Here is a 72,089-nt window from a genome sequence, read left to right on the forward strand (position 1 = left end):
ACAAGTCTTCATTATCTTTGGAGGGGAAAATGGTGTGATAACGTGGAGCACATCGATCACCAAGTAGTTTCGTGAATCCACCTTGAAAGCTATATCTGCCTCTGTTACTGGGCTGCAGTTTAGAGAGACCATTGAAGCACTGAGCCTAATACTACACCTAAACATCCATACATGGCTCTATGAAGTAAATGGAGGGTTCAGCTATATCGAGCTCCCTAAGAGTAGAGCTGATAAGAACACATGCATTGTTGTTGTTGTTGTGGTCTTCAGTCGTGAGACTGGTTTGATGCAGCTCTCCATGCATACAGTAAAGCTGCATGCCCTCGGGAAAAATTACGGCTGTAGTTTCCCCTTGCTTTCAGCCGTTCGCACTACCAGCACAGCAAGGCCGTTTTGGTTAGTGTTACAAAGCCAGATCAGTCAATCATCCAGACTATTGCCCCTGCAACTACTGAGAAGGCTGCTGCCCCTTTTCAGGAACCACACGTTTTTCTGGCCTCTCAACAGATACCCCTCAGTTCTGGTTGCACTTACGGTACGGCTATTTGTATCGCTGAGGCAAGGTTCATGGTTCATGGGGCAGGACACATGCATTAATGTTGAAAATAAAACTGACTGGGTTTGCACTGCATGATCAGCCCTGGCTAGCGAAAGAAATTATGAGAAAAAATCGCATCGCACACCGAGTTCCCCGTCAAGATCCAGGACATACCAGATTTGAGGCTCAGGATACCGAATATCAGTTCATATTTACGGCCAGGAGAAAAGGAAGTGAAATGAGCATAACTAGCATATAGTCGTCGACCCTCCATTTCTAAAAATTTGCCAGAGAGCGAAAGATTCATGTAAATATGGTCTTATTCTCTGATGGGAAAAATAAGGAGAAAGGTAATTGTTACCATATTTGGATCAAAGACGTGTCCCTCCTTCTCGCCTCCCAGACGAATAAACGTATTTGCGGGCCTCAGTGCCTCTTCAACAAGCGAGTACTTAGCAAAGCATCTAGTAGGTTGTGATTCCAAACCCGGTACGCGTTATGATTCCTACTGAGGAAAACAAATCCATAAAGTTTAAAAATTTTCACCATCAGGAGCAATGTCCTATGGCCTTACATACTGCCTTTACAGAAAACACGTACCATGGGTGGCTGCTTACCAAACTGTATCATCCTAAGATTCAGGTCTTAACCACTGCAACTCGATGATGCTGCGGTGCCGGCCGGGGTGGCCGAGCGGTTCTAGGCGCTACAGTCTGGAACCGCGCGACCGCTACGGTCGCAGGTTCGAATCCTGCCTCGGGCATGGATGTGTGTGATGTCCTTAGGTTAGTTAGGTTTAAGTAGTTCTAAGTTCTAGGGGACTGATGACCACAGAAAAGTCCCATAGTGCTCAGAGCCATGTGATGCTGCGGTTTGGGTTCTCCATTAGCTCGAAAATCTTTCATGGAAGGTTGATAAACTTTACAGCGACAACGTTCCTGTGACCAAATCGAAGAACAACGAAGATTTGCAGAATAACCAAGTGGCATATCACATTTGTGAGCTCCTTTTAGTTATAAAAGTGGAAACTCCTCGTTAAGACCACTGTCATCTTGCGGGGAGGTTCCGTGGTGCTGCTCACAATACATACAATTTGAAGTATCAGTTACCAAGGCATATACTCGTTTTCATCCATAATTTAAGCGGGTATCATGCTCGCTTTCTTGTTCAGCACTTGGCTGATTTCGGCATGGAGAAAAATCAGGTCAGTGTCCTACCTGAGAGCATCGAGAAAATATTTCATTCTCCAGACGAATGATGGCATGAATTCCTCTCCACTATCTCGACTCACTATATTTTATGCAGACGCCACCCCAGAAAGTGGTTGAAACTCTACCTCGAAGGATACGCTCATGACTCGAGCTGTATTTCCTGAATAGAAAAGGTTTCAACTTGTGATTAGAAAAGGGGCTTTTCCATACGAGCATCTGGACTGTATGGGAAAACTCTCCGGAACAAGGCTGCACGACATAACTGCATCCACCAGCAACATTACAGGCGATGCAAAAATGAATGCAGAGTATGAGCATGCTGTGAATATTTGGCAGGAATTAAACATCACCACTGTAGAAGAGTGCACATGGCTTTACACTGACGCAGACGTCCTTTAGAGACATTCGAGAGCCTGTTCATGACCACTTATTTTCTGGAGCCCTCCTTTTATTATGTGGCACCCCATGCTCAAGAAAATGAGGCACGGCTTCGAACTATTGACCGATGATGAAATACTTCTGTCCTCTGAGCGATGGATCTGTGGGAGTCTTTGCAAATGTGTTCATAGGAACGCCAAGGAGAACAACCCACGGATGGGTGACAGGTTCAACGCATAGCATGTGGCCATGTCTATTAAGAAAGATGTATAGCAAGCACGTCTATAATTGTATCGCCAGTGCTTGAGGAAAAGGTGCAGTATCTGGACTGATCTACACGGATCATGGTGAAATCAAAGTACACACATATCATGAGGTAGAAATCCAGTTTTTTCATCGAACTTATAAACAATTTCATATTTTCAAGAGCAGATACAGCACTACTTTCACATTTCTTATTTATCTTTGCCTTGAGTCGATGGAGAGCAGTAGACATTTAGAATTCCAGCCCTTTAATGGTATCAAACTTGAAGATTCAATGCATCCATGCAGTTCATCTCCTTCCCTTTCACGTAGATGCTGGCTAATGTAAGGTACGTCACTGTATCTTTATAGGATATGACTGCATCATCCTAGTGAAGTCGATGGTAGATTTGTGTTAACCACATTGCACTCCTCTTTGTTTTGGCACACTTCACATCCTTGAAAAACCTGGGTGATGGAATGTTTACTTCAGTGAATGCTATGAATGCAACATATTTAAACACGAACTGTGTACGCACATTGTCGTAGACCCCCTGAGAGTCTGCAGTGACGTTCACACTTTAAATAGCATTGTGGAATGCTCTGGGGTGGCGCAGGACTTGCACATTTATACAGCTCATTGAACAACAGCTGTGAGCGGGCAGTGATTAATCCCATGGCCATGTAGATCTACAGCATACGCTGCAGTGTGTTCTGGGAAATTTTCCGAAGATTGAAATTCATTTCGGTCATCTATAGGTCCAATTTCAATTATCTCGTTCTGTTTTGAGCAGTCTATTACGAAAACTGGCTTGAATTTCCATGGACTGAATAGACGTTCTTTCTCTTCAAAGCATGAAGCAGCCGGCCATTGTGGCCGAGCGGTTCTAGGCGCTTCAGCTTGGAACCGCGCTGCTGCTACGGTCGCAGGTTCGAATCCTGCCCCGGGCGTGGATGTGTGTGATGTCCTTCGGGTAGTTAGGTTTAAGTAGTTCAAAGTCTAGGGGACTGATGACCTCAGATGTTAAGTCCAATAGTGCTTAGTACCATTTGAACCAGTTTGAGCACAGAAACTTGCATGTATGTCACATGCTAGATTGTATAAAATTTCGTCCCTCTACAGGTGTAAATTATCGTACGGGTAGAATTCAGAGATGAGGTAGACTGTGGCATTCATTACATTGCAGTTATTAAATTTGGTGGAATCATTTGCTATATTCCCTCTTTTATTGCTCTGAAATGCAAGTTTGATCATCTTGGACGTCTCCAGTTTAGCGGACGTTCTAACAGACCAGGTTTGTCTGCTGGCAGACGGTTGCACTGGATACTCGGAAACCCTCCTTGAATGGAAAGGTACCTGTAGAAATAAAACAGCACTCAGAAATTGTGACAGGTTCAAACGTTGCTCTTCCGCTACTGTGATGTGTGGCATTTTCCATATTATTTTATTGGTGGTATCTCATTCTCCTCTTGAGTTCCTTGAGTGTATGAGTTATCTGTTGCACTCCGTACCAGAATAATTCCCTGAATAGTGTCCTAAGCGATTCGCCGCATGTCCTCAAAGTATCCAATGAGCGATTTCAAAGATATTCATGCAGTAAGTCTCTCGTACTCTTCCACTGTCAATCCACTGGCTCGTCTGTGAACCATCCAGCATTTCCTAAATCGTTGAAGTCCGAGGGAGAAGCAGAGACATAAGTTTTAAGAATTGATTTTATACCTACTTTGCATCTATGGCAATCTCTAATCCGTTAACTTCATAACGTATCTAACGAAGCAGGAATGCCAAGGCACTATGTGTAAGGTTTGATGACACTGTACCAGTACAATCCCTTTTCATAAATGACCCATCAACGCATATGAAATTCCGGAATGGGACAGTTAAACGGCCTCGATGTTGGATGAAAATCCTAATTTCATAGCTCTTATTAAATGTTTTGCTGCATAATGTCTATGCAAGAGGTATGCCTAGCGTCACATCATATTCCATCAGACTAATTATATCGAACGGCGTCATTGCACGATTTCAGACCTGATTTAAGGAACTCATATTTCTACGTATTATTAACTTTTCTTGTGGAGTTCCGCACTGTGCATATTGCACTTTGGTTTTGACCTTACGTACGGTGCGTTGGGCACTTTGATTGAATACCTTGGGTCCATCCTATCTTAGTTGACAACATGGGGACGCTGTGATTTCTGACTGGTTGAAGCTCGCCGCCAACGCTTCCAGTCAGACAAGTTAAAGGTCGTCGCTCCTACCTTCATCAGGTACCGGCTGGTTAAAGGCCAATGCCGCTTCTGTGTCCCGGCATGTTCCATGTCATTGCCTTTTCTGCTTTAGATGTAGCCGTACAATGATTTCCTCGCCACGAAAGACTACAAGTTGATTATCCTTGCCCACAAAACGCAGCTCCAGATAGTCCAAAGTCTGAACTGCTTTTCGGAGGTAAACAGCGATGGCAGGGTTGGTTCAAGTGGCCCTGAGCAATATGGGACTTCTTCTGAGGTCATCAGTCCCCTAGAACTTATAACTACTCAATCCTAACTGACCTAAGGACATCACACACATCCATTCCCGAGGCAGGATTCGAACCTGCGACCTTAGCGGTCGTGCAGTTCCAGACTGTAGCGCCTAGAACCAGTCGGCCAGCATTGGCAGGGGTCCCAACGATCTTATACGCTGTTCCAACTGATGAGAAGAATTCTTGAAATGTATGAAAGCATCTGTAGTTAAGAGTTTGTAGCGATGTTACACTCGATACGGATTGTAGTGACAGGAAGTATATCGACTGAGTGGTCGCATCTGTAGAATTTATTAAGATTGTTGTTCCAAACCCATCCTGTGGTGAAACCAAGTAGCCGTCCTACTGATCTGGTTAAGATCAATCGTTGCAGTCGCTGTCTTTATTTCAGCGTTAAGTGAATTTTTGTTTTCTTTTCATGTATCGCAGTTCCGTTTCCTGGCCGTTTTAAAACTTCATATAAATCGCCAATATCGTACGTAATATGTCTTATTTCCACTCTTTTTTTCACCATTAATTTTCAGATAAAGTTAATTGTTTGCCTCTGTGATATTCGGAATGTTGTTGTATGTCTCCAGTCACTGCAACACTCCACTCCCAATTGCTTAAATCAATCGGAGGGAAGTAATTCGCACGTAATACTGGCGACCGATATTTAAAAATCAGAGTACACGACCATTGCTTTTGAATCTCATGTGGTGGTTGGAAGCGTAATGCAACTCCTTATGTATAAGGTTCTTCTTTACGGTAGGAAGAACATGATACCTGCGTAAGTAGGTTGAAAGTCTTTCTAGCGACGAAAACTGTAGAACTCACTTGCTCTGTCCGTGAAAATTGTTGTATCTCTGTTGGCGTGTGGAAGTCTCCAAATGAGTCGCAATATTAGACGTTGTTTCTTTTTTCTTTTCATGACAGCAGCATCTAAGCTCTAAATTCCTCATTCTCTGGATTTCTTCGGTAATGTAACCTCGATAAACGCACCACAGAATCTTGGGATGCTGAACTTTTTCCTGACATACTTGAACAGATCTGTATTTTTAAGTGGTCTATCCTGTACAATAGCAATGTTCTTTATTTTGTTTATGAAGAGACATAGTCCTGTCTTGTCTGTTTTCAGGTGTAGTCCTTTTCCCATAGCTGCTGCTTCCATCATGCGGTTGTGGCTTCTAGCGTCCCCCAGCTACTCCGGAGAGTTCTATGAGTTCTTAAGTGTTCTGGCAATAGCAGCGGCAACAGCAGCCAGTTAACCCATCGTGGAGAGACTTGCTAGGGCAGGCATGACGAAGGGGATAATTCCACCTGATGTCCTGGGTGTCGGCAGCAACTTGCGTGCTTTAACGAGTCCTTTACGCTTCAAGGCACTTTTAGCTGCATACATCGCTCTCAGAATACAGTTTTTTAAACAGCCCTTCTTGTTGTTCTTCGTCATCGGTGCCTTCTTTTTCTTCAGTGCACAACGCAATGCGCCTATAACTCGCTTCAAGTTCACTCCTAAATCCAAATTTATCAACTACAAATACTGCAATATGTTGTCCTCCACCAATATTCTTTCTCGCACAAATTTCCTTGGCCTTATCAGCTAAAATTAGCTTTGCAGTTTGAGATCCTGGAAGGTCTTTGTGTTTTGCGTAAGCAATTTTGGGTTCCAAACACGTCTCGCCTAGCAGGTTAATCGTCTTATCACCACGAGACAAACGTTTCTGAGATTTATACCAGGTCTACAGTAACTCTGACCCGGAATATGCATTTCGGCGTGAAGTTTGCTGAGAATACCACCACCTCCTATAATGCGTCTCCTATCATGCATGTTACACACTGTGCTGATCGTCCTCCATTCATGCCATTTTAAAGCAAATTGTCAGCGTCAATGCAGCTATTCTGTGTCGCAGGAAAATCAAGCCTTTTAACTAGAGCTCTATTCCCTCGACGTATTGTGACACGCTCTACAAGAAACACGTGCGGTACTCATCTCTTCTGCATTTCCCCTCTGTGAAAGCACTCTGCAGTTTCTGTGCCACTGCTGTCCTTTAAGATATAAGTTCTGGTATTTTTTCTCTGCACTTTAGAAACTTTGAATATCTGACTTGAACTGTTTGGGAGTTGTAACTTCTGGTTTGAGATATGTACTAAATTACCAACATCAAACTTCTGTTTACTTGTACATCGATTGAGCATTTTAATACGGTGGTAGACCTTATCCAGAGTCAGTTATAGCAAACATCGATTGGTATAATTTTTATTTTGTTATGTTTGGCTCGATTATACTATGAAGTTATTTCTGGAAGGATATCTTTCCATTGTATGTGAGCCATGCCACTGGCATCGACATTTGACCTTTAATGTTCTGTCCAGACGTACCACGATACTCGTCTTCAGGTGGGTGAATGTTGAGTAGTGATACATTCCATACTGCTGCATCACGGTCTTGAAATACCTATTGTAAAACTATCCCCTGCGATCGGTTTGGAGGTTATCAGGGCATCGATTCGTCCCTATTTGCCACGAATGCTCAACCACTTCTGTTACATATCTCCCCATTTTTTTTTAACAGGGAATGGATGCCAAATTTTGAGTATGTATCAACAATCATTAAAATATACACGGTGGTCTATTGATCTAGACCGGACAAAATTTCTCACGAAATAAGCTTCAAACGGTAAAACTACATGGAACGAAACTTGTCTAGCTTGAAGGGAGAAACCACATGGCGCTATGTTTGACCCGATAAATGGCGCTGCCATAGGTCAAACGGATATAAACTGACTTTTTTTAAAATAGGAACACCCATTTTTTATTTTTTATTACTTATTCGCGTTGTACGTAGAGAAATATGAATGTTTTACTTGGACCACTTTTTTCGCTTTGTGATGGATGGCGCTGTAATAGTCACAGAAATATGGCTCATAATTTTACACGAACGGTTGGTAACAGGTAGGTTTTTTAAATTAAAATACAGAACGTAGGTACGTTTGAACATTTTATTTCGGTTGTTCCAATGTGACACATAAACCTTTGTGAACTTACCATTTCTGAGAAGGCATGCTGTTACAGCGTGACTACCTGTAAATACCACATTAATGCAAAAAAATTCTCAAATGATTCCTGAATGAGATTTACACTCTGAAGCGGAGTGTGCGCTGAAGTGAAACTTCCTGGAAGATTAAAACTGTGTGCCGGACCGAAACTCGAACTCGGGACCTTTACCTTTCGGGATGCAAGTGCTGTACCAACTGAGCTACCCAAGCACGACTCACGCCCCGTCCTCACAGCTTTACTTCTGCCTGCACCTAGTTTCCTACCATCCAAACTTTACAGAAGCTCTCCTGCGAATCTTGCAGAACTAGCACTCCCGAAAGAAAGGAGAGTTTCTGTACAGTTTGGAAGGTAGGAGACGAGGTACTGGCAGACGTAAGACTGTGAGGACGGGGGGTGAGTCGTGCTTGGGTAGCTCAGATGGTAGAGCACTTGCCCGCGAAAGGCAAAGGTCCCAAACTCGAGTTTCGGTCCGGCACACAATTTTCATCTGCCAGGAAGTTTCACATCAGCGCACACCCCGCTGCAGAGTGAAAATCACATTCTGGAAACATCCCCCAGGCTGTGGCTAAGCCATGTCTCCGCAAAACCCTTTCTTTTGGGAGTGCTAGTTCTGCAAGTTCCGTAGGAGAGCCTGTGTAAAGTTTGGAAGGTAGCAGACGAGGTACTGGCAGAAGTACAGCCGTGAGGACGGAGTATGAGTCGCGCTTGGGTAGCTCAAATGATGTCCGTCAACCTCAATGCATTTGGCAATACGTGTAACGACATTCCTCTCAACAGCGAGTAGTTCGCCTTCCGTAATGTTCGCACATGCATTGACAATGCGCTGACGCATGTTGTCAGGCTTTGTCGGTGGATCACGACAGCAAATATCCTTCAACTATCCCCACAGAAAGAAATCCGGAGGCGTCAGATGCGGCGAACGTGCGGGCCATGGTATGGTGCTTAGACGACCAATCCACCTGTCATGAAATACGCTATTCAGTACTGCTTCAACAGCACGCGAGCTATGTGCCGGACATCCATCTTGTTGGAAGTTCATCGCCTTTCTGTAATGCAGTGAAACATCTTGTAGTAACATCGGTAGAACATTACGTAGGATATTAGCATACACTGCACCATTTAGACTGCCATCGAAAAAATGGTGGCGAATTATTCCTCCTCCCATAATGCCACACCATATATTAAACCGCCAAGGTCGCTGATGTTCCACTTGTCGCAGCCATCGGGGATTTTCCGTTACCCAATAGTGCATATTATGCCGGTTTACTTTACCGCTGCTGGTGAATGACGCTTCATCGCTAAATAGAACGCGTGCAAAGAATCTGTCAGCCTCCCATAATAACACTGACAGTAGCATCATTGTCGTCATTACGTAATGTCACCGAGACTTCATCGAGAGATTCAGTAACTGGTTTACTATTGTCCACAGTGTCTGCTCTCGATCCAAATGTCCTAACCTTTGCAACCATAACTTCTCTCGAACAGCCTTTCAAGCGGTGCGGACCTTTGGCTTAGCTGACATCTTGCTATACACTAAGCCACCAGCTTTATAGTCTGCACCTTATACACATTTTCGCTCAACCCTTACAGTTATGTACTTTCTTTTCAGTTCCATCAGTCTTTACAGCTAATACATCTACTTTCCTTCTCAGAATGATACGTGTGTATGTCACCAGTTCCTTAACTCCAGCATCTAATTTGTTGATGAGTCTCAAAAGGGTCTGGGCATACATGGCTACCGCCTTAATTTTACATTCGAGAGATTGAAATTATCCATCCATGTATAAATGCATTCTCTGTCTATGCACACCTACCCTCTCAGAGTGAGTGCATCACAAATGTGCAAACTTGTCCAAGCTACGATGTATAATAACATACCCATCACTTATTTCATAGCTATATATATAAAATATTGGAAGTTCCATTTCTACCTACCGTCATTCAGTTTTCCTTGATTTATCAATAACAAGAAATCTGTACTGTGTGTGACTCCAGCAATCTGTGTATACCTTTACAAAATCATTGAATCACGTGTTGGTTTCTACATGCACCTGGCAAAAGTGTTTTAGATTCAAACTGTCTTATTTGAAAGCTATAATGAGATTTGAATTATCCCTCACTAAATGTTTCAGGAATCTGGAACAAGTCTGACTCAAATAAAATACGTCAGCATCCATACGAAAACCAAAACAGAAATTTTCTGGAATTTGACCTTGGTTTTCCACAGTGATATCGTCAAACACAAATATTGCGTTTGGTTTTACTCTTTGTTGAGGGAGTGGGGGAATGGGTGGTTGTAGTGGGGGGTTTGCTGATTTGACTGAATGTTGTGTATGCTACACAATCTACATCTTCAACTATTGTTTCCAATAGCTGGTACTTGCGTTGAAACACGAATTTTGAAAATACGCATACATGCTCAAAGCAGACTCAAACTGGGTGTGTTAGTAATGACTGAAAACATTTACCTTGCCACAGTTGGCTGGAACTACAATTATAACTCTTATGTTATCAGGAAGAAGTATCCCATTCCACATTCTTCTTCTTCTTCTTGTTTTCTTCTTCTCTCTTCTTCCACACCATCACAGGACCGATCAATTACAACAAAATCCTGCTGCTTCGTTCATACTGCCATGATACCAACTATTTCAGGTCTTGGTGTGTAATGGCTTTTTACAGAAAATAAACGCTTGTAATAATAATAATAACAATAATAACATGTATAGCCACTGCAGTGCAATCATCTTACCGACTGGGCTACCACATCTACATTATAATAAGATTGTTATGATGTGAGAAATAACACAAAGGATTTGCCATTTTATATATAAATACTATTTTTATTCAAGAATCATACATAAGATGAAATGTAACTGAAAAATCTAAAGGTCCTTTCTTAACCTTCACTCCTGTACAGAGCTTATGAAATAACAGTTTCTTGTATGCACTGAATTGAGCTTTGATATTTCACACTTATTCGTTGTCCTTTAGCTTCTTTTGGTACTGTATTGATACACAGGTGTACGTCGTCAGTATGAACAGTATTCACTTGCATGTGGACTATAATGTCTTTATAGACACTTTTAACACACTGCAGCTGTCTGTTCAGTCTCTCCAACACACACCATAGTTCTATCCCTACACAGAATGTAGTTGTAATGTGGAGTATCGTAGATAAATTATTGTGTTCCCTGATTTCACTGCTATTATACCGATATTTAAACGTTTCGAACCTGAGGATGTTAAATTGTATGTTGAAGCGAAAGGTATTAGAGCTCTAGGTGGAACTGCTAGCTCCTCATCCACAGTATCTACACCTCGTTTTTGTTGCAGTGGCATTGGAACATTCTGAGATGGCTCATGTGTTGACAGCCACTACTGACCTGTACACTGCAGGGTAGCACCACCTGCACACTTCTGTGAGTCGGAGGCAGGCTGGGTGTATTCATCATTGAGTGGTATAGACAACAGCACATCACTGCCCTGCACCAGCATGCTGACCGAGTGTGCTAAAGGGTACCGCAGTGCCAGTGCTGATGGTTGTCCTGACACTCTGGAGGTCACTGCAGGCCCTGGCAAGCCTGTGGTCGTTGCTGCTGCTGGTCTGGTCACGTCAGAGGTCATTGCTGAACAAGGAGCAACAAGCAATAAGCATACCCACAGATAAAGAAAACGGATCTGAACAAAACAACGGAATGACAATTCTTCCTATTCTGCTGTTGTGGTGTACCATATGATCTCGACTGCTGGTGGCGATACCCCATGGTTTTTCTTCTTCCAGAAACTGACTGAGACAGGAGAGCTGACACTTCTGCCATATATACGTATCATAGTGATCACATGACCAGATGTGGAGACCTATGGTGGTAGTTTTGTCAACTTACTCGCTTGGTCTAGGTTGTTGCAGACATTCATCTCTTAGACAGATTGATGGAGCATTTCAATAAAGGTATTCTCCACGAGTTGCGAAATGCATCTTCACCCTATCTTGATGCATCACGATTATTTGCTGAAAAATATTCTTTTTCTTACAGTCATCCATTGTCTTCCCTTTTCAATCTTTGCATAGGGAGCTACAGACACAGTCCTCAGCTGCATGCATGCATGTACTACTCTTATTAAAATTATCCCTACTCAACACCAGCATCTCCTCAACTGTACATATGAATGTCTACTCTGGAGAGATGAGCTTCTTGCCTCTAATGCTTCAGAAAGACTAACTAGACTTTTCTCTAATGGTCTACAGTTCCAGTACAAGCATTTATCAGCATGAGCTGTGAAGTGTAACTTAGACCAATTTGGCTGTATCTTCATTATCAAATGAAGCATATTCATCTTCTTCAAACGTTGATCCAGCATCATTACATTCCAAGAAAAGTGTTGGTAGCTATGGACTCAGTCCTCAGATGCACAATTACAGCTAATATAGCTGATGTATTTTTCCTTGCCCAACACTGAAATTTCATCCATTGAATGCATAGTTCAAAATAAAGACTTATGTCGGTTCTGGCAGCTTACCACAGACTGAAGTTCCCTCACAAGTGGAGGTAGAGTGGAGGACTGAGGAACAGGAGTGTGGAGTGCCAACAGCACCCTCTGGTTGTGGTGTTGTGAAATAGGTCCGTTGGTCTCCGAACCTCAAGGTGAATACCCAAAATTTTATATTTACACCATTAAATTCGAATTCCCTGCCTTTTCTCCTGAGAGGAGTGGGAGTCCATTGGAGCGACATTCCTAAACGCTTGAATAAATAAATAAACAAGATAAAATTGTTTAAATAAATTCCATGTTGATCCTACCAGTGCAGTAGCTCAACACAGATATCAAGGGATGGGGGGGTCACATATTGTGGTTGAGAGAGGTGAGGAGGGGGCAGAGAAAAGGTGGTGAAGAGACAGGAGAGCGGTAATACGAGAAAGGGGCACACGTACTGCTTAGGGAAAACACATGATGTCATCAGAGGGTGGGGGTAATTGAGTGATTAATTAATTAATTTGATTTCAGATTAATGTCAAAAGTAGTATAGAAACCGCTCTGCTCTGCTACTGATGTTCTTCTGACGGAGTTATATACGGTATTCTGTTATGTAATTGGAGACACATTCAGGGCCATGGTCAATAACGGTTCTGAGAAAATTTTTAGAAGGCCTAATAATGCTGATACCAAATGCACAGGATATGTATCCTGTTGAAGACCTACGACTCTTCACCTATGAAAGCCGACTGTAAATTCACAGTAAGATGATCTCTTTTGAAAATGAAGCTTTTCATTAACCAAGTCATATTCCCATACCAATCATGTGGGGTGAATCGTCGTTATGTCTCCTATGCTGCGTCTGTGTACAGGGACGTAGACTCCTACTATACATTCAATAGGCTCTCCATGGAAATTCTGTCAATTGACTTCTCTAATCCCTTCGACCAAGTCGGCCAGAGCGATCAGTTGTGTGCCATGGGTAGATTTCGGTCACCAGATAATGCACATCAACAAGAACGTACGAACGGAAGCGAGGTCTCTGGTGATTATTAATGGGTGAGAACAGAGCCATTTTCCGTATGGTGTTAGGTATACTTTTCATTGTTACTGAAACTGACGCTCTGCTGCAAGCCATAATGTGCATGTATGGCAACGTGCAGACAGAACATGCAACCCGAAGTGCGCAGCTGAGCTGTGACATGGGCGTATTCAAAGAACAAGCAAGTGGCATTGAATTGATTCGTCAGTTAGTCGGCGTGAATGAGCTTCGGGTGTGGCACTCAATCGCTGTAAAGCGGTCCCGCCCATTCCCTGCAAGGAACTGATAACAAACAACATTGGCACCTTGTGTGAGATCACACGATATCAATGCTTAACGAAAGGTTCTTACTATAAAGGATCTTTGCATGACCCAAGCAAATAAGAGTCTTAACCTTGTATCAAGAAGAGGCACTACACAATACCTCCATTCTCTCCAAAAGCTGATACATTGCTGAAGTTCTAAGGGTGCCAAAGATCCTCGGCAGGAAATCTCCCATGTTGTGCGTTGGCTGCACGAGATTTGAAACTCAAGGTGGCAAGCCGTGTGCTGAACCCGTCACTTGGGGGCCTCGAACTTGTCAACAAGAAAAGCAAGTCCTCGAAGCTTCTCATCCAACACACTGTTACCCTACAGGTCAGTAGCCCGGATGGATCGACGGCGGAACTTTGGCAATCTGTTGGCCACAATCCGAGCGGCCCCGGTGGCGTTGTCGGGCTTCCCGTACCAGGTGCCCCTTGTATGGCAGTACTTCCTCACCAAGGGTGAACGTTATGCGAATGCTAAGTGACAGGAATGTGATGGTTCGTCGACCTTATGCTGCCATGCTCGGGCGACCACAAGTTTCAAGTTCGGTTGCCTACACTGGACTGGCAACATGGGTGGAAGAATGTCAATCACCCAGAGCTTTTTCATTTTTATTTTTTATTTTTTTATGCACATCTAGTTCCGCAGTACCAAACTGAGGAGCAAATCTCTATGGTCATAAAACGTGCCAGTACATGACTTTACAACTGAGAGATAGTATCAGATAAAAAGGAATGTTTATTAATCCTAAAAAACGTCAAGCTATGCGTTCATTTAAACGCAATCAACGACAGGAATCAGCTTAATTTTTCAAGGAACTCCACGACAGAATAGAAGGAGTGAACCATGAGGAAACTCTTCAGGTTGGATTTGAAATTGCGTGGATTACTAGTAAGATTTTGAATTCCTGTGGTAGTTTATTGACAATGGATGCAGCGAAATACTGCACGTTTTCCTTCACAGGAGTCGAGAAAGTGCGATTCAAATGCAATTTCTGGCTAGTATTAACTGGGAATAAGCTATTGTTAACAAGAAACGATAGTAAATAATATATATGTTGAGAGGCCAATGCCAGAATACTGAGCCTAATGAACAGGGCTCGACAAGAGGTTCGTGAACTTACACCATTTATTACTCGAACTGCCCGTTTCTGAGCCAAAAATACCCTTTGAGAATGGGAAGAGTTACCCCAAAATAAAGCACCATACGTCACCAGCGAATCAAAGTAAGCAAAGTAGGTTATTTTTTCTGTCGAACTGCCACTGCCACCAGATGCTCGCGTGCTGTGATACACGGTAGTGAATAATACATTACCAACGGACCAGCGACTCGTGCTCATCATTCTACGCACATCACATGCTTGTGTGACTCGTGGTGACACCGAAACGCTGGAACACTGGATTCCAGTGTGGCTCTGCGAAAGCAGTGTGGGAAGTCTGCCAATTTATGAAAGTATTCGTCATCAGGACCTCTCCTGAACATGTGACCTCCAGCAGCGTTATCCTTTCGGGTTGTAAACCCTTTCTAAAGGGTTAACGACAGTGGGGTTCGTCGATCATACGGCCTATGCCGGCACAGACTTTCAGAGTAGTAATGTGATTTCAAACTCGGATAATTAATGTGAATACTGCTTGAAAATTAAGAAATTTGTCAGACATTGAGAATTCTTTGCCATCTTTTTGTCATCTGCCCTGCGTCATGGTTACTAGGTGGCTTTTAGTATTCCATCTCATAATCAGGTTTCAGTGAAGGAATCCAATTGATTTTATTTTGGTACCAGGTAGTTATGCTAAGTGTCCATCAGTTCTATTACTCAGAAGAGGAGTGTTTTCTCTTTCGCAGTATAGCTTTCCTCGGATTTCCACTGGGCTATACCGTTTTAATCAGGATTTTAATCAGCCTTCGGCTTGCAGAAGGCAAATATTTTTTAATTCATGAATGTTCTAGTTCGGCTTTATTTCTTCTTATTTCGTTTCCTAGTTTATATGTGTGGTAAAGCTGTAACTTTTCGTCACAGCAGAGTCAACAGTATCAGTTTCAAATGCAACAATGCCGTTCGCGTTTACGGAGTAAGGATTTACTTCATTTTAGACGCTTAGTCAGTTATTTTTTAAGAAGAACATTTGTCTTGGTATCAACAGAAACGACCTACTTTGCGATGTCGTAAGGTGGAGCATTATCATCACTTCCTCACAAGCACTATAAATGAAGGGTTCTCTCATCATTTACAAACGAATAAACCTGTGTTATCCTCTCTCAATTACACTGCAGCCCCTCTAACCTGTTCAAGTACTTGGGACGTTTGACGTAGCTCTCTATCAGAGAAGGAACTAGCGTTCAACTAATGTGGGGTTGATGTTGCTAATGGCTTTTAACAGAAGTTTTGGGTATCAGAATAACAGTCATACTTCTCAACTTTTGCATGCCAATACTTCTCAAAACTCATGAAATCTATGAGGGTCAGCTGGCTGCACCAGGTTAGGTATAGCTACCTAAGTAGAAAATAGCGTTTCTTGACATACGAACTGATAACTTTTGAGTGAGCTCCTGGGAATGTAGGTGTCTTCCGTATTTAAACTATTTCATAGAGTATGTGAAATTTCGTGGCCGACAATATTAGGCAATGAAGCTTTTCTTATCCGCTACATGGTCTGTCGAGGGAAATAAATTTTAAATTTATGTATGCTTAAAAGTCTCTCAGGCTTCTAATTAATGTATTTCCCTCAAAAGAGCAACAACAGCGTGTTGCTCTTTTTATCCACCTCAAAACATCGAACACACGGGGTCGTGTTTGACAGCCAGCGGAGCAGCGCAGGCTGGCTGAGTGGGACCGGCATCTCAAATTTAAGGCCTTACTAGTAACGCCTCTTTTCGGCCAGTGTCACTGGAACATTGCAAAGACATCACGAGTGTAGCAGGGAAGTCTGCAAATGCAACAACGGAATGACTGAATTGTTCCATTCCACAACGCGGGTTTCTTTTACGATTCGTGTACGCGTACAGAGACTGCTCTTATTGTCTGGGTGTCCGAATTCAGAGTCGTGATGACGTTCACAAATTAGTAAACAAAATTCGTGGAACGGGAAATGATTGTGACAATAAACATAATCGACGACATACAGTGCTCACAGAAGCTCATCTCGATGACACGGCATACCGCCTGGAAAATTTCCCTACAGACTTTCTTATACGTATTTCACAACAGACACAAATTTCTTGCACTTTTGTGCAAGGAGCTGCTATGTTACTTGGGCTAAGGCCGTACAAACTAACCGTAGTGCAATAACTTTACTTGGTGATGCCATACAAGTGTTAGGTTTCCACAAACGGGTTTTGAAACAAATGTATGACGGTGAAATGCATAGTTACGTCATTCTATTTTCAGGTGAGTCTTGGTTTCATGTACACGGGTATGTTAATTCCCAAAACTGACAATATTGGAGAGCCGGTAGACCTACCGTACTCTGCTTCAGGAGGAAACCCTTCACGATCATAAAACAGGAAGTTCTGACGGAATAATAGGCGAATTTTTAATGACGTAATTAATAGCGAAACATACGTGCAAGACATTTTGCAACCGCTGTTAAATGAACTGAGCGAAAGAAAACGAAGCCTCGCGTTTTATCAACAGGATTCGGCAACGGCTCATAGGGCTAATGTTTCTTTACATGCAGTTCACGATGTATTTCACGTTAAGAATTATTAGCTACAATATTTGGCCCGCTCGAAGACCTGGTTCAACGCTGTGAGATTTCTATTTTGGGGAACAGTAAACAATGAAATGTATACAACAAATCCTCACACGTTACAGCAACTCAAGGTTAGTAATCACGAATTAATTAATTGATATTCTCAAAGAGAATCACATGTTATGATGAAAAATTTGTTGAGCAGGTGCCACAAGGGCTTGGCAAACAATGGCATGCAGTTCCAGCATCTCCTTGTAGGAAATGAGTAGTACGAAATTTATCTTCGTGTATTTGAAATTCAGGGCTGCGGCAGAAGACGGGCGGCACCGCGTGTGATTCGCCGGGCTACGGAGCATTTCTACTGCGCCGCGCGTGCGAACGCCCTGTGACATTTAAAATTTGCTAGATAATTCTCCAGTTCTTTTTGTTGTTGTGCTACTCATTTGGCTTTCAAATGCCCAACAGTCTAGCTGGGCTTTCGATTTCACCCTCGAATTCAGTCAGCTGACTGTTTTATGAGCTGCGATTTTCTTTCTCTGAAGTTGCACCACATAAAGCTAAATTTCGTGACGTATTCTGAAAGCTCTGTTATGTTTGCCATTATTGATTCTTGTTAGCTTGCAGAACCTACCTTACTTGTTGCACAGTATGATATTTCTCATCGGTGTCCTCCTAATACATCACTAAGGAATAGTGTTGCTGATTTGTTTATTACTGCCTCTATCACTTCAATCTTTACAGCTGTAGGTTGAAGAGTTTGTAATTGTTCGTCATAAACACCTTGTTGCTCAGAGACTAATGTGCCATGGAGCTGCCAAAATTTAGACCCAAATTTTAAGAGTCGCAGTACTACTAAATGTGCAATCTTCTTGCCAACTTCACATGCGGCATATACTTTTTGGTGTGTGTGTGTGGTGTGTGCGCTCTTTTGCACAATATGATTATGTTCAAATTATGTAAGTGCTGCATATATTTTTGAATATTTGAAAAATACAATCCTGCAGCTTCGCAACAAAATCATGCGGAATTTTCGATGGCACCAAGACACCGAGAATATATCGCCACATGGAAGAATAGAAATCGAAAACTGACGATTATTTAAAGTACATCTTGGAAATCATGTGAACAGCCGTCCGGTGATGATGGACTTGTCAGTTCGATACCGGTTACAGCGCTATTTACTTAAATACATAGCGTAACTAATAGTGGCTGGTTTCTGGCTCCTTCTTTGTAAGAATCAACCTACATTTATTGTACACAGCTACGGTCTCACTATGTCAGTTTTAAACAAAATAGCAGTATCTCAAGTACTTGCTAAGAGTGGAGAACAAATGGTTCAAATGGCTCTGAGCACTATGGGACTCAACTGCTGAGGTCATTAGTCCCCTAGAACTTAGAACTAGTTAAACCTAACTAACCTAAGGACATCACAAACATCCATGCCCGAGGCAGGATTCGAACCTGCGGCCGTAGCGGTCTTGCGGTTCCAGACTGCAGCGCCTTTAACCGCATGGCCACTTCGGCCGGCTAAGAGTGGAGAACAAATGAATTTCCATACAATGGACGTTATTTATAGCAATAAATATCTTCAATATTAGCTAAGTATGAGTCAGTGGTTTCTTAGTATTTTCTTTTGCCTCTATGCTACTTACACACAAGTACACTTATCAACAGTTTGGATACTTTTAATTCTTTTCTGCGCATTGTAGCTTTGCACTTTACACAAAACAGAATATATATCCCTAATATTTAGAGCTTGCGAACCCTGGAAATGTGTCACAATTGCTAAATACGTGTGAGAACTGGGTATACAAGCTAAATACCTGTAGGAATTGAATGTATGTCCTAATCTCCTACTCCCCCCTGCCTCACCACCACTCACTGCCCCTTTTGTTTAGTTGAATTTCGATTCCCCCCCAAAGGAGGCGGGCCGGCAGCAGCTTAGTATGCAGCTCTTCACCCTACAGACTTTTTTAAAAAAATGAAGAGAATAAATAATAAAAAACAGGCGATAAAATCGTAGACTTAAAGAGTAACATGGCGAAAAAAAGTCGTGGAACTTAAAACATAGAACAGAGGGATGATGATGCTAATAAAATACATATGAAGCAGACAGGTAAAACAATAGACTGACACTTAAAAAACACGGGGACAGTCTGGTTTCTGTTCGCAAAAGACAAAAAATTCACACCTAGCGACAGCATGGTTTCCGTTCGCAACACGAGAAAGACGAACAACACTGAACAGTCACTGGAACACTACACTAAAAAGTTGGCAAATGTGACATACCACAGCCGAGAGCAGGTGGGGGGAAACTGGACAGATGCGAAAATAAAAAAAGGGGGGAAGGAGAGGAGAAGCGAAGGGGGGAGAGGCGGGAAAGCGGCCGATGGAGGATGAGGACCCATAAGAGGGGCAGACATGACAGGGAGTGGGGAAGGGTGAGGAGGGGAATACAAAAGGACTCGGGGGGTAGAAGGGAGGTAGGCAGAGGTATGGTGGGGAGAAAACACGATGGAAGAGGGGGAAGAGGGAGCCCAGGGAAAGGACGGAGGAAGGGAGGGGGGGTGGGAATCAGAGTTGATAGGAGGTATAGATGGAGGGAGAGAGGGCATCATCCGGGAAGTGGAGTGAATGGAAGCCACCTTGGGAAAGGAGATTAAGGGTGTAGAGATGGAAGGTAGGGGGGACACAACAGTGAAGGCGTGGCAGGGGGCGAGGACGGGAGAGGAGAGGAGCAACCAGGGGGCGAGGGGGATCAAGGCGGCGGAAGATGTAGAGTATGCGGATATGTTCAAGGAGCAGATGGGGGAAAGGAATGAGGTCATAGAGGATCCACGTGGGGGATGGGAGGCGTATACGGAAGGCGAGTCGGAGTGCATGACATTCATCACTGACCTTTTCTTTTTTTTACTTTATTGTTATTTTAAAACCTGTACAACAGGCAGGCTGTCAGCAGCGTTCTACGCTGCTCTTCAGCCATTGAATACACAATGAGAAAAAAACAGTAAGAATACACATAAGTTCCAGAACGGTGGGCAATAAAACAGTAGACACATAAATACAAACATGGAGCCATTCACACTCGACGATAATCCACATGGCAAACTTTTGAAACAACGCACAAACACTTAAGATGGCGATGGCACAGGTGAACGATGGAGTGCGACGGTGAACACTGAACACTAAACATGATGACACACACAAGACACTGATGGCGATGATCTCCGGCGCGCGAAATTCCACGTAGCGTGTGCGAGTCCGGGGACCTGCCAAGAAAGGAGGAGGGGGAGTGGGAGAGGGAGAGGAGAGAGCAGAGATGCCATGGGCAGAGGAGATAGGAGGATGGGGGAGGGGAAGCCCGGGAGAAGAGGGACGGAGGAAGAGGAATGGGGGGAAAAGGAGAGAAAAGGGAGGGAGGGTGCTTAAAGGAAAGGACACCGGAAGTGGGGGGGCAGGATCAAAGGAGGGGTAGATGGAGGGGAGGAGGACATCATCAGTGAGGGGGAGCTGGTGGAAGCCACCTTGGGACAGGGTAAGGAGGGTGGAGAGATGGAGCCCGGGTGTGACATGGGAATACAGGTGCGGCAGCAGGTGGGGGTGGGAGAGGATGGGCGAGACAAGCTGGTGAGGAGGATCGAGTTTGCGGGAGGTGTACAGGATCCGTATCCTTTCAAGGAAAAGGAGGATGTGGGGGTCACTGACCTTCAGCCGTCTTTAGTTTTATTACCCTCCCCCCCCCCCCCCCCTCCTGACACAAGCCGATAAACCACAGGAACAGCTGACTACGAGGATAAAAACAAAGCAGCACATTGTTGTTTGTACATGTTTTTAGTTATATACAGAGTGGTCCATTAATCATGCCTGGGCAAAATATCTCACGAAATAAGCGTCAAACGAAAAAACTACAAAGACGAAACTAGTCTAGCTTGAAAGGGGAAACCAGACAGCGCTATGGTTGGTCCGCTAGATGGCGCTGCCATAGGTCAAACGGATATCAACTGCGCTTTTTAAAATAGGAACCCCCATTTTTTGCTACATATTCATGTAGTACATAAGGAAATATGAATGTTTTAGTTGGACCACTTTTATCGCTTTGTGATAGACGGCGCTACAATAGTCGCAAACATATTGCTCATAATTTTAGACGAACGTTTGGTAACAGGTGGGCTTTTTAAATTGAAATACAGAACGTAGGTACGTTTGAACATTTTATTTCAGTTGTTCCAATGTGATACGTGTACCTTTGTGAACTTATCATTTCTGAGAACGCATGCTGTTACAACGTGATTACCTGTAAATGCCACATTAATGCAATAAATGCTCAAAATTATGTCCGTCAACCTCAATGCATTTGGCCATACGTGTAACGACATTCCTGTCAACAGCGAGTAGTTCGCCTTCCGTAAAGTTCGCACATGCATTGACAATGAGCTGACACATGTTGCCAGGCGTTGTCGGTGGATCACGATAGCAAATATCCTTCAACTTTCCCCACAGAAAGATATCCGGGGACGTCAGATCCGGTGAATGTGCGGATCACGGTATGGTGCTTCGACGACCAATCCACCTGTCATGAAATATGCTGTTCAATGTCGCTTCAACCGCACACGAGCTATGTGCCAGACATCCATATTGCTGGAAGTACATCGCCATTCTCTCATGCAGTGAAACGTCTTGTAGTAACATCGGTAGAACATTACGTAGGAAATTAGCATACATTGCACCATTTAGATTGCCATCGATATAATGGGTGCCATTTATCCTTCCTCCCATGATGCCGCACCAAACATTAATCCACCGAGGTCGCTGATGTACCACTTGTCGCAGCCATCGTGGATTTTCCTTTGCCCAATAGTGCATATCATGCCGGTTTACGTTACCGCCGTAGGTGAATGACACTCCGTCGCTATATAGAGCGCGTGCAAAAAATCTGTCATCATCCCGAAATCTCTCTTGTGTCCCGTGGAAGAACTGTGACCGACGTTGAAAGTTGTTGCCATACAATTCCTGGTGCATAGTGTGGTGTCACCGCCAGACACCACAATTGCTAGGTGGTAGCTTAAATCGGCCGCGGTCCATTTAGTACATGTCGGACCCGCGTGTCGCCACTGTGAGATCGCAGACCGAGCGCCACCACAAGGCAGGCCTCGAGATACGGAATAGCACTCGCCCCAGTTGTACGACGACTTTGCTAGCGACTACACTGACGAAGCCTTCTCTCATTTGCCGAGAGACAGTTAGAATAGCCTTCAGCTAAGTCCATGGCTACGACCTAGCAAGGCGCCTTTAGCCTTACATAGTTTGATAGTTATCGTATGAAATGTCTCATCAAGAATGCTGTATTCACATGAAGGAATAAAAGTTAAGTAATCGAGGAGCTGCATACTTTTCTTATGAGCATTCACTACTTATCCTGTTCCAGAATTCACGCCCGTCTGCGTTAGATAGCGTGCATTTCGGCCTTCGGCACATTTGCCAACACATCATTGGCGACGAGAAAAACGTGTTCTTTATAATTGCTTACATTTACTTGTGTTGTGGCTTCGCCACAATCTCCCGATGTACTGTCCGAATTTTATCGCTTGCAGAATCAGCAGACGCAGGCGTTATTGGATGCCCTTGGACAGCTCGTCCTGGGTGACCGTGCCATTCAAACCGATGCGGCCACCGCCGCTTCATCGCTACCGCAGCCACAACAAGCAGTTGCACCACCGTTTCGCAATTTTGATGCGGCGCAAGAATCGTGGACCGAGTGGTCACGCCAGTTTGGATTTCATGTTGCCGCCTACAGAGCGGCAGCCTCATTTATTGGCGTGTGTAGGGGTGCAAACGTACCATGTGATAGTGAAATTGTTTCCCCGACGCGACGTAGCAACTCTGTCCTACGCAGAAATTTTGTCGGCATTGGACGCCTATTTCAAAGAAACAGTTAATGTAGTTGCAAAAAGGTATACTTTCTTTCATACAAAATGTACGGCCGGTCAAACTAATAGGGAGTGGGTTGCAACATTGCAAGGCCTTACAAGGGATTGTGCTTTTGAGTGTGAATGTGGACTCCCTTATTCAGATACAATGGTACGTGATTCAATTGCACAGAACGTTTCTGATGTTCGTATACGGGAGCAAATTTTGAAACTAGTTAATCCCTCCCTTCAACAAGTGATAGTCATGTTGGATAGACAAGACACGCTTGACTTAGCTCAGGAATCATTTGAAACTTCGCCAGCCGTGTGTAACATTAACCGGCCCGCCGGGCCCGCTGCGCGGCCTGGTCAACTGCCCTCGCCCACGTCCGCACAGCTGCCGCCACGCTCTAAACCAGGTGTGCCGCGCCAGCATACAAATGCAGTGAAATCATGCCGCGGTGTGCTACTAGACATTCGCGTGAAAATTGCCCGTCGCACCAAGCTATTTGCTTTTTCTGTCATAAGAAAGGACATGTTCAACGTGTTTGCCAGAAAAAGCTCAGATCAGACAATCACAACCATTCCAGGCCCTTCGCTTCGCGCCGGAATCGAACCAAGGACACTCAGGCTCGTGGACCATCTCCCATGGACATTCATGTAGTTAATTCCACTTCGTCCAGTGCCACTTTCTCTAACAGTGACTGTGTTCGTCCCACAAATACTGTGCGTCGACGTCGCCGGAAATCACGTCAATTAGCAAGTGATGCTGTACCTATATCAGTTCAAATTGCACGAGACAGTCGCTCTTGTCGTCAGCAGGATAATAAACTTTTTGTAAATTTGGACTTTAATGGCAAGGTCGTACCATTCCAGCTCGATACCGGAGCTGCAGTTTCATTGCTCAATCACGACACGTACAAACAACTGGGCAAACCTCCGTTGCGTGCCACAAATGTTCAATTAAAAAGTTATTCAGGACAGCTTATCCCTGTGTTAGGACAGTGCACTCTTCTTGCAACATACAAGGGACAAACAAAACTTGTGTCATTTTACGTTCTTCGTTCTTCTACCGCAGTGAACTTGTTTGGTTTCGATTTATTTCAATTGTTTAACTTGTCTGTAGTAACTCAGGTCCTATCAGTGAACCAGACTGTGCCTTCAGACAGTGTTTCTCGTCTGTGTGAAGAATTTGCAGATATTTTTGCACCGGGCCTTGGTTGCGCTAAGAACTATGAGGCACATTTGGAACTGAAAGTAAACGCGCAACCGAAATTTTTCAGAGCGCGCAATGTTCCTCACGCATTGCGTGTTGAGGTCGCAAGAACATTACACGATTTAGCATCACAAGGTGTGAGTGAATGTGCGCAATGCCTCTTCCATTTCAGCTCCGCTTCATCGCTTACGCCGTACAGGTGTTCCGTTTCTCTGGACGACGGAATGCGAACGCGCTGTTCGCCAGTTGAAATCGGCGTTGCTTTCTAATACTTGCCTTACGCCATTCGATCCCCAGAAACCCCTTTTTTTGATGGTAGATGCATCGGATTTCGGGATCGGTGCTGTGCTTGCGCACAAAGTTGGCTCGCATGATTGCCCTATTGCCTTTGCGTCCAAATTGCTCTCAACTGCGCAAAGAAATTATTCCCAGATAGAGAAAGAAGCTTTGGCTCTCGTGTTTGGTGTTACTAAGTTCCATGATTTCTTGTATGGTCGTCCCTTTACCATCATCACAGACCACGAACCTTTGACATCGCTTTTTCATCCGAACAAGCCTGTACCTCCGCGTACAGCGCAGAAATTCATTCGCTGGTCTATTTTCCTCTCGCAGTACCGCTAGGATATCTTGTATCGGTCCACTGCTAAGCACGGAAACGCCGATGCGTTGTCCCGTTTGCCTGTTGCTGAGGATAGAGCATTCGATTCTTCCGAACTTGCTTGCATGTTCATTGATGCGGAAACCGATGCAGTGGTCGAATCGTTTCCGATTGATTTTAGTCGTGTAGCTACAGCCACAGCTGCTGACCCTGTCCTTGCTACCGTTTTGCGTTTTGTTGCTACGCAATGGCCTTTGTCAAAGTCGCGGATCGAGGATCCGTTGGTTCGCCGATTTTTTGCTCATAGGGAGAGACTTTTAGTACGACGTGGTGTTTTGTTGTTGCGTTCTGATAATGATCAGTCCAGAGTCGTGGTCCCACGTTCGTTACAGTCCTCTGTTTTACGGCTTCTTCACCAAGGACATAGGGGTATAGTGCGAACGAAACAACTTGCTCGTCAGCACTGTACTTGGTTCGGAATCGATGCTGCGATTACGAATATGTGTTCTTCTTGCATGGCGTGTGCCGAACAACAATCCGCACCGCCGCAGAAAGTCTTTGAATGGCCAAAAGCCACTTCCCCTTGGCAACGCTTGCACATCGATTTTGCTGGTCCATTCTGGAATGCTCGATGGTTGGTTCTGGTAGATGCCTTCAGTAATTTTTCTTTTGTTGTCCGGATGTCTTCCACGACGTCCTCTGCCACCATCCAAGCATTGTATGCTGTCTTTTGCATTGAAGGTCTTCCGCAGACTATTGTTTCCGACAATGGCCCACAATTCATGTCCGCAGAATTTCAGTCATTCTGCCAGGCCAATGGTATTCAACATCTGACATCCGCGCCGTTTTCGCCTCAGTCAAACGGTGCCGCTGAACGATTGGTCCGGACGTTCAAGTCACAGATGTTGAAGTTGAAAGAGTCGCATTCTCGGGAGGACGCGTTGTTGCTCTTTTTGTCATCGTATCGCTCTCAGCCCCGAGATGGTCGCTCGCCGGCTGAGTTGCTCCACGGTCGTCCTCATCGAACCTTGATGTCTTTGCTGCATCCGCCGCATCAGGTTCCTGTGCAGCGGCAGACTCCTGCTTTTGCTCCAGGCGACGTTGTATTCTATCGCAACTTTCGTGGTTCACGGCGTTGGCTCGCAGGGCGCATTCTTCACTGCCTCGGCCGCGCGATGTATTTGGTTTTGGGGGCCTCTGGTGAGGTGCGTTGGCATCTCAATCAGCTGCGCCTCTGTCGTCGCACGGGTTCTGCCCCGCCCCGTCTGCTTTCAGCGACGGTGCCGTCCGGTCAGCGCCCTGGGGACCCATCTACCGGCTCGCCTCATCCCCAGGTGTTACCGACGATGCCTTCCATTTTGCCCCATGGCGACGCGCCGCCGCAGCCGCCGCAGTAGCCGCAGCAGCCGCCGCCGCCGCCGCCTGTTCTCCCGCCGGCGCCGCCCGCATTCGACGCTTCGCTGCAGCCGCCAAGCGCCTCCCTGGGTCACGCGCCGCTGATCGCTTCCCGTGACCAGCTGTCCTCCGCCATGGACCTCTTGCCCGTTCCGGACCACATGACGTCATCGCGCGTCGGATACCCCGACGCAATGGAGGTCGACCCTTCGGCCCCTCCTGTCTCTTTACGGGCGCATACACCGCATGTTGACGTGCACCCTGGACTAGGTTTTCAGGCGTTTCCTAGATCCCCTCGGACCGAATGGCCGGGTTCGGGTGCGGGTGGCACAGCCTCGCCTGTTGTTAGGCTCCCCACCTCATCGCATACGTCAACATGGGGTCCTCCCCACGGCGGGCGGAAGCCTTATAACACGACCGTTAGCCGATTTGCGGGGGAGGAATGTGGTGTCACCGCCAGACACCACACTTGCTAGGTGGTAGCTTAAATCGGCCGCGGTCCGTTTAGTACATGTCGGACCCGCGTGTCGCCACTGTGAGATCGCAGACCGAGCGCCACCACAAGGCAGATCTCGAAATACGGAATGGCACTCGCCCCAGTTGTACGTCGACTTTGCTAGCGACTACACTGACGAAGCCTTTTCTCATTAGCCGAGAGACAGTTAGAATAGCCTTCAGCTAAGTCCATGGCTACGACCTAGCAAGGCGCCATTAGCCTTACATAGTTTGATAGTTATCGTATGAAATGTCTCATCAAGAATGCTGTATTCACATGAAGGAATAAAAGTTAAGTATTCGAGGAGCAGCATACATTTCTTATTAGCATTCACTACTTATCCTGGTCCAGAATTCACGCCCGTCTGCGTTAGATAGCGTGCATTTCGGCCTCCTCTATCTACAAGGTGTTGGCACATTTGCCAACACATCACATAGAAATATGATACGGGTGCAATCGATGTTGATGTAGCATTCTCAACACCGACGTATTTGAGATTCCTGATTTTCGCGCAATTTGTCTGCTACTGATGTGCGGATTAGGCGCGGGAGCAGCTAAAACACCGACTTGGGCATCATCATTTATTGCTGGTCGTGGTTGACGTCTCACATTTGGTTGAACACTTCCCGTTTCCCTAAATAACGTAACTATCCGGCGAACGGTCCGGACACTTGGATGATGTCGTCCAGGATACCGAGCAGCATACATAGCACACGCCCGTTGGGCATTTGATCACAATAGCCATACATCAACACGATATGGATCTTTTCCGCAATTGGTAAACGATCCATATAACACGGGTAATGTGTCACGAAGCAACTACCGTCCGCACTGGCGGAATGTTACGTGATACCACGAACTTATACGTTTGTAACTATTACAGCTCCATCTATCACAAAGCGATAAAAGTGGTCCTACTAAAACATTCATATTTCTTTAAGTACTACAAGAGTATGTAATAAAAAATGGGGGTCCTATTTAAAAAACGCATTTGATATCCGTTTGACCTATGGGAGCACCATCTAGCGGGTCAATGATAGCGCCATCTGGTTTCCCCCTTCAAGCCAGACGGGTTTCGGACTTTGTAGTATTTTCGTTTGATGCTTATTTCGTGAGATATTTAGCCCGGTCACTATCAATGGACCATCCTGTACATAAAATGGAAATCACTATGGTACAAACACACTGATAGTTTAAATACAATGCTTTCGTTGCTAAAACCGACTGAGGGAAAGAAAAGAAGCCAGCTCATTTTAACAGAAGAGCACAGCAAAGTATTTTCTTTCTCGCTGACGGTTTTGGAGAAATCTGTGTAATTATGAAGCATATCTTCGTGTTGACACGATGGGAGAGCCTAAGATGTCATGTGTTCGTGTGCGTGTTTATTACGGTACTGTGTAAATATTTTAAGTAAGTGGGACGTATAACTTTTCTTAATTTTCTTATAACTGTGTTTCCCGTTTGTATTTCCGAGTGTATTAAATATACTAGACGAATATGTAGCTTATGTTCGTTAGAGCATCGTGTACAAATTTGAAGTAAGTCTGAGAAGAACTTATCGTGCAGTTTGTGGGCAACGTTGAACTACTCGTCTTTATGTACCATTAAGATAAAGATTCTGCAACCTGTTTAACGTAGTGAAGTGCGTAGCTGTGTTATACAGTATTTCAGCGAAGTGGTAAAAATCGTTACCTTACAGCACGAGGATTCCACAATTAACGTAGTGTTTCTGCATTTGGGAAGGCGCTGACGAAGCTGTAGAATCGAAATGTAATTGCTGCGTTAAATTAAAAGTGTCAATTTTCCGGAATTGATTTAATAGTTACTTAACTGCCTCAGACATCCATTATTTGTCACAATTCGCGCCCCACTACCTCTCTCACCATGGCCGAATCTAGAAAGTACTCATGCTGCAATCCACTGAGCGATGCAGTTTTCGTCTTGTGCTCCTTGCTGGCTGCACTGAACAAGTGGAGGTTAGCCCCCAGGATACACAGAAATTTTGAAGTATGTACTCTTTAACCCGTATGACCTTCAGCTCAACAAACATCCATCTCGCTTATATTTTGTTATGATTGCAAAGGATGTCTTCTGATGGAAAAACACTAGGAAGATAGCATACAGGTAATACAGAAGACAACTATCCGGACGGATGGCAATTAAAATTCCAGTTGAGCCACGCATATCTATTGTTTCCTACATATCATTACGTAAATGTTGGAAAAAATGTAAGCATTAGTTTCGTTCTCTTTTCACCGCTTATTTGAGTTTGCTCTCCGTCATTAATGATATGGCTATCGAATCGGAGCGTTAAAATAAACTCATTTGGTATATCTGCTCTTCCTTGTTCCCTGTTATCCAGCTTTTTATTGCCACTTTTTATACGTTAATTATTTAAGACAACTGAGTCAGTCTATTTACTCTCGCCCCCCTCCACCCGCCCCTCCTTTGATGGGTCCTGTAATTACTGAAGTAAACTAGTTATTGATAGTAAACGAGATCATCGCTCACGCAGCGCTTTGTCTCATTGTACATGTTCATGACTTCATATTATATTATTATCACCATCAGAGCGGCATCAGTTTCTATGACGCAATTTTTCGGTTGCTGGTTTTCCATCTATTAGTCTGTAATACTGTGCTTGGTGTGTCAGTAGGAGTTTGCTTTCATTCTGATCCAGCACTCCTATGTATTCATTAAGTATTATATTGTTTAGAACTGTGTACCTAGAAACCCATCCCCACAGTAGTCCTCAGTGGTTCACAACCCCACAACAGGCTACAGCAGTCCACTCACCCCACCGCCACCGCACTCCGAGCCCAGGATTATTGAGCTGTTTGGCTCCCAGTGGACCCCCTCCCCGGGAACGTCTAACACCAGATGAGTGTAATCCTAATGTTTGCGCGGTAGAGTAATTATGGAGTACGCTTACATGTAGATAGTGTTTGCGCAGCAATCGCCGACATATTGTGAGGCACAATAAGGCGAACCAGCCCCCATTCACCGAGGCAGATGGAAAACCGCCTTAAAAAAACATCCACAGATTGGCCGGCACACCGGACCTCGACACTAATCCGCCGGGCGGATTCGTGCCAAGTACCGGCATGCCTTCCCACCCGGAAAGCAGTGCGTTAGGCCGCAAGGCTAACCGGGCGGGCATTTATTAGGTAAGGTGCAAGTACCTATTTAGAATTGTTTTTCTTATGTGTTCAACCAATCCCATAACAAATTTAGGTGTTTGGTATTTTGTCAGTTAGAGATTCTTGGTTCAAACACACAGGCGCTCCTTGTAGTCACTTGTCTGCGATTCTCACATCCAGCCAGTGTCCATAGGAGCACCTCTGGAGTTTACAATGCTCTAACATGGTGTTCTTTGAGATTTACTTTCCAAAATGGCTTGGCAGACAAGTGATAAGTATGCCAAGCCTTGCCCACCGATATAGACACATCAAAAAGTTTTGCATAACCTAGGTTAGGAGACTTCCGGAACCTGTCCAGAAAATTGGAATAGAGATCAGCGTAAACATCATTTCCGCCCTTTTTATTACTCGCTGTATTTTGTACCACAATACAGTGAGACCTTCAGAGGTGGTGGTCCATGTCGCTGTACACACTGGTACCTCTAATACCTAGTAGTACCTCCTCTTGCATCACACAGGTACCTCTAATACCTAGTAGCACGTCCTCTCGCATTGATGCATGCATGTATTCTTAGTGGTATACTATCCACAAGTTCATCAAGGCACTGTTGGTTCAGATTGTCCCAATCCTCAACGGCGATTCGGCGCAGATCCCTCAGAGTGGGTGGTGGGTTATGTAGTCCATAAACAGCCCTTTTCAATCTATCCCAGGCTTGTTCGATAGGGTTCTTGTTTGGAGCACATACTGGCCACTCAAGTAGAGCGATGTTGTTATCCTAGAGGAAGTCGTTCAGAAGATGTGTACGATGGGGGCACGAATTGTCGTCCATGAAGACGAATGCCTCGCCAATATGCTGCCGATATGGTTGCACTATCGGTCGGAGGATGGCATTCACGTATCGAACAGCCGTTATGGCGCCCTCCATGACCACCAGCAGTGTAAGTCGGTCCCACGTAATGGCACCAGAAAAAAAAAAGAGGGAAGCTCCTCCACCTTGCTGCACTCGCTGGACAGTGTGTCTAATGCGTTCAGCCTGACCGGGTTTCCCTCAAACATTTCTCCAATAATTGTCTGATTGAAGGCATATGTGGCACTCATCGGTGAAGAGAACGTGGTGCCAAGCCTGAGCAGTCCATTCGGCATGTTGTTGGGACCATCTGTACCGCACTGCATGGTGTCGTGGTTGCGAAGATGGACCTCCACATGGACGTCGGGAATGAAGTTGCGCATCATGGAGCTTACTGCGCACAGTTTGAGTCGTAACACGACATTCTGTGGCTGCACGAAAAGCATTATTCAACATGGTGGCGTTGCTGTTGCGCCCTTCCGACGGATAATCCGTAGGTAGCGGTCATCCACTGCAATAGCAGCCATTGGGTGGCCTGAGTGAAGCATGTCATCGACAGCTCTTGTCTCTCTGTGCCTCCTCCACGTCCGAACAACATCGCTTTGGTTCACTCCGAGACGCCTGGACGCTTCCCTTGTTGAGAGCCCTTCCTGGCACAAAGTAACAATGCGGACGCGATCAAACTGCGGAATTGACTGTCTGACCATGGTTGAACAACATAAGTCGTGTACCTCCTTCCTGGTGGAATGATTCGAACTGATCGGCTGTCGGATCTCCTCCGTCTAATATGCGCTGCTTATACATGGTTGGCCGGCCGTGGTGGCCGTGCAGTTCTAGGCGCTACAGTTCGAAACCCGCGGGACTGCTACAGTCACAGGTTCGAATCCTGGTTCGGGCGTGGATGTGTGTGATGTCCTTAGTTAGGTTTAAGTAGTTCTAAGTTCTAGGGGACAGATGACCTAAGATGTTAAGTCCCATAGTGCTCAGAGCCATTTGAACCATTTTTGATGCATGGTTGTTTGCATCTTTAGGCAGGTTTAGTAACATCTCTGAACCGTCAGAGAGACTGTGTCTGTGATACAATATCCACATTCAAGGTCTATGTTCAGTAGTTCTGGAAACTGGAGTCATTCAAAACTTTTTTTATGTGTGTACTAACCGTCAAATGAGTATTTACACTGTGTTGTTTCTTTTCACGACGAACAAAAGACTCTTTTTCTACCCTGAGGTAACAAAAGTCATGGATAGTGATTCGAACATATTACAACGATGACGGTAGTATCGGGTACACAAGGTATGTGAGGTCAGAGCATTGGCCGAGCTGTCATTTGCACTCGAGTGGTTCATGTCAAAAGGTTTCCGACGTGATTATGGTAGCACATATTTTCAATGTGGAATGGTAGTTGGAGCTATCCCAAGGGACATTCCGTTTCGGAAATCGATAGGTAATTCAATATTCGAAGATCCACTGTGTCTGCAGACTGCGGAGAATACCCAGTTTAAGGTACTACTTCTCACCAAGGAGTGCATAATTACCTCCACTTACCGACCGAGAGCAGCGACGTTTGTGTAGAAATGTCAGTGCTAACAGACAAGAAACACAGCGTGAAATACTCGCAGAAATCAATGTGGGACGTATGACGAACGTATCTGTTAGGACAATGAACCTAACCTGAGCGTTAATGGGCAATGGCGGCACACGACCTACACGAGTGCTTTGGCAAATAGCACGACATCCCCTGCAGCCCCTTTCCTAGGCTCCTGACGATACAGATTGGACCCTAGATGAATGAAAAACCATGGCCTTGTCAGATGAGTCCCGATATCAGTTGGTGAGCGTTGATGGTAGGGTTTGTGAGCGGCGCAAACTCCACGAAGCCACGGACCCTAGCTGTCAACTGGCACTGTGCAAGCCGATAGTGGTGCGAGCTGTGTCCACACGGAATGGACTGTCTGGTCAGCTCAGTCGATCATTGACTGGCATTGGTTATGTTAAGCTACTTGGAGACCATTTGCAGCCATCCATGGACTTCTTTTTCCCAAACAACGACGGAATTTTTATGAATGACAATGCGCCATTTCACCAGGCCACAACCGTTAGCGATTGGTTTGAAGAACATTCTGAACAATTCGTGCGAATGGTTTGGCCAGTCTGATCGCCCGGCGTGAATCCGTTCGAACACTTATGGGACACAATCGAGAGGCCAGTTCGTGTACGAAACTCTGCAGTCGTAACACTTTCCCAAATGTGCACAGGTATAGAGCCAGCATGCCTCAATATATCTGCGAGTGGCTTACAACGAGTTGTTGAGTTCATGACGCGACGAGCTGCTGCACAACGCCGAGCAAATGGAGGCCTAACACGATGTTTCGAGGTATCGCATGACTTTTGTCAGCTCACTGTACGTCATAAAATATTCAGTGTCTCGATGCCACCTCTCATGAACCAAAGTCTTCTTAAAAGCGGAAAAACTTAGAACTTTATTTATGTATGTTTCAGCTTAAAAAGCATAACGATTAAATATTCGATTATAATGCACGATACAGTTAATACTTTTTGACAAAAATAAGGAAGCATCCAGAAAACTCTGGCAGATCTCAGGGTGACGTCCTACACGTACACTCCATGAGTGGCAATGTAAGTGATCAGAGTTGAAATTTTTCTGTGGAAGGAACAACCGCCTCAGAGGGCGTTAGAGTCACTCGTGTTTAGTGTTTTGGCCAGCGTGCTAGAGTACACAAGTGGCGTCAACAATATCAGATGCTGAGTGACCAATGCGAAGGACACGAGGTTACCACTTACCCATGTGAAATTATGTTACTAGTACTTAACCGAGTTTCAGAGGACGCTAATAGTGGGTCTCTATTTCACCTTCTGGCTGAATGAAGCAGTATTCAGCATTGTGGCGGATTCGGATGTGACAGTGGCCCGATGTTAGACTGCAGAGCTGCGTGAGAGCAGTCATGCTCGCCATCAAAGTTCCAGTCGACCACCTCAGATCAAGACAAAGGTTGTTGTTACCTTTTCACTTTTATTAGGCTGCCATCCTACAACCAGTAATGGACACCTGCAACATTCTGTTTTAACTCACACCAGTGGTCAGAGGCTAACTGCAGCCAGACTGTAGAATTACCGTCCCGCGTGTAGGCTGCCGTGAGCACCACAACACAAATATCTCTTTTTGTATTGGTGCTGTGAACGGGAAACATGAAGTATTGACGAATGGCGTAGCACTGTGATCAGTGATAAAACGCGTGCTTCTGCACTGCCCTACATGATCATCGTCGGCGAGTATGGCGCTGACCTAGCGAGAGGTCCCATTCTTCTAATGTTTTGGAGAGGCACAGTTGTGTTCTGCCTGGAATCATGGTGAGGGGAGCCATCGGATATAAGTTCAGTCATGGATGGTAGGTGACAGAGGGAACTATGATGGCAACAAAAGGACATCGTGGACATCGTACGTCCTCATTTGTTATCTTACATGTGACACTATCGTGATGCCTTTTTTTCAATAGGACAATGTTCGTCCACACATGGCAACATACTGTCTGAACTCTCTGTGTGACATTAACCCCTTATACGTCAATGTTGCTCTCAAGCAACATGTGTTCTGGTGTAATTGCAAGCGCCAGAACGAAGACGAGGGATGTAAGACCAGAGAAGGCGGTGAAACTATGTCGGCCAATTGTGAGGAGAATAGGGCCGCACCACGACAGGAGTGGCCTCAAGCCGAAGTGAATATAAGCGCGGCTCTGCCATCCTCAGCTGGAGAGTAGTGGGCAGGGTTCACAGAGTATTAGCACAGCCAAGCAGACAGTGTTATGTGAACGGTAAATCAGGGACGTGTGTCACCTTGCAGGAACATTGTCGACAACAAGGACTCGGATTTATGTCATATGTCACCCATCGCTTGCGACGCCCTTGTACATTAAAGGTGATTCCTGTCAATCTGCATTATACAAGTAAAACTAATAATGTTGTTGGCGCGAAATGTTGTATAGCATTCTGAGAATGCTGCATACCTTAGGCACTCAATACGAGACGAGTGGACATGACCCAAAAGCATCAAAACTGCACATGCTTCTCTGTAGTATGTTTCAAGATTCGTCCTTGGGTGGTTAAATGTGCTGGAAAACAACGTTGAAGCTCTCACATACAGCGATATTCTGTTGTTCGCGGTGAAAAGTTTCTGAATACAGCACGTTACATGAGAATCAGTTACTGGTGAGCAATGAAAACCGCTTGTAAACGGGAAAAGGAAATTTTTATGGTGAATTGTTATACAAATGTGCTAGCAAATTCTTACATTGAACATTGTAAACAGACTTATCTTTTCAGGGGAGAGGAAGACTCACTTCGTATACTGGATGGACAACAAGACCAGAACTTGTGGCAGTCAATGATGAACGATATGTTTTAGTTTTGTCCGAAAGGGAAAATGAAGACTTTGCCCTCGGGGATAGTCGACTATAAATTGTTCTGCGCCTGGTACCAAAATCAAATTGTTTTAAGACATGTCAGATGAATCAGTGCACAATGCAACCATTTTTCTGCCACAGGAATAACACAGTAGTACATTTATTGTGGCACCCATGCCCCTTTTGTGGGTAATGGTGCTGAATGGTAACATATTGCATTATGGAACACTGTATGTAAAATTGTTCACGTGAGTATACACATCTAATTAAAGCATCCTAATACTTTTTGTTCGCAATACTTCTGTGTGCGCCAGATAAAGGATTAAGGTTCTCCTGTGGCCCGGATAATCCTCGGAACTGTCCCAGACGGAACTTGGTTGCCATCAGCACTGGTATCAACTCCATCTTAGTGCCAGAATCATCAAAGGTATCAATGACGAGTTACAGTATTTGTGGGCGAGATTGCCTCAGAGAGGATATAACCGCTTTGTGACGCCATTCCCAACTGCACCAGCTTTGTAAATTTAACTCGATTTTATAATCATCTGAAACGACTTCCCTCCTGGATGCTTCACTTTTTTTGTCAAATAGTGTACATTCATCGTCGTACTATCCTGTAACTCTGAGGTCAGGATATTATAGCTCCAAAAGAACGTAAAGAACAGCACCAAGTATAGTCTGGTGTGTGTAGCTATAGAGGAATAACTATTAAACGCCATTAGGGGAAACATTCTCAGCGCCCTCATCTGCCAGACCGACGCCTGTCAGACGTGGTGGAAAGTAAGTGGCGATTGCTTTCTATGTACACTGGAGAAAGGCTCCAGACATAAGGAAAATCCTTAATTTTTACGCTGTAATCAGAAGGAAAGAAGGAAGATTAGCTGTGATTCATTTGATACCGAGTACATGCTAGGATTGAGGAAAGATTGCGAGGAAATTGGCAGTTCCGGTTTAGGGAAACTGTTCTGGCATTTGAATTAAGGGTTTTAGGGAAATCATTTGATGTTGCTGTTTTCTTAGTTCCTTCCTTTCATGTTGTACTATTTATGTGGTCTAAAATGCTTTGCTTACGTAATAGGATATTACACCAATGCTTAATACAGCATTACAAATTTTCGCAATACATTTTCTAAGAAGCAATCAAATATATCTTTCTTTTTTAGTCATTCTGCACTCGTTATAATCTGAGTTACAACATGTATAACCAAATTCGTTATAATGAAAACTGATATGGTCTTTCAACTTACACCAAAATTACATAACCTCTTGGACACATTTCAAGGTATCGTTATTGCTCCTCTATTTTTCAACTTTATCGTAGTTTGTATCGTCGAGGAATCTAACAAAGACATTTTACATATTATTTTGTTTGATATATTTACTGCCAACAGGTTTTTAGAACTCTGGTGTATGATCTGCTAGGAGTAATTAAGTCTTCCAGAAATTAAAATGTTCCACTTTCGCTGCGTGTAGCGGGGTACGTTTGTTCCTCTGTTGACACATTCTGTCTGTGTTGTCTAAACAGACGAACAATGTTTTTGCCCGCCAAGTTTGTTCTGTGTTCCTATTTTTGCTCTCCATAAACCGCATCTCGTTTCTCGAAAACACATTCGCACAGCATCTAGTGGAAAGTACATGTTAATGAATTCGGTCTTGCATCTGTTTACGCTCTACCCGAAAGAAAATATTTTCCAAAAACTGTAAGAAGAGCGAGCTTCGGTGTTCATCTGAATGAACAAGTAATACGTATGATGGCGCCAGACACCATACAGAGTTTTTACGGAAAACTGCCAACGTACTAAAATAGAGAAGCTAACTTAATCATCCACATATATGTAAACTGATGAAATGCCAGAGTAATACTTTTATCTTTGCTCATGCCACTGATCTTAGCAATGAATATAGACCTTCAATGCAGATTTGTTAAATACATTATTCTTTGCGCTGTACCATTGAAATTTCATTCCGCAATTCACTGACAAGAGATTAGACAGTTGAGTCGGAATGTAACAGATTTGAACGTATGCTAGATGAATAACCGAGAATGCAGCTACCCTTGTATAACAGTGTTGACGGTAAAGCTATATTAAGCGTAAATGAGATTCATGACTGGTGTTCAATAATAGCGACAATAGTAAACAATGCACATACTTCGTGAACGAGCTTGAAAACGTTAATTCAGACATGTCTTTACAAATGATAGAAACTGTGAGTGTACTGAGGAAGCACAATAATTGCAAACTGCTATTAAAATTGACATGAAGGCATAATTCTCGGTCTATGGAGAAATAAAATTATACACACTTGGGATGTAATGCACAGCCCAGCAGTGTGCATCTTGCCATTTAGCGTCATAGCGACAAACTCTGAAAATTACAGTGCGTTTCTCTCAACAAGACACTAAATTTCGTGTTTGCAAGGAAGATAGTTTGTACTTACGGGTGCTGTGGTCTGCTTCAAAATCAGAGAGACATGTATAAGGTAACACGTATAGGATTTCGGTAATAGTGTTTCAAATGCTTATTAGTTTTATGCAAGATAGACACAGTAAAAAGTAAAACTCTATAAAATTTTTGGGGAGCTACAGGTTTGCAGTATCGTAACAATAAAGGAGGTTTCAAGGTCCATAGCTTTGGTGGTAAAACAACTTATTCAGGTTATATGGAAGTCTTCTACCGAAGTATTACGATCTTCTGCTGATTTGATGGTTTATTTCCTCAGACACAGTTTCGGTCGTCGACATAAGGTTTGTAACCAGAAACAAGGAAACAATTCTTAGTCATTACCAAATCAATCGAAATACAGTGACTGCAATATAAGGACGACGAAAACGGTAACAATAGCCTCTGGGGCGTTCGTAAATTTTCCTTCCACATTTACTTTAAGAAACTCGTTTTCACTCCTGTTGTATGAGGCGTAATTTTTCCTACAAACATCTCTATTATTTTTTTAAAAGATTACTTCCTGTTCTCTTTGATGCTATTTTTCACATGGCTTCAGCTTACAACAGCAGCGTCTTTCGTACTGCTAGTTTATGCACCGAAATCTCTACCGCGCAGATAGACAAATGCATATTACAGTCAGATCCTTGGTGCGGTCAAGGGAGATATGGATTTTGTAATAAATAATAATCTTTCGACAATACTTACCACTTTAAAACACATTTCCATTTAGTGGGATGCTGTTTCTGTTGGCGACCGAATCTCGCAATGTAGGCAACAAAGTGTAAGGTATGTACACTCCAGGAAATTGAAATAAGAACACCGTGAATTCATTGTCCCAGAAAGGGGAAACTTTATTGACACATTCCTGGGGTCAGATACATCACATGATCACACTGACAGAACCACAGGCACATAGACACAGGCAACAGAGCATGCACAATGTCGGCACTAGTATAGTGTATATCCACCTTTCGCAGCAATGCCGGCTGCTGTTCTCCGATGGAGACGACCGTAGAGATGCTGGATGTAGTCCTGTGGAACGGCTTGCCATGCCATTTCCACCTGGCGCCTCAGTTGGACCAGCGTTCGTGCTGGACGTGCAGACCGCGTGAGACGACGCTTCATCCAGTCCCAAACATGCTCAATGGGGGACAGATCCGGAGATTTTGCTGGCCAGGGTAGTTGACTTACACCTTCTAGAGCACGTTGGGTGGCACGGGATACATGCGGACGAGCATTGTCCTGTTGGAACAGCAAGTTCCCTTGCCGGTCTAGGAATGGTAGAACGATGGGTTCGATGACGGTTTGGATGTACCGTGCACTATTCAGTGTCCCCTCGACGATCACCAGTGGTGTACGGCCAGTGTAGGAGATCGCTCCCCACACCATGATGCCGGGTGTTAGCCCTGTGTGCCTCGGTCGTATGCAGTCCTGATTGTGGCGCTCACCTGCACGGCGCCAAACACGCATACGACCATCATTGGCACCAAGGCAGAAGCGACTCTCATCGCTGAAGACGACACGTCTCCATTCGTCCCTCCATTCACGCCTGTCGCGACACCACTGGAGGCGGGCTGCACGATGTTGGGGCGTGAGCGGAAGACGGCCTAACGGTGTGCGGGACCGTAGCCCAGCTTCATGGAGACGGTTGCGAATGGTCCTCGCCGATACCCCAGGAGCAACAGTGTCCCTAATTTGCTGGGAAGTGGCGGTGCGGTCCCCTACGGCACTGCGTAGGATCCTACAGTCTTGGCGTGCATCCGTGCGTCGCTGCGGTCCGGTCCCAGGTCGATGGGCACGTGCACCTTCCGCCGACCACTGGCGACAACATCGATGTACTGTGGAGACCTCACGCCCCACGTGTTGAGCAATTCGGCTGTACGTCCACCCGGCCTCCCGCATGCCCACTATACGCCCTCGCTCAAAGTCCGTCAACTGCACATACGGTTCACGTCCACGCTGTCGCGGCATGCTACCAGTGTTAAAGACTGCGATGGAGCTCCGTATGCCACGGCAAACTGGCTGACACTGACGGCGGCGGTGCACAAATGCTGCGCAGCTAGCGCCATTCGACGGCCAACACCGCGGTTCCTGGTGTGTCCGCTGTGCCGTGCGTGTGATCATTGCTTGTACAGCCCTCTCGCAGTGTCCGGAGCAAGTATGGTGGGTCTGACACACCGGTGTCAATGTGTTCTTTTTTCCATTTCCAGGAGTGTATATAGGTCAGCCAGTAAACTAACACTGAATGACACGTAATAGTAGGAAGACTCCACATGACGTGAAGTGGCTTCGCCAAGACTACCAATTAGTAAACCTGTTCAGTATTGAAAGCGAAAAATGGCTTCCTTTCAAAGTGAATAGTAATTTCTAAGTGACAGCTTCAAAAACACGTATAAACCAAAGGGTTCAATACGTAAACTGGGCAGCCAGTACAACTTCTGATTTCATATCTTTGAGTTACATGTGGTAACACAATTATTATGAGAAAAATTCGGTGGAGTCCAGAAAAATGTACATACCCTTTCACAGTTAATGTCTTTGGAATAAAATGACATACCGTTGCAGTTTTTCGCTGTAGCGTAGTCCATTGTTTTCTCAACGGACCTTGGCGCCCGTTTTCAGCAGTTGACAGTGCAGCAATGATTGACATAAGATTGTCGTGTGATCAACGCAAAAACCAGTGAGGTGGTAATGGAAGTACGAAAATATGACGGGTGCGCAACTTAGCCACCAACGTGTACAACAATTTATCATATTCTAGACAAATTTGAAGCCGGTAGTACTGTTCAATATGTGCATAAGTAAATGTCTGGCCGACCAAAAGATCAACAAGTCGAGCTACCAGTGCTGCTGTGTTGTCGAATTTTACTATGTCACCCTTAGAAATTTGTAAAGCAGGGTGCCTGTGAATGTGGGGCCAGCCGATGTAGCATACGACGAATTCTGAAGGCTGCAAAGTGCAATGTATAGATTCCAAGGTCCCTGCACGCTGTAAACGAGGACGACCCGGATCGGAGTACTGCGAGGAATCTGAAGGCGTGATTCTCAGGGATGAACTGTTTTCAGGGATGGTCATCTGGTATTATGAGGCGCAGTTCTACATCTACATCTACATTGATACTCCGCAAGCCACCCAACGGTGTGTGGCGGAGGGCACTTTACGTGCCACCGTCATTACCTCCCTTTCCTGTTCCAGTCGCGTATGGTTCGCGGGAAGAACGACTGTCTGAAAGCCTCCGTGCGCGCTCTAATCTCTCTAATTTTACATTCGTGATCTCCTCGGGAGGTATAAGTAGGGGGAAGCAATATATTCGATACCTCATCCAGAAACGCACCCTCTCGAAACCTGGCGAGCAAGCTACACCGCGATGCAGAGCGCCTCTCTTCCAGAGTCTGCCACTTGAGTTTATTAAACATCTCCGTAACGCTATCACGGTTACCAAATAACCCTGTGACGAAACGCGCCGCTCTTCTTTGGATCTTCTCTATCTCCTCCGTCAGACCGATCTGGTACGGATCCCACACTGATGAGCAATACTCAAGTATAGGTCGAACCAGTGTTTTGTAAGCCACCTCCTTTGTTGATGGACTACATTTTCTAAGCACTCTCCCAATGAATCTTAACCTGGTACCCGCCTTACCAACAATTAATTTTATATGATCATTCCACTTCAAATCGTTCCGCACGCCTACTCCCAGATATTTTACAGAAGTAACTGCTACCAGTGTTTGTTCCGCTATCATATAATCATACAATAAAGGATCCTTCTTTCAATGTATTCGCAATACATTACATTTGTCTATGTTAAGGGTCAGTTGCCACTCACTGCACCAAGTGCCTATCCGCTGCAGATCTTCCTGCATTTCGCTACAATTTTCTAATGCTGCAACTTCTCTGTATACTACAGCATCATCCGCGAAAAGCCGCATGGAACTTCCGACACTATCTACTAAGTTATTTATATATATTGTGAAAAGCAATGGTCCCATAACACTCCCCTGTGGCACGCCAGAGGTTACTTTAACGTCTGTAGACGTCTCTCCATTGATAACAACATGCTGTGTTCTGTTTGCTAAAAACTCTTCAATCCAGCCACACAGCTGGTCTGAAATTCCGTAGGGTCTTACTTTGTTTATCAGGCGACAGTGCGGAACTGTATCGAACGCCTTCCGGAAGTCAAGAAAAATAGCATCTACCTGGGAGCCTGTATCTAATATTTTCTGGGTCTCATGAAGAAATAAGGCGAGTTGGGTCTCACACGATCGCTGTTTCCGGAATCCATGTTGATTCCTACATAGTAGATTCTGGGTTTCCAGAAATGACATGATACGCGAGCAAAAAACATGTTCTAAAATTCTACAAGAGATCGACGTAAGAGGTATAGGTCTATAGTTTTGCGCATCTGCTCGACGACCCTTCTTGAAGACTGGGACTATCTGTGCTCTTTTCCAATCATTTGGAACCCTCCGTTCCTCTAGAGACTTGCGGTACACGGCTGTTTGAAGGGGGGCAAGTTCTTTCGCGTACTCTGTGTAGAATCGAATTGGTATCCCGTCAGGTCCAGTGGACTTTCCTCTATTGAGTGATTCCAGTTGCTTTTCTATTCCTTGGACACTTATTTCGATGTCAGCCATTTTTTCGTTTGTGCGAGGATTTAGAGAAGGAACTGCAGTGCGGTCTTCATCTGTGAAACAGCTTTGGAAAACGGTGTTTAGTATTTCAGCATTACGCGGGTCATCCTCTGTTTCAATGCCATCATCATCCCGTAGTGTCTGGATATGCTGTTTCGAGCCACTTACTGATTTAACGTAAGACCAGAACTTCCTAGGATTTTCTGTCAAGTCGGTACATAGAATTTTACTTTCGAATTCACTGAACGCTCCACGCATAGCCCTCCTTACGCTAACTTTGACATCGTTTAGCTTCTGTTTGTCTGAGAGGTTTTGGCTGCGTTTAAACTTGGAGTTGAGCTCTCTTTGCTTTCGCAGTAGTTTCCTAACTTTGTTGTTGTACCACGGTGGGTTTTTCCCGTCCCTCACAGTTTTACTCGACACGTACCTGTCTAAAACGCATTTTACGATTGCCTTGAACTTTTTCCATAAACACTCAACATTGTCAGTGTCGGAACAGAAATTTTCGTTTTGATTTGTTAGGTAGTCTGAAATCTGCCTTCTATTACTCTTGCTAAACAGATAAACCTTCCTCCCTTTTTTTATATTCCTATTAACTTCCATATTCAGGGATGCTGCAACGGCCTTATGATCACTGATTCCCTGTTCTGTACATACAGAGTCGAAAAGTTCGGGTCTGTTTGTTATCAGTAGGTCCAAGATGTTATCTCCACGAGTCGGTTCTCTTGCGTGAAATGTATTCCAAATTTTCTCTCAGTTGTTCTGCCACTAATGCTGCTGAGTCGGGAGGTCGGTAAAAGGAGCCAATTATTAACCTAGTTCGGTTGTTTAGTGTAATCTCCACCCATAATAATTCACAGGAACTATCCACTTCTACTTCACTACAGGATAAACTACTACTAACAGCGACGAACACTCCACCACCGGTTGCATGCAATCTATCCTTTCTAAACACCGTCTGTACCTTTGTAAAAATTTCGGCAGAATTTATCTCTGGCTTAAGCCAGCTTTCTGTACCTACAACGATTTCAGCTTCGGTGCTTTCTATCAGCGCTTGAAGTTCCGGTACTTTACCAGCGCAGCTTCGACAGTTGACAATTACAATACCGATTGCTGCTTCGTCTCCGCATGTCCTGACTTTGCCCCGCACCCGTTGAGGCTGTTGCCCTTTCTGTACTTGCCGAAGGCCATCTAACCTAAAAAAACCGCCCAGCCCACGCCACACAACCCCTGCTACCCGTGTAGCCGCATGTTGCGTGTAGTGGACTCCTGACCTATCCAGCGGCACCCGAAACCCCACCTCCCTATGGCGCAAGTCGAGGAATCTGCAGCCCACACGGTCGCAGAACCGTCTCAGCCTCTGATTCAGACCCTCCACTCGGCTCTGTACCAAAGGTCCGCAGTCAGTCCTGTCGACGATGCTGCAGATGGTGATCTCTGCTTTCATCCCGCTAGCGAGACTGGCAGTCTTCACCAAATCAGAAAGCCGCCGGAAGCCAGAGAGGATTTCCTCCGATCCATAGCGACACACATCATTGGTGCCGACATGAGCGACCACCTACAGATGGGTGCACCCTGTACCCTTCATGGCATCCGCAAGGACCCTTTCCACATCTGGAATGACTCCCCCCGGTATGCACACGGAGTGCACATTGGTTTTCTTCCCCTCTCTTGCTGCCATTTCCCTAAGGGGCCCCATTACGCGCCTGACGTTGGTGCTCCGAACTACCAGTAAGCCCACCCTCTGCAACTGCCCAGATCTTGCAGACTGAGGGGCAACCTCTGGAACAGGACAAGCAGCCATGTCAGGCCGAAGATCAGTATCAGCCTGAGACAGAGCCTGAAACCGGTTCGTCAGAAAAACTGGAGAGGCTTTCCGTTCAGACCTCCGGAATGTCTTTCGCCCCCTGCCACACCTTGAAACGACCTCTTACTCTACCACAGGTGAGGGATCAGCCTCAATGCGGGCAGTATCCCGGGCAACCACAGTCGTAGTCCGATCAGGGGATGCGTGGGACGAGCTGGCCGTACCCGACAAACCCCCATCCGGACCCCCACAGTGATGCCCATTGGCAACAGCCTCAAGCTGTGTGACCGAAGCCAACACTGCCTGAAGCTGGGAGCGAAGGGATGCCAACTCAGCCTGCATCCGAACACAGCAGTTGCAGTCCCTATCCATGCTAAAAACTGTTTTGCAAAGAACGTCTGAACTAATCTACAGAGAGCGCAAACAAATCGACAAAATTTAAACGGTTATTAAAATACAAGATTGCCTAGTAAATGCAGTAATGCTGCTACTTGCGCACTGCTGACACTGCTCGGCGGCGGAAGGAGACTAAGCGAAATTACACTATTCAGGTGCTAAAACGCGATGCTACACTCTCAAATACTATAATACGCCCGAAATTTATGAATTAAACAATGCAAGTACCAAAAACACGCAAAGAAATTAAGAATTACACTATGTAACAAACGAGTGAGCTAGGAGTATACGACTTGCCGCTCAGCTGCTTATCCAACGGCGGCAGGGAGCCTCCCTCAAACTGAACGTTACTGTAAATAGCCACTACCGCGTGTAATGGTCTCCTGATAGTCCTCACGTTCACGTTGTCGATAAAGCTAATCTGCCGGATGTTAATGTGCCGTTTGTCCAGTCATCGAGCGGCTTGAATGGCCCATTCTTCTTTGAAGGTAGCGTAACTGGTGAGGTGTTTCTCCATATGCTGCTACAAAACTATTTTAGCTGCCATCCGAGAGGTATTTGAAAATGAACGATTTTATCTACAACTAGATGGTACTCGACCTCACTACCAGAGAGATGCCAAAGCCTACTTGGATGAAAATCTACCTGAAGAATGGATAGGTTGAAGAGGTGTACACCTCTTGACTTCCATCAGAGGTGAACCTTGAGACTGATAGCCTTAGTTCGTCAACAGTTCAGCGACATAGCCGTTGTCCGGATGCTAACAGAGGTCAATTTTGACACTTATTTTACGTTTTCAAACTGACCTCCCGGGTAAGAATTGTGATGATAATTCATTTTGTGCCATTGATGTTAACTATCATAGAGTGTCTACAATGTTCTGGACTCCTCTTTATAATGTTAATCAAAAAGCTGCAGCCTCAATTAAGTGTTTCTAACGGAGTCATGTCCTTTAAATCAGCGGGCATACGTTATTCAACGCCAAACTCACAAAAATCAAAAGAAATGTGATTCTAAAGTTTTTTTACACAGAAAGTAAAATATACATTGAAATATTAACTTAAAAAAATGATTCCTTTCTTCCTTTAACTGTCTCTAACATTACTAAAGCAGATAGCTTCTTTCGTGTGGTAAGTACCTCATGTGAGCGACGCATTGCCTGGTAAATGAAACTTCATTCATATAGATGCTGGATATAATACTAGCAACAGTATCTACTTACCAACTTCGTTTCGGTCCATCATGCAAATTATGTTGGAGTCTTCCCTTCGCACGAATTCGATAACCTCCAAGTACGTTCAGTAACTTCCGTAATAGCCACCCTTAATTGTTCCTCTCATACAAAAGCAGCCCAAGATACTGGTGGCTACTATTAACACCACTTGCCTCACGACAAAGCTAAATAAAATTCAAAATTGCGTAACCCAATGAATTCGTTAGTGGTAGTTTTGAGCATAGAATTAGTATTATATTTAATAGACTCTGGCCATGAGTGTTGTGTACTTTTTGAAAGTAACTGCATTCCTTTTTATCGTCATATAGAGGGATACCGTGAATCATCAGCGCAAGTAAAGTCTGCCACCAGGGAATAATAATGGCGAACAATAGTTCATGAATCTTAGGAGGTTGTGTGAATTACGCCAGACAATGCGGCATGTTCTCCATGTTCTTCTCTACATACCTCCTCAGATATGTAGATACAAAAGTATCTCTCATGCTATACATCACACTATTCAGATGTTCTTGTGTAGATCCAACATGTAGGTGATTCGGTATTAGTAAACAACCTATGATTTCTCTACTCCGAAAAAGGTCACCGTCGGAACGGAGGTTTGGAGCCGGGATGTAAATCGAAGAGCGGATAATACCAGTAAACTACGTATGCGTATTATATGTTTCGCTACGAGCAAGCAGTTGTGGGAAAAGAATTAAATACGCTGGAAAGCTATCTGCTTTAGGTGCTTTGTAAGAGCCAACGGGCGTCAGAGGGACGTGGTAGCTGGCATCCCGTCAGGCTCTTGACATGTACACAATGGAGCAGTCACATTCACCGGTGGAAGCCTCCCTCACTAAACTCATAGGAACCGGCGTATGAAAGACACTGAAGGTAATGGAAGGCTCATATTCGTATGGTGTGAGGCCAGTTGTTCGCTATGAATTAATTTAATTGGTTCTTCGAACTTACCCAGATCTGTTGTGCTCTGTTTGAGCAACCACGTGATGGACATTTCAGTTCTCCATGATGACTCTTCTATAATGACTGTTATTTACATCACTACCAGCTAATTTGGGCCTTTAGCAACTTTTAAGTGAATACGTCTATACTCACAGAACCATGGGCGATAACCACCTTCTATGCTTGTCAATACTTTAAAATAACTACTCCCTCAGGACAAAAGTACAAAAATAATACAACTCACCCCACAACCTGCACGTAACGTCACCCTACTCAGGTTAATGTGGCACATGGTATTTGCCGGTAAACAGTTATATACTGACTCACAGTCGCCACACCTCAGCGAATCACACCTGTCGAAATGTCCTGGTGGTATGGTACCTCACAATTATACACACCATCGATGTGTTTGAAATGTATGTATGTGTGTATGTATGTATGTATGTATGTATGTATGTGTGTGTGTAGTCAGCCTCATAGATACTAACATGTTCAAGTTTACCTCCTCTTTTATAGTAAGTCATCATATAAAAAACTCAAACCTGAAAATCTGCGTTATGAGGCACTGATTTTTATAAATCAAATTGCAGATCACCTGGGAATTATATGCAACCTTCATGTCTCCCTACCCCATCGAACACACGGCTAAAAGTCTGCAAGAACCTTACGCTACGTAGCATCGTTTGCTCATTCAGAACAGTAACCTGCTCCATTTTAGTACGTTTGTAAATTTATGTCTCCTGCAGTTCATTCATCACTCTTCCTTTCCTGCTTTTATGTGATACATGCGTTAGGGATAGTAGCTATAGCTGAAACAACCGGTTTCAGACTACACTGGATTTTTCACCGCCAGATTAAAATGAGACTTAAAAACGCTCAAAATAATCGGCTTTTCATTGGGAAGTGTGCGATATGGTGAGTTGTGGGGTTGAAATAGTTCAGTCAAACACTGTTCACGACAACCAACGTTTCTGTTAGCTTTCGTACATATATTTTTGTGGCTCAGTGAGGCAAATACACCTCTCCTCGTTAACACTGGGCGGCAGTAACGTATGGGCGGCAGCGTCCGCCCAGAATTTTGTGCCATCGACCAGCAATGGTGACGGGCTGCCATAGCCTACTAGGCCACGGCTGTGACCTCAGCGTCGCACTGCTTCTGTCAGCGATTGTGACATCCCCTCTAGACAGACGCCGTGGCCCTCATGCGTTCACTTTGGTGGGATGTGTAAATTGCTCTGCTCGGGATTAGAACTGTTGCCCCTGGGGAGAGTCAGACGGTGGGCGGCGCTGTAGCACAGTCCCTCTTGGGACTCCGTGCTAGCGGTACTGTGGCACTACGTCTCTGCAGGAACTTAGGGCTGGAGGAGGCAGGTACCAGCCTGGACTCAAACCCATGGCTACTGCTGGCGATGCTCCGTCGTTGTTCACGTCTGTCCGACCTCAGCGTCGTGGTGGTCCTGCAGAGTTCGGCGGCGTTACCGAGAAGGCGACTGGATGATGAGTCAGTAACAAATATGCCCTGCCTCAAAATATGGTACTATTTATACTCATTTCTTCCCCTACAACTCTCATCTAGTCTCGTTGTTCATCAAAGCGACCAGCACATCGTGGTGGTTATTCCAGAACTAAGGACTTTTCTGCTGCGATCAGCTCCCTTCACTACCCAACCTGCTTACCTTTCTGTTTCTGCTGTCCTATATGTCGCCACACCGGTGGATTCCAGCCTGTAACGACTAATGCAATTCTTCTTGTGGCTTCCAAGTAAAACATTCTTATTATTTTTCCGCTGAAACATAGATCGTGGCGTTACATTGTCCTCCTCCAAGCAGAAGATGGAACTTCTGGGGTCTAGATTTGCCCTGGATTTCCACTGATGTTTCGTAGCCTACATGTTGGTAGTATTACTAGTGAGTCGGTTTCTCCGGAATCTACCAGTTACTATATTTAAGCTGGACGTGAACATCTACTCTCCATTTCAACATTGGGGAACCCAATCCTCTGTGTCCGGCTCGTCGTCTCAGGCACGTAAAGGGTGGGGAGAGCAAGACTAATGTCACTTTGGTGTTCTGAATTACTAAAAATCGCAGTCACTCGAAGCCTTTCATCCCAACACTTGTTTCATATCCATCAACAATTGGCTCAAATGGCTCTTAGCACAATGCGACTTAATTTCTGAGGTCATCAGTCGCCTAGAACTTAGAACTAATGAAACCTAACTAACCTAAGGACATCACACACATCCATGCCCGAGGCCGGATTCTTACCTTCGACCGTAGCGGTCGCTCGGTTCCAGACTGTAGCGCCTAGAACCACATGGCAACTCCGGCCGGCTCCTGCAACAATTGTTCGGTCGTAATTCACTCCTCCTTTGTGGCTATTACCAGAGTTAGAGTATGGTCCAGGCTCGGTTTCCAGACGTCGTTACGAATTTAAGACTTCGCTTGGATAATATTTGCAATGGTTCGTTTGCCCAGAATAGCTGTGGCTGTGTCACATTCAACAAAATAACTCTGTCATGGTGGCTGGCAAATGGATTGCGTGTCCGGTTATCTCAGACGTAGTCCTGTTAATGAGCAGCCCACTACCATGCAATTTTATAATTAACCCCGCAAGTTGGAACCACTTCACTGCCATATACTGAGAACGCCCAGTGAGGTCCTCACCACCAGAAACGTGTTTTAGGCTCAGTTACCTGAAAGGACGTCCTAGTTTTTATCCCTGAACAACTGCATGTTGAATGTACTAACTCCTGTCATAATATCACGTGTCAGGCGTCTAGTGTTCCTGCTCTGGCGTTGCTGAAACTCCTCTTCAGTAATCACCATGTGTTGATCCCAGTCTTCTCGCACTAACAAGACTCCTTCTTTCCTTACCAGCACAAATTTCCCAATCGCTACCAACTTCACCAGGTAGGCGTGCATCGTGTAACAGCTGAATATCAAACGCTTATCGCCTCCTTCTTTCCTACCTTAGTACGTCAACCTGACAGCAGGGACCATCATTATGTTCCCTCCACTCAGATGCCCTCTATCTCCGAAGAGCATAACTCACCCCAATATAATTAATTTCTACTCTATACAAACTACACAAATATACAGTCTTATCGGAAATAACACAACATACAAACATACCCTATACTACACACATGAAGAGGAATATTACAAAATCACAAATTGTACTACATTGCAAGATGCAACACTCAATGTTCCACTTCCCGTGGTGTTTCCATATGTGTGCACTTCCTCGCTTCGTTCTTTGACTTTATTCCGAAATCCCCTGGTATCGCTTCTGGAGCACCTATGAATGGTCGCGGACTCCCAGTTGTTGGTTACTGGTTACTGTTGTTTTAGATAAACCGGCGAGGTGGTTTCGATTACCTGATATGGATCCTGGTAACATATCAGAAATTTCTTCTTGTCCCCTTCGGCACGTGTGGACTTGTTACCAAAATCCATTGGCCTACTTTGTATTGGAATAGCATACCCAGTCGCTTCACTTGTTCTTCCTGTTTTTCCAGGGCTTCGGTATTCGATCATTGTATTTTGTTCCATACTTCCTTCACTTTTCTAGCACATTCTTGGAATGACTCTCCGCTCTTACCCCTCTGCCTCATCCTGTCGAATGGAGATGAAATTTTCGTCTTATAAGCAATCTCGAATGGCGACAATCCTGTGCTACGCACTTATTAAAAAGGATAAATTAAAGATTTGCGTTCACGTAATAACTGACCATTTTTCAAATTGTCTGACGAACTCACTCCATTCTTCCGATAGTTTGAGGATAAAATGGAATAATTCTTTTTTTATTCTCTGTAATGCCACTTCTTCAATAGGTCTGGCATAAAGTTTGTTCCTTGGTCAGTAGTTATTTTCTCCAGTAGTCCAATTTTCAAGATCCTCCTATTAACTTATGGTTGTGCAACTGCACTTGCTTGCTGGTCCAGCATCGGCACCATGTCGATGTAATGAGAAAAATGAAGTTCGCCTGTAATGATTACATGCCAGTGTCCAATAAAACTTAACGGTTTTATTGCCTCTGGCAGTACTTACATCAGCACTTGAATTCAGCTTAATACAGTTTCTCAGTTATAGATGGATATCATTTTTCCTTCCTCTACACCAGTGTTTTTCAGCCACACTCCGGTTCATCACTCTACAAATTCCATGGCCAGGCAACACACTGCCTCAGACTTCATCCCCCAGGTTGTGCCAAAGCCATGTCTACGCAATATCCGTTCTTCCAGGATAGCTAGTTATGAAAGTTTCGCAGGAGAGCTTCTGTGAAGTTTGGAAGGTAGGAGACGACGTACTGGCAGAACTAAAGCTGTGAGGAGAGGTCGTGAGTCGTGCTTGGGTAGCTCAAGTGTACATTCGGCCTTTGGCTGTGAAGCGGTGCGGTACGTCCCGGCCGCCCCGTGTCGCGTTTCCGGATGTGTTGTTGTTTACCGCACCACCACGCTAGTGTTGAGTGTTATAGTTACGTTCCTGACATCCGATGGCTCTTTCGTATCGGAAAGCCAGGGTCAAGCTGCAGTTTGACACTACATACCCAAGACCCAATGCCCACGAAGTAGAGAGATTTTTACGCGATATGATACATGTTGACCCGAAGAAGCTGCTAGGTATCCACTTACCTATTGTCTCCAGCGTTGTCTACCTTAAGTTGACCGACGACGAAGTCTGTGACTAACTTTTAAGAGGCACGAAGGAAGGCTCTACGTTCTGTCACTCTGACAGAATCGTGGGTGTAGAAACGCTCGAATGTGCTGGACTGGGAATACAAAATGTGCGTGAGTTTTAGCTACTATCTGAAGTTCCAGCGGATTTGCTCGCCCTTGCTCTCCTACCCAACGGCACATTCCTCGGTCATACGGCCGAAAAATGGAAGACTTTCGAACAGCCAGTCCTTAACGGGGTGCGGCAGGTCCGTATCGAATTGAACCGCCATATACCTTCATAACTCACGACCACTGGTTGCTGGGCGATAATTATTTTCGACGGTCAGCCGAGGACCTGCTCCGGATGTGGACAGGTAGGACATGTGAGTACCGAATGCATTCAATGTCGTCTCGTGTAGACATCGTCAGCCGACCAGATTTGGCCGTCGATAGCGACCTCTATGCCGATTACGTATGTTGCGGTGGCGAGGCGGGAGATACCACCTATTTATGAGGACCCTTCTATGTTGGTGCAAGCCCTGAGTTCCTGAGGAGTCCCCTGCGTCTTCCAGCTCCGATGCCTCTGTTGCCCTCTCGCCGAGCCCAGGCGCACCGCTACAACAAGCCGACGGTGCGGTGGAAGTTGAAGAACAAGATGGCAGTTCCAACCTCTGCCCTGCGCCGGACACAGAAGCGAAACAGCGTAATCAGGAATTGCCGAAGTGGCATAAGGAACTGCGCATAACGACCGACGCAGTAGAACGGCCCGAGGAAGCACCGATGGAATATGACGTGCATCGGCCGATAAACCGCTACGACACGGACGATACTAACGTATCGCACGATTCCCTGTCTTCTCCAGCTACCGGCTGGTCCGCGCACTGTGGAGATGCGGTAGATCCCCGAAGGCGCGCCCCCGGGGATGCAGTCACGATCTCTCGAGATCCAGATTACCAACCTCCCTGGGAGACTTGACACAAGACATGGAGATGCAGGATGCATTTCAGGACCCTGATGATACCCCGATGCCGTTGGCAATGTCTACGTTGACGGCGACAGACGCCTACACCGGCATGACCAACATCCACCGCTTCCTATCTCTACGCCCTAAAGACGCTCCATACCGTGACTACTGCCCACTTGTAATACCGACGATTGCCCCCTTCGACTTGATAGAACAGGCATACGGCCTCGCCCTGATCAATGTCAACGGGGTTACTTCTGCTCTCAAAACCCGTATGTTGCAAGGTACGTTACGAGCTGCGGATCTGGATGTTGTTTTCCTTCAAGATGTTCTCTCAGGACTCTGTTCTATACTTACGGATACGACACCTACATATGCCTGCAGATGTGGGTGGAGGAGGTGCGGCTATTCTGCTAAGGGAAAGGATTATGGCAACTGATGTATCCTATTTACCGTCGGCCCGGCGGTTGCACTCACGGTTTGTACAGTTCGTCTGGTCAAACTGTATGCTCCTTCCGGCACCGACAGAAGGAGAGAACGTCTCACCTTTTTAGCCGACGACATAGCACTGCTCCTCCAGGCAATACCGACCACTTTGTGTGGGCGGAGACTTCAATTGTGCGCTCAGTCCATCCGTCCAGATGCCGCACCGTACCACCTGCCCAGCACTTCAGGCGCTTGTATAGGACCTGGCTTAGTCAGACACGTGTATCATACAACACGGCGACCGAAAGGCATACACCTATTTTACTAGTCATTCCGCGAGCCGTTTGGATCGAGTTTACGTCACACGCGGCATGCGATCGGCAGTTATCGACGCTAAGATGTGGCCGGCAGCTTTCACAGACCGCCTAGCGTATGCCTGTATTCTCACTCTCCCCCGCCAACGTCTCCGACGAAAAAGAGTTCCTTGGGAATTCAATGTGGCCTTTCTTGATGAGGTAAACTGCCACCAGCGATTACCCGCCTACAATTCAATACTTCAAAGGTGGTTGCGGTGTGTCAAGCCCACCTTCTGCAGGACATTAGCCAGCTATAGACGAGATAGGGCGCGCTGGTATAATGCGACCACTGATTCCTACTACACTGCGCTCCTCGAACTGGCTGTGCTACCGCCGTCGCCGGAACGACAATCGTCTGAACACCACGTAAAGGCACAGTTGCTACGTATCACCGTCGTACGTCTCGCGGGGTTGCGGGTGCGGGCGACAGAAACTGATGATGTTAGAGGAGAACGACCTACCCACCACCATATCTTTAAAGATAGATGAAGATGCAAGACGCAGCGCATTACGAATGTCGAGACGGAGGATGGATGTCGAACTGAAACGCAAATGGACATCGTTCGAGCGTTCACACAGTCATATACAAGATCGACATAGGAGTCAGGGAAGTTTTACCCGACCTACCCGTCTCTCGGAAACAGCAAGATGATGCTACGCTCTTGTCGGAGGTGACTTCAGAAGAACTACAACAGGTTTTATTGCGCGGTGCTCTGCTCCCAACAAAACGCGAGGCCCTGACGGATTCCCTATTGACTTTTAGGAAAGGTTTTTGATCTTATGGGGCCAATGTTGGTCAGGATGCACAGCGAAATCCTGAACCCCGATTTTCAAGTATCATCTGAATTCACTGAGGGCCTCTTCATTCCTATGCCCAAACCCGGAGGTAGGAATGATCATCAAAATAAGTTAAGAGAAATCATAGCACGAACAGAAAGGTTTAGGTGTTCGTTTTTCTCGCGCCCTGTTCGGGCGTGTAATGGTAGGGAAATAGTATGATTGTGGTTCGATGAACCCTCTGCAAAGCACTTAAATGTGAATTACAGAGTAATCATGTAGATGTAAATGTAGATAACTCGTTAAACAATAATCTTCGTATTAACCTTAAACCACACTCACACATCATTCATACTGCTAAAACGTGTTTATAACATTTTACATACACAAAAAGACATCATAACATTTTATGAAAATACTAGAAAAGTTGATGAAAAACATTCTATTACTTTAGTCCACTCTAGTGGGCACAATCGAAACTAAAACCACCGTCCCCCTATCCAATATTGTCCTCTATCGTCTGATACATAAAATACGTGAGCATCCAGTCTCGCGTCACCATCTGTCACTATCCAGCTCTGAGACTCATCTCCCACTTAACAACCTCCAAGGCAGGATCGTCATACGGCGCTACGCCTCATGTTCATAATACAGCTTTCGAAGAAACCGATCGGAGCACTGCATTGCCGTATAATCTAGTCCACAAGAATTTGGGGTTAGAGTTCACTAAAAAAATCCTTCCTAAACGCACTTAACAGATCGTGGGCAAAGACTGCTCAGCGAACGCGAGCGGACCTGTCGGGCTTGAATCTATGGCGATGGCCACCGAGCATAGCCTTAACTCCTGGATGAGTAACGCCCACAGCTTGCTAAGCGAACATACATGTAGGGTGCGCAAGCTAGCAGTTAGGTGAACCCCAAGAACTACGTCTTCCCCGCAATTTTCGTTATAAAAAGTTTATAAAATGCCTCCCACATATTCCACGAAACAATCTATATTCCTCGTTCGCTAAACAATGCTCTCTGATGACTTCGTCCTATTACACTGTCCCAGAGAGCTCGCAGAGAGTTATTTCATAATACAGCCTTCGAAAACCTCATCCACTACATCTACATCCACACCTTCGGGGATACTTTACAATTCAGAATTAAGTGCCTGGCAGAGGATTTATCGAACAACCTTCACAATAATTCTCTATTATTCCAACAGCGCGGAAAAATAAAACGAATACCTATACCTTTCTGTGCGAGCTCTGATTTCCCTTATTTTATTATGATGATCATTTCTCCCTACGTAGGTCCCCGTTAACAAATTATTTTCGCATTCGAAGAAGGGTTTTGGGGCATATACTGTACTCGAACATTATGGATCACATTGAAGAAATTGACTTATTGATACATAACCAACACGGATTTAGAAAATATCGTTCCTGTGCAAAACAGCTAGCTCTTTATTCCCATGAAGTAATGAGTGCTGTCGACATCGGATCTCACATCGATTTCATATTCCTAGATTTCCAGAGAGCTTGTAAGGTGTCAGGCAAATCCAACGCCTTTCATGAAAACCCTGACATGATAGTCAAATGCGGCAGTATGTCACATAGCTCCGAATAAATCCCGACACTAAATTAACCAAAGTAATACGATCGACGAGTGAGGAAATGGAATACCACAGACTAACACAAGAACGCCTAAATGCATTTCATACCTTTCCACCGTGAAACAGACGCAGTTCCGATGGAAGAAACGAGAACAGAAGCCGAGAGCAGAACCGTGTTAGGCTAGAAGGCCCTACGATAAGGGATGGACACCCACGTCGCCAGCCAACCACCAGGACCACCCCCCAGCCCATGTTAAAAGATAGAGCCCTCCCGAAGAACAGTATAGATCTTATGATAACACTAAAAGGGCCACACCAGATTATAGATGTGATATGGCATAGGTCATCCGTCGATCCATTGTATAACTTGTAAACCCACTCAGGGAATATTAGTCCACATTTTTGTTGAACGCAGTTGGTTTTTTATTATCCTGTATAAAAATATTTCCTTTTATCAATAGTGCAATTTATAAACAATGTTTTGTGAGTAGAATAAAATATCCAATGGTAAACTTAACTGCTTTTTCGACGTAATTTTACCAGATAACTAAAAATAGGATGGCCTCGAACCCCTTCCACTAAATTTAGTTAGTATTAAGAATCTTTTACAGGGAGTGCAGTGGAGCTGACGCTGAAATCATTAAGTATTTGGTTATATAATCGCTAGTCTCACTGAACTCTTCTGAACTCTACATGTCATGTGTGGTCTGGCGTCTCCTACCAGCAACAACTCCCAGGTTCAAACTAGTCAATTCCCTAAAAAACACGCTCAGAGCGTCGTTGCGCGAAAGTGGTAGGGAGACACGACTGAGAACAAACAGACACCATGCAGAATGTTAGAAGCTTTTGATACCGTTCCTCACAAGCGACTATGAATCAAATTGCGTGCATATGGAGTATCGTCTCAGTTGTGTAACTGGATTCGTGATTTCCTCTCAGAGAGGTCACAGTTCGTTGTGATGAACGGTAAATCATCGAGTAGAACAGAAGTGATATCTGGCGTTTCGGACGGTAGCGTCATAGGCCCTCTGTTGTTCCTGATTTACATAAATGATCTAGGTGATAATCTGAGCAGCCCCCTTAGATTGTTTGCAGATGACGCTGTAATTTACCTTCTAGTAAAATCATCAGACTATCATTTCCAATTACAAAATGATCTAGAGAGAAATTCTGTATGGTGCGAAAAGTGGCAATGGGCACTAAAAAGTTAATACTAATAGAAATCCGATAAATTTTGGGTGTACGATAAATCCCACAAATCTAAGGGCTGTCAATTCGACAAAATACCTACGAATTACAATTACAAGCAACTTAAATTGGAAAGACCACATAGATAATATTGTGGAGAAAGTGAAACAAAGACTGCTCATTACTGGCAGAACACTTGGAACATGCGAGAAACCCACAACATTACACTTGTCCGTCCTCTGCTCGAATATTGCTGCATGGTGTGGGATCGTTACCAGGTAGAATTGCCGGCCGGAGTGGCTGTGCGGTTCTAGGCGCTACAGTCTGGAACCGAGTGACCGCTGCTGTCGCAGGTTCGAGTCCTGCCTGGGCATGGATGTTATGATGTCCTTAGTTTGGTTATGTTTAATTAGGTCTAAGTTCTTCTCGACTGATGCCCTCAGAAGTTAAGTCGATAGTGCTCAGACCCATTTCAACCATTTGAGCCAACCAGGTAGGATTGACGGAGGATATCGAAAAAGTACAAAGAAGGGCAGCTGATTTCGAGTTATCGCGCAATAGGGGCGAGAGTGTCACTGATATGATACGCGAGTTGGGGTGGCTGTCACTGAAATAAAGGCGGTTTTCTTTGCGGCGAGATCTATTTACTAAATTTCCATCACAAACTTTCTCTTCCGAATGCGAAAATATTTTGTTGACGCCCACCTACGTAGGGAGAAGTGATTATCATAATAAAATAAGAGAAATAAGAGCTCGAACGGAAAGATTTATGTGTCCCTTTTTCCCACACGCCATTCGAGAGTGGAATGGTCGAGAAGTAGTACGAAAATGAAAATGGTTCGATGAACCCTCTGCCGGGCACTTAAGTGTGAATTGCAGATAATCCATGTAGATGTAGATGTAGAAAGTTGGAGACTGAAATTTCGTTAGATGTTTCCGCCGCGTAGTATAGTGTAAGCAGCCGGCCGAAGTGGCCGTGCGGTTCTAGGCGCTTCAGTCTGGAACCGCGAGACCGCTACGGTCGCAGGTTCGAATCCTGCCTCGGGCATGGATGTGTGTGATGTCCTTAGGTTAGTTGGGTTTAACTAGTTCTAAGTTCTAGAGGACTAATGATCGCAGAAGTTGAGTCCCATAGTGCTCAGAACCATTTGAACCATTTGATTTTATAGTGTAAGCTTTCTCTTTAGTGGATCTATCACATTTTTTAAGTGTTATGCCAATAAAACGAAGTCTTCGGTTTGGCTTCCCCGCATTTTCTATCTGTTCTTTCCAGGATAAGTTGTTCGTAATTGTAATACCTAGGTATTTAGTTGAATTTGCGGTCTTTAAATTTGACTGATTTATGATGTAACAAAAGTATACCGGATTCCTTTTAGCACCCATGTGGATGACCACACACTTTTCTTTGTTCAGGATCAACTGCCAACTTTCGCACCATACGGATATGTTTCCTATATCGTTTTACAATTTGATCTTCTGATGACTTAACTATACGATAAAAGACAGCATCATCTGCAAACAACCTAACACCGATGCTCAGATTGTCTCCTAAATCGTTTACTGATAAGCACAGCATGGGGCCCATAACACTACCTTGGGGAAGGCCAGAAGTCACTTCTGCTTTACGCGATGACTTTCCGCTAATTAATCTTCTTCGTTGATCCATTATGGACCATGGGACAATGGCTGGCATGTATTTCTTGTTGCTATAATTTACCAACAGCAGTAGGTATTGTAGAAATTTATTTTATGAACTTCTTATGTGCTACCAGTTTCGGCATTATATTGATGCCGTCTTCAGGCCCCACACGTCATAGTCGTAAAATCGATATGCACGGAAGGAGCCACATTACTGGATCCGTGAATCAAATCTTTATGCAACAGCTCTTGGTGGCCAGGCGACACAGACTGGGGCGGTTAGCAAACATCGATGTTCGTTAAACCCAAGTTCACTTTGTGTCAATAGACAATTCTCATTGAGGTAATGCATAATTTTCGAACACAATATATGTTGCACAATCCTGATGCACATCGACATTAATGATATGGTCTGTAATTTAGTGGATTACTCCTACTATCTTTCTTGAATATCGGTGTGACCTGTGCATTTTTTCAGTATTTGGGTACGGATACTTCGTCGAGCGAACGGCTGCATGTGATTGTAAAGTATGGACGTATTGCATCAGCATACTCTGAAAAGAATCTAATAGGTATACAGTCCGGACGGGAAGACTCGCTTTTCTTAAGTGACTTAAGTTGCTACGCTACTCTGAGGATATCTGCTTTTAAGTTACACATGGTGACAGCTGTTTTCAGTTCGAATTGTAGGATATTTACTTGGTCTTTATTGTGAAGGAATTTCGGAAGGCCATGTTCGGTAACTCTACTTTAGCACCACTGTCGTCGATAATACTTCAATTGCAATCGCGCAGAGAAGGTATCGACTGTGTCTTGACGCTAACATACTATACATACGACTAGAATATCTGTGGATTCTCCTCCAGGTTTCATGACAAAGTTTTGTTGTGGGAACTATTACAGGCATTTGCTATTGAAATCCGTCCTAAATTTCGAACTTCTGTACAAGATGGCCAGTCTAGGATATTTTTGGTTCGTTTAAATTTGGCACGTTGTTTTCGTTGTTTCTACAGCGGTGTTCTGACCCGTTTCGTGTACCAAGAGGGATCAACTCTGTCGTTTGTTAATTTTTTGGCATAAATATCTCAATTATTGTCGATACTATTTCTTTGAGTTCAAGCCACATCTGTTCTACGCCTACATTGTTAAGTTGAAACGAGTGGACATTGTCTCTCAGGAAGGCGTAAGGTAATTTGGTTCTGATTTTCAGAATAGGTATGTTTTTCATATAATTTTAGAGGATTTGGGGCTACAGCATTAAATTTATCGACGACAACCCTGTGTCCACTAATCACGTGACCATTTTGATACTCGTTATAGCTAAGGATTATTTGTTGCTAAGAAGTCAAATGTGTTTCAGGATTCGCTCGGGCTTTTGAGCTAACTGCTCGAAATCATTTTCAGAGAATGCGTTTAGCATCATTTCAGATGACGTTTTATGTGTACCTCAAGATTTAAACATTTTAAGACACCACCATCTATAATTGTGCGAGTCGAGTACGTGATCGAAATTAAACTTAAATTTTCTGAAAACCTGTCAGCAGTAGTGTCATCTGAGTTGTAAGGTTGATAAAAAGATACAATAATTATTTTATTCCGGTTTCCAATAATAGCTCTAAGGACCTATATACATCAATTTTGCTTCAAGATAAACTATTACTAACAGCTACAAACCATTGTCTTTTGCCTATCTTTTCTGAACACTTACAGAAGAGAAGGACTCATGCACGTCTGGAATAACTCCACCTAACATGAACACGGAGAGCACAATGACTTTCTTTCCCTACTTGGCAGCCATGTCTCTAGGGAGCCGCATAACGTGCCTAACATTGGAGCTCCCAACAACCAAGACTCGCATACTCTGTGACTGCCCAGGTCTTGCAGGCTGAGAGATATCATCTGAAAAAGAGACGGCATACGGTTGAGAAAGCCACAGACAGCACCTGGAACCTGTCTGAGAGGCTACCTGGGGAGACCTTACGTGCGGCTCTCTGGGAAGTATATCCCTGCCTGCCGTGCGCGAAGGCGACCTCCCACTCGACCGTGGGTGAGGGGTCACTGTGCTGGCCACCGGCGCGTACTGATCGGCGGACTCGGACGTGTTGGACGCCCGTTGGATCCCCACGGCCAGCCCACTACAGTGATGCCCGCCAACTGCAGTCGGCTCGCATCCGCACACTGTAACCTCAGTCCCTAACTGTACTAAAGACCGTGAGAAACTACACGACACGGACAAACAACGGACAATCGACACCCGCTACGGAACGCTACTGTAACCACAGAAGAAAACCCAAGAACTGTGTGTAATAAATTAGATTAATACGCAGAGGTGTTAAAAACTAAACTACAAAGCACTCAGGTGAGACTAAATAATTCGTTCCTGATTAGGAACTTGTCATGTGTCACATAGTTGTTTTATTTTCCGACACAAACTAAAACGCAAGAAACAACATATTAAATTAACATGCAGAAACTGAAGCAACTAAAGTACCAAAGCGAAGAGATGAAACTGTACAATTCGCTTCGGATTAGGAAAACGTAAAATGTCACAAGATCGGTTACTCCCCTGTTGCTGCTTGTGTCTCAGATGGCTGCTGCTGCCTTACTATAAGAAAGTATTAAGTTTACAGTTCATATAACTGAACCAGCTTACAAGCACACACATCGTCTCCGTGACTGGGATATGTGCAGTATCCTGGATTCAACACTATCAGTCTTCTTCATTACGTTGAACCATACACCTCAATAGTTTTCATAATATAATAGGCCTCTGACATGATACTACGGATTTACGTTGCAGCTTTAAAGCGAGCTTTGCAGTGGTGTGTGTCCTTATGTGATTAATCCGCAGTTCCATCTACAGTAGTGTCTCGGTGTTTTATTCATACACGGACGCCTGTGGTGTCGTTTACATGTCTCGGTTGTTATGAACAGTTAGCTGTGGTAAACTTAGCGGTTGTGTATTACGGTCGTGAGGAGGGGGGAGGGGGGTAACAGAGCTTCACTCTGTTCTTCTAATGGTTGTTCTTGGACTGCATCAGCAGGGTGCCTTAGATTTGACAATAAAGATCATCAGTGATAGTTACCCCTCATATAAGCAAATTGTAGCATACCACACCGTAGCTATTGATCAGGTGCATGACATTATCTTTGTGGGTGTGTGCAGGTTTTTGTAAGGGGAGTTGCTGCTTTGTCTGGGCTCAGTCACAACTTTATTTTTACCCCCATGTTAGCATAAATACACCATTTCTTGTCAACAGCAACGATGCAGGATCGGTATGGTTGGTGTTGTTGACGAGCATATTGTTGACTAGCTGGCAGTAATCACTTATGACTAACTACCTGATCACTTTGTTATTTTGACCTGGAGCACGCTCTAGCCATACACCCGATATTTAACAACCCCCTCCCCCCCAAAAAATCACATTCAAACATTTCATGATAGTGGAATGATCACAGTTCATTATAACCGTTAGTTGTACCGAAACATAAAGCAGGCGAGTCAGCAGTATCAAAACCGGAAAACCATTTTATTACCATGCTCTGTCCAATGCCTATACAGAACGCAAAATGTTTCCAGCTGCCTCAGCTGCTGTGAGCTCTCTATTGAGCTCATTTAAAGTTGACAGTGATGAAAAGTCCAAAGAAGTGTCGAGGAAAGAACACCGAGTTTCGCATATTACAGGTAATAAGAAGAGCCATCTAATGCTTTACCAACCTTTAACTCCATCTGTTAATTTGGATATTTAAACTGATATGACCAATCTTTTTCCTAATTAAAAGAATCTGTATCGATTTGCTACGCAGCTTTCTGGCAAGAAATTCCAATTAAGTTATACATCAATGCTGTTTCCATTTATGACGACAGCGCTTGATTTCTAAAGGAATCTAGTGTTTACGTTAGTTCATTTCTGTGTCGAGGTAATTCTTCACAGTTGACCACAACACCAGCAACGAAATAAAATTGTATCGCTGCTGGATTATTTTATAAATCTTTTACTGATATCGATAACCTGACCCACTCTGTTAATGTCCTGTATCGTGTTCCTGGTTTAGCAGTTTACCAAATGCCTTTCAGATATGTATACATCTCTCTGCTCGTTGACATCTGTGCTCTGCTACACTCAAGTGATTTATCCTGACTCTGAACACCTTACTTTTATACAGTACATGCAGTGTTTGTTAGTGGTTTTGGCAGCAATGAGAACCGATCGTTGCAATTGAGATTTGTGATAAATGTGATATTGTATGACTCTTTATGAAAAGGTACTCAGAGCAAAATTCGTGGCGGAATTCAATATGTATTTGTTATTGTGTGTGTGTGTGTTTATTTTATTATTTTATGGATACAGAATCGCCCTCATCGCCGCCACCACCACCCCAGATGGACGAGTTACCAATGTGGTATTTATCACCCAGTGAGGAGGAGAGTGGTGTTAAGTTTTTGTACGAAATCTTCAAAACATATTAAAAACATGGTTTTACTGTTCTCTTTTTTTGGAAAAAGTTGTTTTTATATCACCCTCTCTCTCTTAAACACCTAGAATCTCCTGTAAGACCAGTCCCTTCCTACAGCGTTCTTTTGTCTGTATTTGTATGTGTGTGTTTTATAGTTGCGCAGGTGGAAGGGGGGATTCTTGTGCTAAATACCAACATTAATTTCTTGTACATGAATACTACACCAGTTGATAGGACTTAGTAACTGTATCCCCTATTCTACCTACAACATAAAATTTTTGGTGGAATTCCCAGCCTTTTACCCCGATGGGTGTTACGAAATAACACATGTTTTCAAACACATTTACCATAGTGTGTTGTTATATGCGATGGATGAAAGTGTTGTAATGTTTCGATAACACCATATTTCCACCATGTGTTGAGATTTGCGATAAGTACCAGTGTATATTTCAGAGAGTTGGAGAGATATAAGAATTGAGAAGTGTTTCAAGACAAGTAGTAGCTAACTTCCAGTAATATTAAAAGATTTCCGCCATGTATATGTGGTTGAGCTCTCCCAACTACACAGGGAAAAATAGACACTGTATTAAAATCACCTATATACAGAACTGATAAAAGTGATACATAATATTAACCTGATATTTACAACTCCACTGGTCTGCTATTGGAACGCCTTACTATATTTAGTAGTTGACCTGCATGAGCGAAAAATGAGTATAATATTCTAGTTTTGTGATGCAGGATGTAACAAATATTAAACTGATAAGGACTTTCTTTTACCAGATGAGGAAATAATTGGAGGAAATATAAAGTCTATGACACACTGTTGCACATCTGAAAACGTGTGAATGCTCAGTCGCTATGAAACAGGCATGTTACAGTTTGCTGAAAGCATTTCCCTCAGCATTCAGGAATGTCTTTGAAGCCAGAATGCTTAACGGTATGCGGAATACTTTTGGTAGGAATTTTCTTTACTAAGAACCGGTTCCACAGGAAGAAATGCGCTATTGTTCCAAAGCAGCACCAGCTTCTGTTTGCTTTCGTCCATATATACATACATGTGCATATTTGCGTTCAGATCCTGCAGAATCTACCACATCACCGAAGATACGAGTTTGGGGAGGAGAGGGAGGGAGCTGTAGCAGCACTACTGTTTGGGACAGAAAAGCCAGTTTTGGTGCAATATTTCGGAGTGCACAAGTTACAGCCAGGCGCAGGCCTGTTGACAGTAGGTTACGCTACCAACGGTTGTGAAGTACAATGGAGGCTACAGGGCTGTAGACCCACTGAAGAGAGTAGGTGCAGTGGTTTTCATGGCACAAGTTACAGGCAGAAAGGGCCCTCTGGCCTACCTAGGTGTTATGAGTACATCACTTGGAGTGGTGCGCTAGCAAAACAAGGCATTCAAGTGTGGCATCTCTCCTGGTTGGTGGGGCGTGTCTCACCACCAGCTACACACAGCAGCAGATGGGGCGCCAGCGTTCCAGTACCCAGTGGGTCGCTGGCTCGACCCTGTTAGGCCGACGTGGTTTCCATAGCCATCCAGCGACCGGCCACTCCATGGCTTGCTACCGCAGGCAGTCGTACTGGCTCCCAACATGCACCAAAGACATCCAGGACAAGGGCTGCAGATTCAGATGCAGGAAAGCAGGCACTCGTTGAAACCACATTCTTAGCCATGCCAGGAAGGGAGTGCGCCAAGGATCGCCTTGCAGCGGGCTGCGCTGAGGCTGCAGAGGCGAAGGCCATTGAGTCGGCTGCTGGCACATCCTGACGACGCCACAACTCCACCACTGTACAAGGCCGACACACAGCGGTGCATGCACGGGTCGCTAGGCAGCCATACTGCGCCAAGCCGTTTTGTAGACAGCAAAGTGGTGTCCTCAGCATTGCAGGACCCAGTGACGCAGACCGAGAGGAATGGGAGCACTGTAGCTGGAAACAATATATCACTTAGAAATCTCGGACGAGTCTTAATAAGGTGCAGTCTACCTCTTCCCACTACATTGTGTGTTGCTGTTACATTGGGTGGCAGAAGTTTCCACTACAGAGCAGATTGGGAGATTGCTTTTCCCAGTTCCCTCTACCAGTTGAACTGTGTAATAACTTTGTTGGTCCTATGACACCTATCTGAACACTTGCAGTTGCTTCCACTATGTAGGCTGAAGGAGTTTTCTTATTACTGTAGTTTCTCGTGATTTTTTCAATATTTTGGTCAGTTTCAGGTGTGTACAATGTGTACAATGATCTGAATGGTTTCTCACGACAATTTAAAGTGATGTTTGAAACTTCCTGGCAGATTAAAACTGTGTGCCCGACCGATATTCTAACTCGGGACCTTTGCCTTTCGCGGGCAAGTGCTCTACCATCTGAGCTACCGAAGCACGACTCACGGCCGGTCCTCACAGCCTTACTTCTGCCAATATGTTAAAGTGATGTTTGTTTTATAAGATATTCTTGCCGCTTTTTCCACCGGTGGTGGCATCGTGATCTGTGTGTTTTGGGCACCAAGTTTGTTTGCAGTTCAGTTATAAGATTTGTAAATTTAGAGCTGCTCCTAGTGGATGAGGTTTCCGAAGCCTGTATTGTGAACTAACACACCACGAGCTCCCGGGACAGTGGAGTAGTATCTAGTCAACAGGGAACTTCGTTTAGAGATACCGGGCTGTAGAGTGTCTTGTCGAATAGGTGGGCTGTGGTTTCGACGTTTTTTATAACGAGAACTGCGGTACAAAGGTGAAGTTTCTGATAGCTGGTATGGGGATATCCCTAAGTGCGAGATTAAACACCATACACGCCTGTGTGGTTAGCCAGCTGCGGGTGCCACTTATAGGGCAATTGAAGCCATGCTTACCAGCCGCCGTCACAGTCTGAAACCCGGCAGCTCTGTATGCGACATCTGTGCAATCCTTGCACATGATCTGTAATCGCATGTAGGAAGGATTCTTGAGTGAACTCCAACTTTAGATTTAAGTGGGTAAGGTTATTAAAAAATCCTGTCAGTTTTTTCGCAAGAAGTAATATGAATATCTACAACATGGTACTAAATCCTACGGACGATTAACCATCAGCTTCCAGCGGGTGTAGATATGAAGGTATCAACAGTGTGAAGCGTCAAAGCATAGGTTTGATCAGCTTAATGTTTTCCCTTCATGAGGCAGATTTTACTTTGCTGGGGACAACTTCCACACAGTGCTTGTACATCCAGAATGTATGGAAGCACGCCGCTGTTAACCGCTCAGTTCTTCATCCATGACGGAGAGGCATTTCGCTGTGGTTCCAGGAGGGGCAGTCTTTCCGAGAACGACGTTTAATGGCTTGAGGAAGCGTCCTGTTCATGAGTGTTTTGTACATCAGGGACTGGTTTCTGCGTTAAAAGTCTCTCTCTCTTTGTGTGCCATCGGTCGCACAGGTCGGCAGTTCAGGAAGCCTCTTGTTCAGTTGTGAGTTATACTGACATTGTACACATTTCCTGCCTATTTTGTTTGAGACAGCGTCGATGATGTTTCCAGCAACGTTCTGAAACACCGGTGGAAGAGACGTTTGCTGGTTCCCTAGGCATGAGGAAAACATATGTACAAGGATGATCTTGAATCTGTTACACCATTGACATAGGTATCCGTTAAAGAATACCAGTGGAATTAATAGTCCCCTCTATTTTAAAGCTTTATGGCTTCCGTTCTCTAAAGATATAATTTCCTTCTTTACATTCTGAATTATACTGTGCAGGAAATCGGTAGCATACTGCTATGCGGTCGATACCGAGAACAGCCTCTTAAATCGTACGATATCCCGGCAACACTTGTGAACATACATAAACGCTACTCTGTTGTTTCAGCATATAAGTTTCACAAATGTTTTTTTTCATGTAAAATCAGATATTACAGTTGTTTTCGGTTTTGAGATCGGTAAATTAATTCGCGATTGGCGAAGCATTTCTCATCGACAGAGCTCATAAATCGGTAAATTAATTCGTGATTGGTGAAGCATTTCTCATCGACAGAGCTCATAAATTAAATATTCTTGTAACCCCAGAGTCAGGAGATGGTCGCAACTCGTTGCAGAAACCAAAGGAGCAAACAGGCCCAGCAAGAAACACTACCGTAAGCGGACGTCTCTGTGCCAGGCTAACTAGGCCATTCACTGTACACCTTAAAGAGAGTGGCTGCTGTAAACGGAGGGGGCCACGGTCACGCATCAGGGTAGCGCGTGATGGGGACAGTTGCCTCTTGACCACTGGCTGCGGTGGATGACCGACTGACCTCGTGTGGGATATCTGGCACTGCGACTATTTATGGTATATGTGCTGCTGTTTATGGGATATGTGTGTCTTCGGGGTACTTATAGGAATGTCTGGCAGTCGATAGCTGTATGCAGGATACAGAAGTGATGATTTTGTGTGAGGTACGATATGAGTTGTAATTTTTTTCTGTTTTCCGTCTTTCCCTTACTTGCTTTAAATTATAGGAGGTATGTACCGTCTATGCAAACAAACTGCCTTCAATTGGTTGCATAGACGGCACATACCTCCAAGGTATGAATTGTGTTTACCACAGTGACATAGTGATATGTGATGGTGGTTCAATCGTTTGTGATGATCTATCCTCGACAGCAGTGTAACTGACCAAGGGGCTTTGGCAGTAGTTTCCGTATTCATGATCTGTACACCACTTCTGGAGGGTTTAACTTTCAGTGCAATGTGACTGTTGTATGTTTTTTCGATCTGTACAAAAGTATCTTTCCGCTGAAGCTCTCGTAATTTGTCCATCTGTAGACAGCGTGGACAGTGTTCCCACACCTGCACCAGCTTTTGGGCGTGAAAAGTCTGTAAGTACCAATCAGGAAGTTCCATGTCGTCAGAGTGGAACAGGACATCCTCTGTGGGGGATATACAAGTCTGTACAGAATGGTTCGAAAGAGACAGGGACAGAACAAGGCATCCACAAAAAATTCCCTGGCGTCAGAGATTCACGTGATGTTTTATTTGCTCGAGTGTTCAGTGACAAATCCAGGCAGACCAGCGTCCTCTGGTTCATAAACGTGAAATGTTGTTCCCTAGTCGCCATTGTAGCTTAAGAGAATCTCCAGACCACAGACCAACAGTTGAAGGACATCGAAAACTCTCCGAAAATTCCAGCCCTTTTAATTGTCTCTAGGACAGTGCTTCGAATTCCATGGGAATCCTTTAACATCTGGTCTGCTGTGTATCTGCGCTATTGTCACGATCTGTTGTGGATTTTGTAATATACCATGAACTTCTACATATGTAATTATTCTGATTTTCCTGACTGAGCTTAGACACCTTTGTGGGTTGTAAAACCATGCTTCCAAAAGCGAGAAAAATAAAAGTAAGTACCTTAACATCCCTTAATCCAGCAGCAAAAATAAACGGTGCCCATTTAGCATCTCAGAACGTGATGAACACTTTAGGACTCTGAAACTTAATCTCTCTGACAGTGCCTCCAACGAAGCACCTGAACCTCGAAAAGGGAGGTAGGAAGAGGGTGACAGAAAATGGGGGTAAGGGCGCTGGAGAGGGGAAGACAATTCACCGAAAGGATAAAGCCACCAAGAATACATTTCACCCCAAAATAAATACCATATATCCTTCCTCTCACGTCACTCAGCATATACTGACTATTTCCCATCATTTTCTGGTGTAGGGTGGTGATGGGGAATAGGTGATACCATATGGAGTGGAGGAGTGGGGTAGGGGAAGTTAGGTAAGTGGAGATATCCCAATATCGGTGTCTCCTGTCAAAATTTGAATTTCCTGTCGTAGTGTCAGTGCGATGTTGCCACATATACAGATGCCGTCTCAGATCCGACGTCTAGAATAAATTTATCAAAATGGAAAGCTGTTCCAGAAACCAGCTGGTCCCACTACTTACAGCTTTTTTTGCATCCAGTGACTGATACATTATACTCGAAACACTATTGTGTCCCATTCTAGGAATTTGTGTGGGAAGTATCCCAGTCGAGATACATGGAAAGTGTTCGATCGTTTGCACCACCACGTGTTCCATCAAAGCACCCAGGTCTTCGAATGCACCCTTGTAAACGTTCAACTTTGGCGGTGTCTTCAGGCCGGTCACGGTTCTCGGTACAAGCGTGCATTGCTGTTAGTCCAACATTATACTAAATGCATATTCACAGACTCTGCAGCGAGACTCGATAGGTGGTCTAATTTGTTAATGGGGTACCTGTTTACGATGGTAAAAGAAAGTAGTTCCAAATTTCACCACCAGGTACATATATGGCATTTTGTTGTGTACGAGATACTGAACAAACAGTAGCCATTACTTAAAGATCTCTTAAGCTAACTTCTATATAAACGTGACAGTAGTTCCCTTCCACCATAAATAGTAATAAATTGAAGATTATGTGTGGGTGAAATACAGCCCAAAGTGAAATATTTTAACAATCTAAATCATTTATCACGCAGCACTTAATTCGTAATATCCCCTAATGTGATCAGAGCAAATTTCAATCCGATCTGAAATCCAGATCACTGACTGTCATCAACATCACTCTGTCTTAATACGTTGAACCCACCCGTCACTATCACATAGCTAGTTGACTGCGTGGGTGTTGACAAGAGGCCCCAAAGAAATAGCGAGTGTAGTAGTAATTAATAAGAAATCAAATAGTGACTGATGCACAGCCCACCAGTGTGTCCATAATTTCCCTATCGACTTTGTATCGAGTTGCTTGAAAAGTTACTCATGATTAGACCATTAACGAAATTTCCGTGAGGGAAGAAGCTGCTTGATAATGAGAAACCGAAAATTAGGAACAGATTTCAATTAGGGCCATTTTGAAAAGAGTTAATAATTCACCCAAAACAGCACAGACCACTAAAAATTACTCACGTTTTAAATGGACTTCACCATGCTGATGGGGGCGTATTGACAGAGTGAAACACGGCTTCCAGTTGGAAGGGGCTGCACCAGTGTAGGGAACCTCTGTGGGAGACGGGATATTGGAAGGTACTATATCCCAGCTGACATGTTTTGGCCCCAGGCCTCTGACGTAGGTGGCAACATACCTATTTGTTGAAATCAGAAGGCCAATGGACTCAAAGAGGACCCTCTGCGACCCTCTGTATTAGTTCTCTTTACAATAAGGCTGAAGACTGAAATGTTTTACTTTTTTGGCGTGAAATCCATACAAGCAAACGACCTTATTGAGCAAGCAGATGAAGCTGAAACCAGACAACAGCGGAGTCGGAAGAATAACACTATGCAGGACTAACTTTAGAAAGGTGGTATTTTCAGTTCATTTAAACATAAAATGAGATCATTTCTGAACTGTTAGGATTTGTGAGGGCTAACTCAACAGTTATATTTAGCATCCCAGAACGAATATATTCGGCTGAGTTTCCAAGAGCTATTGTGTAAGACTTTGCTTTAAGATGTGTTAGCAGTATAGTTTTGTAATCTCCCCTTGTGTAACAATTTGTAAAGTTAAAATTTTATATTCGTTAAAGGCCATCACAGGAAGCTTCAGGAATTTAACAGCCATACCTGATCGTAAAGAACATTAAGAGTTGTTGTGACCTCCCTTGCTTTCGTTTTACTGTTCCAATGACGGATGGTATAGACCTTCATCAATCAAATAATCAGGCAGCAAAACTATTTCTAGCGTTCTAACAACGAAGTAACGTTATTAGCTCAGAGTACACTGAGCACAGCACAATTAGTAGTAGGTACACATAGTCGTGTGTAATATTTTTGCTCTCTAGCTGGCAGTAGAGAAGTAACTTACTATCTGTAGCATCTATTCGTTATTGCAGTCCAACGTCACGTGCAGCGACTATCTCACCTACATACTAAATACTGTACAAGTTGTGCTTGATGGTCGTGACGTTACTCGTGTTGAACTATTCCCCACACATCCTTCCCGAGGAGTTACGTAAGCTGTTGGATACTTATGTCTCTTCATAATTAAGAACAGCATGAATCTGGGATTTGCTGCGCCATTGAGATCTTTTGTGCATTTGTCTGGTAGAAGGTCCCATTACAGCATCATAAATTATTTTGTACTGTGCATGTGAAGATCGTGCCTAATCAGAATATTCCAGGTACGACTTATCTTTAGGGAGTGTTCAAATGCAAGATGTAGTTGTTTTTTTTCTTGAAGTTTATTCCTTGACAGGCTACAGTTATCTAACCCAGGGTGGATAGCAAGTTCACCAGCTGGTCTTCGCAGAGCCAAGACGTGGTCTCCTTAGAATAATTAATTTGCCCATTCTGGAACTAGGAAACTTGTCCTAGCTGGATGCTGAGTTCGAAACTGCTGGTGGTCTTGGCCCAAGAATATTTGGTAGCAGCCAGAAGTTAACACGTGTTTCCTCCTGCACGTTCCCTACTAGCTACGCAAAGGAAGTACACAGAGGACATCATCGCTGTCAGCAGCTGAGGGGTGTAACCAGCTTCCCCTGAGGCAACGATGGTACTTTGTAAGTAGGACACACTGTTTTATAACTGAACAGCATACTATCTGATATTACGGGGATATTTTTGTAGCAGAATTCGGAGTGATGACTAGACTGGCCGGGCGACTGGCACAGTACGTCTGGACGAACTGAAAGAGGTCCGACACATAAGATTTTGTTAGTTAACAATGTCGACGAACATCAACATCAAGGATCCAGTTGACCTCCATACGTGCTCTATCCAGTAATGGACAATAAACCTGATTCACTGTAGTCAAGTAATGTTATAAAAGATGAGCTTTTAATAACGTTAACGGTTCCATACGAATAAAGGGTTTAGAGCTTTTAATCTAAAAATAATGAAATAATTCTATTTTGTTTTTCAGCATTGTAGCATGTTTTTCATTAAAAGGCCTTTCGATAATGACGATCCTCAGTTATCTCACGGATGAAAGTAATGCACAAAACTTTCATTGCCGGCAATATATATCTCTACTACAGTTCTCCTCCATGCAGTAGCTATCAGCTTCAGCTGCACAAGTCTGCAAAAGGCAGTTAACGTGGCGTCCATTTTCCATTGCTCTCTTCCCCGTAATAAGGTAATCCCCGAAACTTGCGCAATTAATTGGGTCTCTGCCGTTGTTGCTTTGTGGCTTACGGATACAGAACCGATT

Source organism: Schistocerca serialis, chromosome 4 (genome assembly GCF_023864345.2).
Source record: "Schistocerca serialis cubense isolate TAMUIC-IGC-003099 chromosome 4, iqSchSeri2.2, whole genome shotgun sequence".
Classification (NCBI taxonomy): domain Eukaryota; kingdom Metazoa; phylum Arthropoda; class Insecta; order Orthoptera; family Acrididae; genus Schistocerca; species Schistocerca serialis.